The following is a 56,871-nucleotide window of genomic DNA, read 5'->3' as shown; positions in this document are numbered from 1 at the left end:
CTGTTCCGACTACCTCCATCCTATGTAACAAAGTTTGTGCCAGTTTTACAGCAAAAGCTACAGAAAGGGACATTTATGAACTTTCAAATTCCAAAGGACTGCCTAGTACAACTGTGCTTGTTCCCCAACTGTCTTTTTTATGTAGTGGGCTTTAAATGCTCACCACGATCATTAGATTATTCCTCATTGATGTAGCTGTGTGTTTATGAAAAAAAGAAGTCTGTTTTTCTACAAATAGTATTTGCTATCCATTATTTACTACCTGTCTTAAAAGTTTGCTGTCTGGTCAATAAACAGAAAAGATGTGAAGAGTTATCCATCAGAAGTGAAAACCAGAGAACAGCTGAGTTTATAATATTGTGGAAAAACCCAGATACAGTTTTGATTAAAAAAAATAATCAGTAAATATTTTAAAATAAGTACGCTCTGCAAATATTGCAACCTAAATACTGTCCTGAATATTGCTGAAATATTCACAAGGACAAAAAGGGCTTTCAACTGATGAAATGTGATTACCTGGAAAATGCCATGACTGTACAGCTCAATAGTCTATGAGCAACTTTCCTGATGCAGAAATTCCTGTTCCTGAAATGGCAGTGGTACTGTTTGCTTCCATCACCGCACACCTTCTAGGGGAAATTCACCTCCACCCCACCAGGCTATCACCTCAGCTGAGCTTGTGGAAATTAGGTAATCTTTTGGCACTGAGTATCTGTATATCACCTTAAGCTTTCCTATGTCAAAATGTCAGTAGTACTAGATAATTTTATACTGCTTAATATTGGTATTTTTATTCTTTTATATGTCAGACTGAAGTATAATGGTATCATAAAGTGGTCTAGATGTCAAGGTATTTCATTATTATATAATAGTGCACTTTGCTGTCCTTAAAGTAAAAGCTGACATATTTCTTTAGGAATCATTCATTACTTTACATATCTGATTAAAATAATAACAAAACAAGACATAGCTTTACAGAAAAGGTATGCTGGACCTAAAAATTAAATAACTAAACAAAAGTAAATACCTAATTGCATTATTTGCCGTTAGAATAATATTTTCAGTAGTAAATTTTTGTACGGACAACCAGAGGAAAAGCCGTTCCTGTCTTGAAGGAAGACATGTTAAATTTCTAACCTTTTATTGACTGCTTAACTAAGAATATAGGAAAGCAAGACTAGTCAGGATGACTTAGTGTGAAGAAAACAATCGTGTGGGGTTTTTTTTAGGCCATGCAAATTTAAGTGAACGATACATTTTTTTACAAATACATGTATGTTTATTAGCACATCATTTTTGCAGTGTGTGACAACTGAGTAACTATCTTTAGCAGATAACCTTGCAGGAATGTACACCAGCTTACATGCCCCCACCCCACCACCAATGTAGAGGTCTCCAGAAACTATCATATTCTGTACAAAACCAAATACATAATTTAAGGCAGATATTCAGACCAGCACTTCATTTTGAGCAAGCATTGTCTTTTGTACTTACTATATACAAGACTATTGAGGGATAATACTAATTATTATCTAGCAAGTGAATCTCACTGTTATTAATTATCAGTGAACTAAAATCTAATGACATAATTATCTTGAAAAATGTCTGCAATAAGAACATGCCACACTGTATCGTATCAAATGTCCCAGTAACCCAGTATCCTGTCTCCAGCAGTGGTAATAGTGGAAAGGATCCACTATTAGCACTGAAACGGGTACAACAGTTTGTTTCAGAAAAAAACTGGTTAAAGCACAGCAGGAGTTTGATTCATCTCCTTTAACAGCAGTTATCTGCAGTGTGGATGCCTACATCTGAACTAACTGTCTAGCCTCCCCATCCAAAATCAGTCACTGGAAGGACTAGAATTATTAATTTCTGATTTGCAACCTTAAAATGTCTGCTTCTTTTCAGGGACTCTGAGAGGAACCTGCAGTGACTATCTCAGACATACACATTTACATGACTTCCTCCACAGGACCTGATATTTTAAAACACTCAAATGTTTATACATGCAGGTAGGACAGGAAAGACAGGGACACTGCATTCATCTTCTCTGCAAACAAATGCAAGGGAGAGATGCCTCAGGTAAAACAACTTCATTTGAACTCATTCATCTGGACATGTAAACCACAGCCAAAATTAACAGAGCTCATAATCTTTTGGACTAAGAGAATTCACCAAGGAGCTCGTTGTTGTCTGGCAAAGAATGGTGATGAAATGGAAGGATTAATACAAGTGATCTGTACCTGTGGTGAGTATTTTAAACGGGCAAACTTTGATGATCTGGGAAAACTATATAGTGAAGCAGACTGGACTGAAGTCTTTAGGGAAAGGGATACTTGCACTGGATTTTTCTTAGTCAAAACTACAAAAAAGTAATATGGAATTTATATGCAAAAACTGGTATGAAAAGGTTCAGCACCAAGTGGGACAATTAGCCACCTTGAAAAGATACTAGAAATAAGTAGACACCCTTAGTGAAATACAGAAAGAGACTGAACAGTTTCCTGAAGGGCAAAAAGTGTAGACCTAAATTAAGAATTGCTGAAAGTTAAGATTAATTAGATCTTGTAAAGGCTATTAAAATAGTAGATTTTCATTTTAGTTGTACAAAAAAAAAGAACACCAGAAAAGAAGGGGGTGTGTGTCTTCATATACCAAAGCTGAGCTTGCTTTTTTGCCAGTATGTCTGGGATAAATGAAAGAAAATCTGTTTTGTGTTCACCAAAAGTAGATTATATGGTAACAACAGGTTGTTTTTTTTTAAGACAGTGTTGTGGTTTTAACCTCAGCTGGCAACTCAGTACCGCTCAGCTGCTCCCTCAGTCCCCCCTTCCCACCCCAGTGGGATGGGGAGGAAGAACTGGAAAAAGGTAAAACCCATGAGTTGAGATAAGAACAGTTTAATAATTGAAATAAAGTGAAAATAATAACAAGAATAATAATTTTAATGAAAAGGAGAGGGAGAGAGAGGAATAGAATCCAAGGGGGGACGACCAACAAGCAGATAAACCCCAAGTGATGCACAATGCAACTGCTCACCACCCACGGACCGATGCCCAGCCAGTCCCCAAGCAGCAATCAGCAGCCCTCAGCCAAGTCCCCCCAGTTTATATACTGAGCATGACGTTCTGTGGTATGGAACATCCCTTTGGCCAGTTTGGGTCAGCTGTCCTGGCTCTGCTCCCTCCTGGCTTATTGTGCACCTGCTCCCTGGCAGAGCATGGGAAACTTGAAAAGTCCTTGACTTAGAGCAAGCACTACTTAGCAACAATTAAAACATCGTGTGTTATCAACATTATTCTCATACTAAATCCAAAGCGCAGTACTGTAGCCAGCTACTGAGAAGAAAATTAACCCTATCCCAGCCAAAACCAGGACAGATAAAAGTGTTTTCTCTGTGTTATCTTTCCCTTGAAATGCAATAGCTTTAATCAACTTGTACGTTGCTGACTCACTTTCTGTTCCACAGAGAGAATCATCAGTCTATGAAGAAAAGAATATATATAAGAACTGAAAAGAGGATAGTTAGAACAGAGATGACAGGAATTTGTGCTGAAAACACAGTCATAATACTAGAAGGAAGTATGTAGCAAAAATCCTCCAGGAGCAGTTTTGATCTGTCTTGATCAGTAATTCAATATTTTCATGTAGTATATGTTGTCATGGGAAAATGTGCATACCCTAATGAAATCTGATGATGATGCAAAATTGAGAGGCAACAACAGAGAGAAATATTTGAGTATCACGGGTATAAAACAGAATCAGAGGGTATAAAACAGGATTGGGGAAAAGTTTGAGGATGGTATGGCATTTAACAACGCCAAGTGCAAAGCAATAGACTTGGAGACAAAGAATGGGAATCTCTGCTATTACATAGGTTGTCATCAGAGGAGCACAGGAGATCTATGTGGTCCCTAGGTGATATGACCACGGAAGAGGCAAACATGATTCCAGGACATGTCAGGAAGTGTCAGTACTATACACAAAGCTGTCCCTGGACACTTTTGAATAGACCACCATTCTCTGGTGCAGTTCTGGCTATAATTTTTCCCAGGGGTTGTTCTCTGCAGACAGAGGTGGCTTCTAGTTGCCAGGTTTTGCTTCCTTGGGCCTTCACATTCCTCCAATACTAGCCCAGAAGGCTTAAGACACCTTTAAACTCCACTGGGCTGATGGCAGGCCCCAGACTAAGCAATACATACTTTTACCGTCATGCTATAAAAACAGCACTCTGGTGGGCTCCATCCAGCACTGGCCTTACATTTACTTTGAACTGAAACTTCAACCCACCGCAGGCACACAGGCACCGAGTTGTTGTTGTTGCTATTATTATTCTTATTATTACGCTTTAGACACACAGAGTCCCTGTGCTGCCCCCATGGAGACCCATGTCAAGCACTGTGCAGGTTGTACATGAGCAGTCTCTGCTTGAGGAGGTTTATTTTTGGTCAGTGTGGATGCTCTGCTACACTGGGTCTGAAGGTCATCTGGGAGGATGCCTGCAGACACATGCACGGACACAAACTGCCTTGGACGTTCAGGACCAGCGTCTACTACCTTGCTACAGTCTAGACAGCTTTTCTGGCTGTCACTGGAACACACTAATTCTTTTCCTGATTTTTGTGATGGAAACACTTAAAGCAGCTCTTGCAGCTACCATGGGTATACAATCTTTTTTCCTTTGGCTATCCTAGGAAAGGTAGGCAGTTGCTAAAATCCCAGTTTAATAATTCATTGCCCCTTGGCCAATCTACAGGAATGTCTTGCTAAATATGTCTTGCTACATGTGGGGCCAATGCCTCTTAGCCAGTTAACCTGATACCATACTTCAGTCAAAAGAAAGAGATAAAATATTAATTTCAAAAGTAGAGCAGATGTCACAATTGCAAAAGTTTATAGGAAAAAAAAAGAAATTGCTTAATCTGCTGGTACCAAGATCAACATCTAGAAAAAAAGTAATCTCTTCTACAGTCAGTGTTTTGTAGAGACACTGGGTTCCTCTGCTCTGGTAAACACACAAGGCCAGGGAGTGAGTTTAGCATGAGACCCCATAGTTGTCCTATTAAAGTTTTTAAGAAAACTAAGCAGCTCTGGCATCAGGGGGAAGTGCCTGCATGGATATATATTTGTTTAATTGTCCGCTTACCCCTGGCTCTGCGTTTGACCACTCTAACTTATTCCCTGCAAGATAAAAAGCAGATACAGTTTTGGGAGTAGCTCAATCCAGAAAGCAATCCTTGCAGACAGTTAGAAAGAGGCTGTGAGGTTCAACTCCCTACACAATCCTCCAGAAAAGCCTCCTGATAGGTTTTGTACCATTTTGCTTCCTGGAGAACACAACGTAAACCCTCCATTGTCAGACTCCAATTATATGACAGTGATAGGCTGTCATGTAGTCCTGAAGTTATTCAGGAATTGTGATTAAAAAAAAGACACATGATAATAATTATGTCTTAAGATCTTGGGGACAATACATAGGATCCAGAAAAGACTCTGCAGTGTAGACATGGTTGATTTCTCTAGAGGGGACTAGCCGTAAGCAGTGGGGACCTTTGCTAATCCATGCCATCTGGCCTCAGGGTCAAGCATTGTTCCCTGTCCTCTCTTATTTACCAGCATAGATGTACTCACCTCTTTGCTGATTCTGTCTCCTTGTCTGCCCTCCTCACGTATTGCGTCCCACAGCGGAAACCACCTCCAAGTATAGCATCCTAACTCTACAGCCAATACTGTTTCTTGAGAGGTTTCCAGGGAATCCATTCAGATTCAGTCATCCTGCCCCAAAAAAATACTTGCACTTAGTTATTTGGGAGGTGATTCTCCTCCTGTTGGTTTAGGAATAGACTCACCTTTTCAAGGATGGAAATGTCACACTGCCAGAGCAGAAGTCATCTGTACTTGGCTGACCTTGACTTGGCATGGAGTAAAACATCTTCTTTTGTTGTGACTCCATGTGAAGTGTCTCCATCTACTGAGCTTCTATTTTATATCAGCCTGTAACTAGGATAATGTACTTCTTAGAAATATTTACATGAGTTTAGTATAATAGATTCTTGACTGACACAGGAAAAGATGATAATCTACTTTGGATGAAAATGAATTTGAGGTTCTCCTTTTTCATGAGAGGAGACAAAAAAAGTTTGGCTTGGGTAGCTTTGCAAAATGAAAATTGAGACGAACAGAACTGTAGGGTAATTCAAGTTGGAAGGGATCTCTGGAGGTCACACAGTTCCACCTCCTTCTCAAAGGCAGACCTAAATTCAAAGTTAGATTAGGTTTTTGTCCAGTTGAATTTAGAGTCTCCAGGGACTGAGATCCACAGCCACGCCAGGCAACCTGTTCCAGTGCTTGGCCATTCTCCTGTGATTTTTTTTTTTTCTTTATCGAGTCAGAATTTCTTTGTAGCAATTGTGCCTGTTGCCTCTCATCTTTATTTCTGACTACTTTGAAGAACACTGTGATTCTGTCTTCTCTATAAGCCTCAATAGTCCCCTAAGCCTTCCTTTCTGGCTTAACCAACCCACATCTCTCAGCCTGTCCTCATCTATCATGTGCTCCATGTTGAATTTGAAGATAGAGGATGTCCCTTTCTGTCCTCTCTTTTGACATTTGTAGAATCAACTTTAGCATTTTTGGCTAGGGCAAAATTTTCCAGTACTATCTTAACTAGTTCCTGTCTGCAGTGACCCCGCCACTGTGGACAGGAGAGGTCTGAAAATTTAGGGAACTTTTGTGAAATCATTATTTGGAACAAGAATCATATACTTTAGCTGCAATTAACTCTAACCAAACACATGTAAAAGTTCCCCAATTTGTGGGAGACTAATTTTTTTAAAATAAATATTATGGCTTCTAAGACTTCTGGATGTATTCAGATTTTGCTTTCAAGACTTCTCTGTACAAACATGACTATAAGAAATGTATATTACAAAAAAATTTTAAACGACAATTGCAATATCTGATGCCTCACAGAAAGTCTCCAGTTTTGGCAATGCTGTACACATAAACCTGAGAAGAGAGGAGAAAAGATTGCCGAGTGCTTCCTCCTGTCCCCTTGCAGAAATGAAGTGGTTTATTCTGTTTACTCCTAGGATCACTTTATATTTTCACTGGTAATTATGAAAGGAAAAGAGAGAAATGAAAACTGATGTGTGCCTCTAAGACCATGTATTATACCTGGGCTCCAGAATGAGCCACGTGCAGCCCATCATTAGACAGACTATGAGGAAAAAATACTACATTTCCTGCATTAATTCTATAGCCTGAAAAAATAGTATGTAAAATGGAGACCAAGAAATTAAAATTCAAAAGCTCTTGCTGAAGTGGTGACATACAGACAAAAAGAGTTCACTGGGATGGATTTCTAGCTCTCAGCTGTTGCTATCCTCCTTTCTTGGGAAGCTCAGCCTTTGCTAAGCAAAGGGTTGATGCAATGCTCTGTGTTACTGTGTTGAACGTTCTCTAACAGCACATTTGGTTTGACATTAAAAGGAAAATAATTCAGCTAGTGAGCTGTAGAATGCTATTGCTTGCTCTAAAATTGTGGCTATGCTTACTGTGTTCTCCTGACATTAGTGATCAGATCATAGAGACTCTACTTTTGTTTACAAATACTTCTTTTTGAACTAACAGCATCAGTGGTACTAATGTTTTCTGTCTGACTGCAAATATAACCATGTCTCTTTTCCATGCCTAAGCTAATCAACTAGAAATGAACCTTGGTGATCAGGTTCTCTAAGGTGACCAGCACAATAGACCCCTGTCAGCAGCATGGATTTCAGGAGCGTTTTTCATTCATGTAACACTCTGTTCATATGGGTCAGGTTATACAGTTGTGGTCTATGATTTTTAGGGACTCAGACACTGTCAGTAGGAAAAAAGCATTGATCTTTTCAAGCAAAAAGAATTCTGCTGGCATGTTCTGAATAAAGCCCACCAAACAACCTTGTTAGCATCTCTTAATGACTTTCCTGCTTCTTTTGACTCTCACCACGAATACTTTTCTTCCTAAAGGAAAAATGAGTAGTATTATTTCACATCAGATACCTGCTTTACATTGGGAAGAGAAAGATTAATTACACAATAGAACCCCAGTATTTGAAAACCTGTGACCCAAACTTCGCCCTCTAGCAGGCTGCTACTTCCACTTTTACCTTCCGCTTTTGTATTGATTTGCAATTAGCTGCAAATCATTTATGTCACCCAACAGATTCAGACAACCAGGATTTCATTGCAAAGCAATGATGCCCTAGTAGTCTATAACATGTTATAGTACTCTTTCTAGAGCTGCATTAACAAAAAAACCCATGAACTAGCATCTCTAGTTATGGCACTCTTATACGGTGCATACTCTTACGTTATATTGCATTAATTGACTTAGGAGAGTTAAGAAAAATACAACCTATGAACAAATTTGTGAAATAAATATTTAGAGTTATTCAGAAAGACAAGAAGAACTCACAAAACATAATTATATTTTCATAGCTTGTTCAGCTTAAGCAGCAATTTGTGTTAGTGGGAGTTTAATTTATTCCTGAATTGTTTGCTCATCATTTGATATTAGATTGCCTAGTAATACATTATTCTCTACTGTTTTCAAAATGTGAGGTTAGAGCTGAATAGATACTGAATGAAAAGGCTCTATCAATTGTATGTTCCCTTGTCACTAGGACCAGCAAAAAAAGAAAGACATCCACAACACAACTAATCATGCCAGGCAGTAAGACAGTAAATCATCTTCCCTCTGTTCTTGGGAGCAGTGCCTTTTTCCAGCACTGTACCTACATTTTAAATCCTGATAACTCTTTAATTCATTGTTTTCCTTCAAGTACCAGTTGCTGGCCTCTTCCTCATTGTTGTTTTGTATTCTTGACTTCTTGTCTTACAGGATTCCTGAAGACAAGGCAGGAATAGAAACACAGCACTTGAGTTCACCACTGACTAAAGCAACCTACTAGACACTCATTAATTAGAATAATTAAGGAAACCATTAAAGAAACATTTGTAAGGCTCTTGCTTTTGTAAATGATGTACTACAGATTCATTGACAAATACAGGCAGATTATTTTGCCTATATTATTTCTCCTGTATTAGAGGAGAGGACTCTCCTCTATTTTCTATGTGCATATATTTCAGCTGTGAACTTGGACCAGCCTCCATCCAGCATTTCACCCACTTAAACTGTTCTTTATTTTACAAAGAACTAACCAAAAAAATTACAAGTGTTACGTTGCCCATTGCTCAGGTGTGTCAGCCCTCTGGCCACACCCTTGATGCTGTGCATCCCTCCCAGCAGCATTGTTGATATTTAGTACGTATTACAGGATGATAGAGGATGTTCACCCACTCATTTTCATAATGCTTTTGGGAATAATGTGCTCCGCTTGACAGGGTATTCCTGCTGAGTGAAGCCTGAAGGAAATAATGTCAGCTTATGCTTTTTGCCTTTGTTAACAGTCCCGTGTTTGCCCTTAACATTAGTTGTGTACAAAGCTCTATACTGAAAGATGGCTCTACACTGATTTTCCAGACTGGCAAGCAGAAAATTGGTGAAATATATATTACTAAGCGCATGCTAGACAGTGTTAAGCACTAGCAGTTTAAAAAATTGTAAAGACAAAGAGGCACATCCATCTTCAACCGATGGACTTTCAAAAGATGATCTATTGCTGAGGAGTCTCGCTAGCACTCAGTGTCACCGTAGAAGAACCTGCTTTACACCAGCACCATCACGAGTCGCTTCCAGCCCCGGCAGTCAGAATGTGGATGGGGAAAAAGTGCACTGAGCCTCTCACTTATGCGTATGTCAACATTACGGGTTTAATGAACTGCCTTGTCACAAATCCTGTGAGAATAGCAGCCTTGTGGGGATAGCTGTTTGCGGGGCTTATGTACAGAGCTTGGGATGTATGGAAAAGCCTTGTCAACAACAGGGCTGTCCCACAACCATCGGCAAAGACGAACCTCTTTATCAACCCTTGCCTCCCTCCCCTCCAGCAGCATCAGTGCTGTCTGTGCTTCCATCACACTTGGAATGAGAGGAAAGGATGGCCGTTCTGGAGTGGGAAATGGGACGAAACAGACAGTGAAAGGCTTAAAACCTTCTGTTCTTCCCTTTGCAGAGGCTGGAGATACTGCAAGAACACAGAACTCTTCAGTCTGGAGAGGAGAATTCTAAGGGGGATGTAAAAAAATCTTGCAGATGGTAGTTAAACTGAACTGTTATTCACTGAAACCTGCAACACTGGAGCTAGGAAAATTCACCGAAACAAGTCATAGAGCATTTTAAAGCACATATAAGAAAGTACAACTTTACACAGTGGACAGTGAACATCTGGAATCTGTTACCGCAGGGGGCTGTGGGGGCAGATGATATTGGCAGCTTCAAAGGGGGCTGGGCAAATTCATGGCCGACTGGTTGATAGCCAGATACTAAAGAAAATGAGCAGGGAGGTATTCTGTGGTACAATGAGTGTGGCTTATGGTGATGTGTTAGGGAAAGAACTAAGAAGGTGGCAAGGCTGCTGTGTGCTCTCTAAACAGCCTCTCCTGCTACTGCACTCAGCCACAGAGTACGGAGCTGGGTGGACCACTGCTGTGATCCATTTCTTGTGTTCATTCCTAGAAGGACAGTAGCAGTGGGAGAACCTGAAAGTCATGTCCCACACTTACAAAGTACTAGTATGAGATACAGTTTTCAGGTTATATCTCACACCACATTGTTGAGGTTCAACAAGGCTCAGTGATGGGTCCTGCAGTCGGGTCATAACAACCCCACGCAACGCCACAAGGAAGAGCAGCTGGAAAACTGCCCAGCCGACAATGACCTCGAGGTGCTGGTCAACAGTCAGCTGAACACGAGCCCAGGTGGCCAAGAAGGCCAACAGCATCCTGGCTTGTATCAGAGTGTGGCCAGCAGGACCAGGGCAGTGACTGTCCCCCTGTACTGGGCACTGGTGAGGCCGCCCCTCGAACCCTGGGTTCAGGTTTGGGCCCCTCACCGCAAGACAGACACTGAGGTGCTGGAGCGTGTCCAGAGCAGGGCAGCGGAGCTGGGGAAGGGGCTGGAGCACAAGTCTGATGAGCAGCAGCTGAGGGAACTGGGGGTGTTTAGTCTGGAGGGAAGGAGGCTCAGGGGGGACCTTATTGCTCTCTACAACTAGTTGGAAAGGAGGCTGTAGTGAGGTGGGTGTCAGTCTCTTCTCCCAAGTAACAAGCGATAGGACAAGAGGAAACAGCCTCAAGTTGTGCCAGGGAGGTTTAGATTGGATGTTAGGAAAAAATTCTTCTCCAGAAGGTTTGTCAAGTGTTAGAACAGGCTGCTCAGGGAAGTGGTTGAGTCGCCATCCCTGGAGGTACTTCAAACGTGTGCAGACGTGGCGCTTAGGGTTTAGCGACAGTGGTGGGCTGGGCAGTGCTGGGTTAATGACTGGACTTGATGATCTGAAGGGTCTTTTCCAACCCAAATGATTCAATGGTATTGTAAGCAGTATTCTTTCAAGACCAGGAGTCAGAGATAACTTCTGCTTTCTGCTTGGCAGCCAAGCATGGCTGTGGCAGCAGCTGGATTGCAGTTTGGAAATGCGCCTGTGGGGACTGGCCCTACTCTCATTAGATCGAGGAGACAAGTCTCTGTGCTTGATGAGGTTGCTTTAACAGCCGCACAAACAGCTACAAATTATTATGTTTACAAAGGCTGTGGAGGGAAGCTACAGCCAAGTCCTTGTCAGTCTGAGCATGGAGAACATCCTTGCTGAATGCTTCCCTTGGCTGCAAGAAAACTGTGAGTTAATGTGATACTTTAATACTGTACAGCTGCACTTTGTAAGATTGCTTTGAAGCAATTCTGATTTACAGCAAGTAATCACATAGCTAATGAATTTTTTTTAAATTAAGAGAATGAGCATAATCTAGCTATAACAACTTTAGAAGAGTGTGACCAGTTTTTACACTAAAGCCAAACGGGATGACCCAGCTTATTATAGTTCTGACAGCCTGGTATCAATCCTAGGCGAATTAATGGAATGACTGATAGAGGACTTTATTCATCAAGAACTAAAATAAAGGAATATAATTAACACCATCTAACAGAGGTTTACTGGAAATAGATTGAATCCTACTATATTTTTTATTTTTTAAAAAACTGAGATGTCATGTCTAAAGGTAATAGAATAAATAAAAAATACATTACCTGGTATGTCACAACACTTTGAGTGAGGGATTGTGCACATCTAAAGTGTACCAAAATTACATGGTATGTAATTAAAGAAGGATAAACTGTTTAATTGTCAGTGTCCAAATGTGGTCATAAATTTGGAATCATCAATGAAGTGGTGCTTCTTGCAGCTGCCACAGGGTTCAGCTGGGGGGGCCAGACTCGCAACAAAATTTAGATGCTAATGATGTTTGAGGATCACACAAGAAGGTGTGAAAGCAATAAATAACAAAGAGGCTAAGGCAGACAGCAGCATGGATTGTTCTTCAAGTGTGTTGAACGTGCTCTTCAGGACAGCCTGAGGGAAACTGTACACCTGTGGGACAAGAAAATGTTGGCAACGGTTGAAAACAGGGTAAACTGTCCTGTTGGGCAGTGGCTGTGAAAAGAAGTGGTGGCTCGGAGTTGCAAAGGCGTGACTATGAAGTCTGACTGTGGCCTGTCATAACGTGTGGTGCAAGCTGGTGAGAAAGCTCAAGCAGCACTGCTGTACTGCTTAATCTCCCTTTCTGGATTTCTTGATTTTGCTTCTGTAGAAATAGCTCTTCGATATTGTGCTTTCTTCTGCTTGCTCTCTGTGGGATACCTCTCTTGTACCCTTAGCAGCCTCATCAGTGCTGGACCCCTTCTGGAGGACACAGCGCAAGTTTCCAGGGCAGATAAAACACATTCTGGAGGAGCCCATCTCTCTTCAACGAGAGAAGGTGAAATCTAGAAACGGGCTCAGACTAAGCCCTTTCCTTTTAGAGAGCTAAAATTTTACAAAATAAATCCTGCCTGATAACTAGAATTTTAGACATACTTAGAGTCCACAAATCCATTTGAGTGTGATTGGTGATCAGACTATCTGGCACTGAAGTTGATTAAGCTTTCTTTCTCGTCAAGATAAAATGACAATACCTGTTAAAATGGTTTGAAGTGGTTGTCTGTGTCCCCTGGAGCTTTCTATGGTCCTTCAGGCCAAGAGGACTTAACAATACTGAAATTAATATACTTTGTGCCACAAGCACCAGCCATGTGACATGAAGGGCGAAGATAATGTGTTACAGAAGCTAATACGCTGCAAATTATTATCAAGGGCTCAAGTGACTTCAGCAGCAGAAACAGGTAAATTAGAACGTTTTTAGAAATGCTTTAAAGGAGTGTTGAATTGAGAAGCCAAGAGAACGTTTAGACAGAATTCAGTGAGACAAACATTGCTTACAATCAAAGCTATGTATTGTAAAAGATGAATTGCCAATACAATGCAAAAATCTGTGTGATCCTGTTTATTGTTCTAATTGGCTACATCTCGGTTAAATACTATGAAATGACTGATCTCTCATCACAGATGCTTTGTGTGTTTCATTTTGGTGCATCATAAGCAATTTTAACAGCTGGGTATAGTTATTACAATTCACTAACTGAAACAGCAATTGTATTTAAATATTTCTGATTACATATATTAGCTTTATGCTTAGAGTATTGCTTTTCTTCAGTTATATCACAGATGTTTAGACCATACAGTAAAAAAACATCTTTCTTGCACTTTGAGTGAAATCCTGTCTCACTGAAATTGAGACATTATCTTCAGTGGAGGTGGTTTTTCATCCACTCTCTCTACTATTTCTGATTTTTATGAACATTGAATAATTACACTGAACACAGTAGTAATACTTGCCTGTTCTTGCAGGGTGGGACCATGTGTAAAGAAACTGGAGATCTCTCACAAGGGAATATTTATAGAGCTTGCTCAGGGCTGTCAAAAAACCTGTGTTAGAACACTTTTAAAACTCTTTTAGCAGGAATAGTTTGACTTCCTACAGTTCCAAATGTACTGAGAGGATAGCTGAAATTTTTAATTCCATTCCTTCCTCCTGAATATTCATGAACTTCAGAAGAAAAATTCATAACAAGATTAATGCCATAACTTTAGGACATCCATAGCTCGGAATGACTGACTGGTAAAATGGCAAATCTTAACATACGTACAGTGATAAATAATTGTGAATTTCTGCTCATTTTGGCCTCAAAGTTGACTGAGTTAATGCACCCTCCATGTACTGGCTATGCTACAATGATACTGATAAATGTTAAGTAACTATAGTGACATATATTTCAATGATATCTTTAGATACAGCCTCCTGCCATTCAGGGATCAGGAAAGTAATGGCTAACTTAAAAAAATGTATACAATCAGAGTTAATTTAACATATTGAACTGCTTGCACCACAAAGTGAAGCGGCGAGTAAATTAATGGCAAATTTAGTAATAAAAGTGATCATTGGTAATAGGAAATACCTATGGCAATCTGAATTCAAAACAAACGTATACTGAAAAAAAACCCCAAATCCCAGCAAGCAGAATGATGTGTTTATCAGGAGGCCTTCAGAATATGTTTGGAAAATTTTGTAGGCACAAGTAAAACTAGCCTATACCATCTTCCTTAGACACAAGATACGGAACTGAAGAGGACAGAGACTACTAAAGAAAACCTTTTTTTTTTCCCCCTAAAGAAGGTTGCTAGATGTAGAGATAAGAGGCCATGCAGCAGCATTTAGATTTTAAAATATTTTGTAAATAGTTGTATCAGTTTGTTGCCCTGTGATCAGCTTAAAGGATGTTGGACCGTTGAAGAACATGTATCTTGGATGTATGGAGGCAACGCTATTGGAAGACCGTGAGTCTGAGGAGGCTATAAATACAAATACGAGGAATGTCAATGCTGGTATGTGTGTCGAAAGCATGTTCAGGAATATGTATCTTTTCATAGTTCATGAGAAGGAAGCAGGTGAGGATTTTTTTCTTCAAAATAAAGCAACATTGCATGCAAAATAAAAACTCCAAGTCTTTTCCGTATTTATCCCAGCTGGAGAAGAAACTAGTATGGGAAGTTCAGTTACACTGTGCGCCTCCATGGAAACAGCTGACTGAAACTTCTTGGTAGCATGGAAGGAAACTTGCTACAGCCATTCCTCCATGCTCCCATTCCTTAAAGTAATTCATCACATTTAATGTAATTAATTTGGAAGGAAGGAAGAGCAGTTTTCCCAATGGAATTTCATGACTGACAGCTGTTTTACATAATCAGTGCAGAAATAGTGCTGGTGGAGCATACTCCAGCTATTACCTCAAAATGGACATTTACTTTGCTTTACTACTGTTTTCCTCAGCAAGATAGCTAGGGAGACACAATTTAGATTCCTTCCCCTATACATTTAATTGTTTAGCTAAGCACGTTTTATGTTACAGAACCTTTTGCTTTGGGGCAGCAATGAGCGCCCAGTGCCTGGTCAGTCTGCAGGTCACCTAGGTCTTCCCCAGAAATATCAGCCTCACAATCCGAGTTACCAGTTCAAAAATCCTCCTTTCCAATAAGAAAATGGCAACATCTTAGATACTATTAGCTTTGTGTAACCGTGAAGTAAAGAAAATGCAAGGATGCCAATAATGTCTGTAAAATGATTTGTCGGTGCTTAATAAGGGTAACTATATTAATTTTTACAATTATTCAAGCCTATTCGACTGAATTTGTGAAAATAAATGGAAAAGCACTATAAAGAAAAAAGCAAATAATCATTTTCTGCAGCAAAATGTAGCGAAGAAGGGGTGGAGAGTAGTAAATATGTAATAAATCCAATACTTGATTCCTCCAGAATAATGTTTGCCTAATTTGTGGGAGGAAAAGAATCACATCTTTCCCTCCTGGCTCATATAATATACAGGTGTTTTGTGGAATGTGTCTCTGATTTTCCATGTTTATTTTAAATGAAAAGCTGTATATATTTCTCATGTACATTTGGAAAGAACCACCAACTTGGTAATTCCACCTGCACACTGTACATGTAGATGTTCAACAGTAGGTGGTGCTCCCAGGGTAGAAATGTACCTCGTCTAAAATGCAAATTAAACAAGGTTTACTGAGGAAGGAGAGCTCTTTGGGGTTTTTAATAGGGTAACTGAAGAGTATTTAAAGTGCAAAATCGCTGAAAAGATATTAAATATTATACTAACTGATTTTTAAATCCCGTGCAACTACATGACCACTCACACAAACATGGAAGATGCACATTTTTCAGTCTGCTCTTTTTCTTCCAAATCGTTCACTCAGCTTGCACCCTGACTATGGAATTTCTGTCCATGTGCCATTCACATTTGCTGATAATGGAATTATCAAATCCAAATTACCTAGAAGTTTTTCTCAGTTGTTAAATGTTTAATCTGTTTTGTTAGCAATTGTGCACTTTAAATATTCTTTTTGAATTACATCCTAGATATACAGTACATACCATGGGATTCTTAAAATCCTAGAATCTTTTCAAAGTTCTGAAAAGCAACAGAAGCTAACAGTTTCTGTTGGGTTTCTTTGCTGTAGGCATTCTTCATGCAATATATGTTTGCTCTTCAGTTTTGTTGCTTGAATTTTGTGATACAAATATGATCTCACACATTCTTTATGTGACCAGAGAGCATCACATGGGGGACATAACTCAGTACACTCAAATTCCAGCTTGAATGGCATTGGCAGAGTATCCTACAAATTCTTAATGAAATATAAAACTGAAGTTAAAATTACAGTTGAAAACAAACAAGTATCAAATGTCCCTAACAGCTTCCAAAGAGGGGGGTGTTGGTTTGGTTTTTTTTTTAGGGAATATTGGACTTCCTTTGCCTGTTTATACTTCTGTAGGAGTTCAACAACATTTGCACAAGATACTATTTGTTTATACACAATCTGACAAACCTGGTAATTTGCAAACAGTGTATTTTTAATTATAGTAGGTGCTTTGGCTATTTATGTATTTGAGCAGCTTGAGCTAAATTGAGAGCTAAATAAAACCAATGAGGCAGGAAAGTCCAATTAAAAGTACATTAATCAAATGCCCCCCAAATGCCTTTTCTCTCTCATAGGTATTGTTGCACTTTATGTAGAGTGCCTGTTTGATGTCAATTGTCCTTCTGCATCTAATGCAGTATCTTGTTCAGTCAGTGTGTGGTAATAAATGTAATTGTCAAGTGCCTGGTTTTGGATACTGCATTTTATATTTTTGTAGGTTTTATAGTTCATTTAAGTTTTAAGCCATTCTTCTTGTTAAGATTAATTATAGCCAAGAAAAAAAAGGTAAATGGGAATTTGACCACCATGTTAGGAAATTGATGTTTAAAACACAGGCTGCTTTTGATCTACCATAGTTGCAGTAGACTATCTTCTCATCTTCACTGGAATGAGTATGAGTTAGACTCTGTTGGTTTTCACATAAAATTCAAAATGGAAAAGTGCTTCAACAGAACACTTGAAATTTGTTCCCTTGATATCTGATGAACAATATTAGCTTGACTCAGCTTCTAGTATAATGCCATCAATCAAGAATAGGTCTGTGGGAGCTCATATGAAAAGTTTATTTTCCTGCACTGATGCACCTCTCAATACAGAAATGAGGACTTGCAGTTGTTCTGAAACACAGATTAGTAGCCAAGAAGTCTGAGGGTTGGACACAGAATTCCACTTTGCTTCATTGCAGCATCTTTATATGGTGCCAGGTAAGACTTTTAGGACCAGACCTCAAAAAGGAAAGAAAAGGGCAATTAAAACAGGACTCACACAGAATTTAGGATCTGAATCTGTTCTATATATAACAGAAGACTATAGAGAAAGAAACAGAAGACTCTCAGAAAATTGTACATCAAGTTAAAATATTTCTTTCTCCATACAGGGCTGGAAGCTCCTGAGAGGAGTGATGGGAGTTTAAGTTGTCTCGAGCTGGAGAGAGATCTGGAACCAGTGTTTGGGTTAGGTTGCTCACTGTTAGGCAGATGTAAAAGGTGAGTGCCACAGCCTTCTCTTTGGGTGAGAAAGAGGGAGAGAGCCGTCCTTTGAGTGAAAGGGGTGTAGGAGTCTGCCTGCAGAGGCTGAGCTGTGGGTGCCACCGTCTCTGTGAGGCTGGGAACCAGCGGAAGGGTGGGATTGCAGCCACACATGCTGTACTCATCACCTCCTGTGTGCTCGCGCTGCCTGGTGCTGCACTGTAGGTGACAGCTTTAGACAGGTGCCTGAAAGCAGGTTCCACCAAGTTCATCCTTTGGATCCCTTCCTGAGCTACACCGCCGTGGACACATCTGCCTCCAGTTCCAGCTGAGCCAACCAAAGACACTTCACTCCCTAGCCAGCTTCTCCCACCCTCATTCCCCTTTGCATACCCCTCCAACACAGACATACCTCCCTTTCTCTCCCTTTCCCTCCCTCTTTGCACCAGAGGCTTCCATCCTCCTCAGCCTCCCAGCTGAGCTGCTTGTAAGACATTCCTGACAACAAGAGCCAAGTTAACGAAGGCCTAAATTAATTCTGCCCATGCCATCCCGGATAACTGCACTTACGACAACCTGAGGAGGGTTCATATGAGCAGGTCACATAGATGGCCCTGTAGGCAGCCCTGCCAGTGACGAAAAAGTCCTCATGGACAGAAGAAGGAACATTCAAATAAATTTTGGTATGAGACTTAAAGGTATTGCTTCACACAGGTGTCAAACCTGGGCTCGTCTTTAATGTTCTTCTAGCAATAACCATTTTGCTGCGCAGGAAAAAAAGAAAAAGCAGTCTGTTCATTATTTCTATTCAAATGACTTACACAACTGCTTGCAAGAGCTGAGTATTCAATAGCATGCAATAACATTAACTACTGATTTTCCCTTCAGTGAGAGGATTTTCAGGAGGTAACTTCTGACTTCTGAATTAAGTTAAAGGGGCTTCATCATAAAATTTTATATAACTAGTGATGCAATTACCTTTGGTGGTTGCATTGCCATAGAATATTTATAACTGGAGAAATAGCATCCCATGTTAAGCTGAGCCTGCTGTGCAAGAAAGAGGGTTTACTGGAGTACGTGTTCAATATACATAATAGATACCATTTCACAGGATTAAAAATGTAGACTCCTCAACAGTAAATTTAAGCTTTCTGACTGGCTTTTCCTAGTTATCTTTAGCATCTTATAAGTAGTTCAGAGACCATGGTGTCTGTGTTCCCTGGTTACAGAGCACGGAAACTGGACAAGTTTAAGGACAATAGCCCTGAATAACAAAGCTTGAATGGCACTTTCAATTCAAAAAGCCCTTAAAGCAATGACTACAAAAATCTGTGAAGAAATAACAAGGCAAGATCATTATCAAAGAACTTTCTTTCACTATAGGAAATTCTAAATCAAAAAGACAGGTAAATTGTGTCCTTAATGAAGAGTAAATAAAATATGTTCAGGTATATGATTGCCTTTTTCATTAGTAATGCTTCTGTACAATCTGATGTGTATTAAAAACATGAAAAAAAAGAGCTTGATAGCACTTTATGCCTTGGGTTAATTTGTTTAAATTTGAAATATTGTACTGAACTAAAATTAAAAACATATGCTCTGTGCATATGTTATGCAGACATGAAACATTTTATACATGAAGTATGGCAGATAGATACTCTTCTTATAAGTAAATGAAGATGTTTTTAAAAATGTATATCTGATTTCTTTCTAGGGATATGCAGGCTAAGCAAATGTGCCTTGCCTTAGTGCTGCTTTAGAAGCAGGCTCATAGAGAACCTTGAATCAAATATTTCATAAAAACCTCTGACACTCAATAAGATATGTCAGAGTAGCTTTTAAGTTTATTTTCTTATTGCTATGTCTTGAAGAAATACCAAGAACACTGGCAAATGTTACACACACACACATATATATATAAACACATTCTGCCTCCTAGCAGAAAATAGAGTTTGTTGCGTATTTATAAAGCACTACATCCATTCCTCCAGCCTTCCAGCAAGGCAGTTTGATTTGTGTTTTGCAGAAAGGGAAGACTGAGGGACCAAGAAGTTAGGAGGACTTGCCCAAAGACACGGAGCGGGTAAAATAACAGAAGCAGAAAGAAAACAGAAAAAACCTGACTGCTTAACTCCCACAGCAAATGAATAATTCTCTCCAGTGCTATTATTGAATTATAACAGAGAGTCTTATATTCTCAATTTTCTTACCTCCAGTAGGATTCCCTTATTGTCCAGTACTGTTTCACTGCTTAATTACCTCAACAGTAATTAGAGGCAGGAACCCATTCCTCAGCCTATAAAATCCTCCTGTCTTTAAACTGAAGTAAGAAAGAATCACTTAAATAAGAGAAAACCCAAAATCAAGATTTCTGTGACCAGGAAAATAAACACTGTATGAGGCAATTACTGAGCAACACGCGCCACACATGGCTGTAGGCTTCAGCTGCGGGTTGGTTTTCCTTGTCCAGACATAAAAAATGATACCTAAACCCAACATGAATTAAAGAAGTCAAAATAAAATTATCATCTCACAGAATAATTCACTTCCCACAGGATTTTCTGAACCTTGCACTGTAAATCAATGTTCTCAGTGTGCCTGGAAACTTTACTCTCTCAAGAGGCTCCTTGGCCATCACACTACTTTATTGAACTTGGCTATCCTGGTAATAACATGCCCTCCCACAATACATGCACTGTTTTATTTGGCCTGTAGACCTGTGGGACTCATTCCTTTTCCAAAATCCTAAGTTATGGGGTCGTGTACTGATTATAGAGCATAGCCAAGGGTCTAAATACTAAATTTAGTGTTTAGATTAAATAAGAGGAACTAAAATTACAGTTTCTGAGAACATATCAATAGGATCTAATCCCGTTGCTTGATTCTTGATTGCCAGGTGACTCCAGTCTATATTTAAAAACAAAACCCTAAAAGTTTCAAAGTGGACTAAGTGCAGTCTTCACGGTCAGCCGGTCTTCAAACCTTGGCCTGTGCAGGGCTGTATGTCCATGTCAGGATCCTGGCTATCTCTGCCACTGGCTGTGTCCACCTTGTTCCTTGGCAGAACTTTCCTGGCAGCGTTTTGAGCTCCAGGCTATGACCCAGCACTAGGCATCTGTTCTTCTAGGCAGACTTGATTCAGCTGAAGCCCTAGATGCCTACTGCTGTGTCTGTTCCTGAGGCAAGCAATATGAGGACTTTTTAAAGGAGGTCCCACTCTTGTCTTCTCTCCCCATCTCAGGCCAGGTTTTCTCCCCCTCTTCTGGACCACGGCGATTGGGACAACTGGAAAAACTGTGGAGAAAGCTCTGCCTGATCACATGGCAGACAACTGCTCACTGGAGAACATTAAACGTAAACACAATTGAGACTTCTTCTGGAAGTAACAAGCACACTGGGTGTTTCTGCAAGTAACTAATGTATTGTAGCTTTGACCACATCCTAGGAACTTCTGTGCAGCAGTGTGAGGGCAATCACTGACAACTAGAGGTCCATATGTTCTATCCCTACAGAAACGGGGATCTGACTTTTTAAAATCTTAATCAGGTCTTTAAAGACAAATATCTGCTCTGTAAATTAATGGGAAGTATGTTATTTTTGGCCTAAGCTTGCATTAACTCAAAAGTTGGGCAAAAATCGTTCTATTCTTTTTTTGTTTTGTTTCCCTATTCAAATTAGCAGATGCACTTCCTATCATTTGGTACTTTTTCTGTCAATAACACACAAATCCCATGGAAACATGCCAAATATTTTCTTAGCAACCAAGCCTCTTGCCTGATATACATGATTAACTACAACAGACTGTTAAAAGCTTAAAATAAACCTGCCTTTTTTTATTTAGAATTTCATATAGTGAAAGAAGATTCACTGGTAATGAATTTAGCACAGCTTCAGAAGAATTTATTCATTTTTATGGAGGCTGAGCACTCAAGGGATGTCATGGTAAAAGCGAGAGTTGCTGTAAAGGTAAATCTGATGGGATCAGTCCAATGACTGTGAGTTCAGGTAAAGTAAAAGCACTCTCACCAATTGATGGCATTGGCTCCCCTGTCATTAAAATGTAAATTGATCCACGCCTCGTTAGTGCATAATACTGCTGCAGAAAGCATCCTTCTCCACCAAGTAGTAAATTCCATTACGAAAGATGGGATTTTGACAAGTTTTTTCTAGTTCCAAGAGGGTAAATATTTTGGAGAAGAGTATGCGGACTCTGGGCACTGCTTTCTAAGTCTCTGGAAGGTGAAGACTAATCACATTTTCAGAAAACAGAAGCTGTAGTTTTTATGTCTTTGCATTTGGGTAAAGTAAAGTAGAAAAACATATCACAAATTTTATCCTATTTCTAGAGAATCTTTTTCATCTTTGTTTAGAATAATCTCCATTGACTTTACAGTCTTTGAATTAGACCTGGGGTGCAGGCTGATGGTATATGGGAAATAATTATTTTTAGAAGCAGTGTACATAACTGCTCTGAAAAGAAACAAAACAACAGTATCTGAAGTAGACTGACACTCACTTGAACTCAGCTTCTTCAAGGCTCGTGTGGCATCCTAGTCACAAGCTAACCATCCATTTGCGTGGCAGCCATCACAAACTTAGAGACCAGAGACCTTTAGGTACCTCTGTAGTTATTAGACAGAGCTAGTACTTAAATATCTTATTTCTCCAACGATTCTGAAAGTAGGTGTCCATGAGCAGAAATTTTTCTGGCACTGGGAAAAAAATAACTATTAAGTAGGAGAACAAGAAACAAAGGGAAAGAAAACACAGCATGAAGATTTACCAGCTGATGACCTTAAGTAGCCCTTTATTCAGGTCTTTTAAATAGTATATGGACAATGGCAGCTTTAGTGATCTCATAGGAAGAAAGATTTCTCCAGTAAACCTGTTGAAATTTAATGATATGCCTGCAAGTACAATTCTCCTCATTTGTGCCTGCTGTTGGCAAGTGCAATGCATCATAAACTTCTCTTCTTCTCTTCACAAGTGATCCACAAGATGTGACACAAACAGCTGCAGTATAGTAACATGGAATGATCTAAACGGCTGTGCTAAAGGTTGCAGCAAGTTAGATGTTCTTAAAGCTCTGCAAACTAATAAAGAAAAAATAAAAGAAAGATTAATCCTTGTTTTAGCAGCTTTTATAGCAAAAGGTTGTTGGAAAAGTAAATATTACATGTAACTTTGAAGACAAGGAATATTTCAGTTACCTGGAGCTGTGCCCCACTGCAATCATTAGGGACCTATGAAATCATACCGGTGCCCAGTGTCGGCATGGAGAATCATATTTGCACGGTAACAAAATGCAATGAGCAGCACCAACCTCCTCTGTTACTCACTTCTCCTGCCAGGAGGTGGGAAAAGGGCTTCCACAGCCGCTTTGACAGACACACTGCTATGCCTCAGTGCACTGCGCTTTTGCCTGATGCCCTTTCGGACCTTCATTCCTCTGTCACAGAGGAATAATATCACCTTGAAATAAGAGTCTTTTTTGTTAAGATTTGGTCTATGCATAAATTTCTGAAGTAGTATTGTAGAAAATGGTCTTGTAGGTAAGGAATGTATTTTCAGCTCCTAGTCTCCCAAAATAGAGATGTCCATCATTTCTTACAGATCTGATCCGTATAGAGGGAAACACTTCTGCAGGAATTGAGAAAAAAGTCTAACTTTTTACTCCATGTGATATTTGCTGGCTGTCTTTAATAAGACTAGTTTTGTGCAATGAAAACATTGTTTGAGGTAGAAAAAGAAGATAATTCAAACTGAGCCAAGCCACCCCTGGAGCCAACTGCTTTTAAGGCTGGGGAGGAAGACTCTTCTTTGATGCACAATGCAGTAGTTCAGTTCTCATTAATATCAATTAGAAGTTGATGAAGTTCTTTGGTTTATTACGCTGTCATTTGCACTACATTTTCAAATTGCAGCAAGACATCAAATATTCTCACAGGCGGTAACTACTCACAGGGGATTTTATGCAGTGCAAGACACTTAATGAAACCCAAGACATTATTATTATTAATTATTTGTATTACTTTCTTCCTTAGGAGTTGTAGTCATGGATCAAGTCATCATTGCATGATGTACAAAGTCAGAACAAAAAGGCCGTTACTACCTTAACAGTTACAGATCTGAGGTCATGAGTGGCATTGCTTGGCTTAAGAGCCTGAATTTGAATTTTCACCTTTCCAATTTCCACCTGGGCAATGCTACCTGACGAGTCAGTTGGTTGGTTTGATAAGTGTTCGGACTGCCCTAGCATCACCTGTTAGGAATCAGTGCTGTCTGAGCAGCCATCCTCCTTCGCTGACCTCAGTGGGAATCCTCAGGCTGAGGAAGTCCCATTACTTCCAGCAGTGCCAGTCTCCTGGTGCTCCTCTGCCTGGCCCCTACAGCTTCGACAGTCCTGAAGAGCGATGAGCATCTCCCAGCCCTGCCTGGTCCATGCTGTTGCCGGCTCCTCACACAGAACTGGCACTAAGATTTTTTTCTAAGAGGGAAGAAAATGCCAAGATACCTTGTATCTAACAGCCTCAGGAGGCAAGGGCAGTCACACGTGGCATCTGCTTGTGACTTCTCTCCCAGCTTCACCGTGAAGGGTCTGAGACCTCTTCATATGAGGTGGCTTCCCTGGGACAAAAGGACACTACTGGCCCTCTGTGGTCTGGGGCAGATGCTAGGAAGCAGGATTACTCGAAAAGCCGCTCGCCAAGTAGCATTGCTAGGGCACAGCTAATTTGAGGCCAGAGAAAAGGATGCTGCAGGGGTCAGCATGAGCCTGGGCAGGAGTTCTGGGTGACTCGTAGGTAGAAAACCTGCATCTCCTAGAAGAGTTAAGCCACAAAGTCGTCTCATTTTTGTGCTGCAGCTGCTAAATCAGCTCCCCGGTATTTGTGCCTGACCCCAGTATACAGCTCTCCCTTTTCCCAGTGGATCGGCAGGGGTGCTGGTTTGTCCTTGTCCTTATGGAGTGGCTCTGCCAGCAGAGCACGTTCCAGATGGTAACTGCCCTTAGGACAAAGCATATATGGAACAGGGTGAGGGAAGAACGAAACAGTGGGGAAAAAATCAACTAATTTCAATACAGAGGTTATGCCCTTAGGCTATATATAGATAGAATACTTCTTAAATGAGAGGGGGGGAAAAAGGTGTGCAGAAAACAGTAGCCAAAACCATAGTACCTTGCTGTTAGCCACCCGCAACCCAAAGGAGAATATCTTCCTGGAGTCATTTTAACAAGCAGCGTGTGTGCACAAAAGATGTGCATACTTCTGTTAGAAACACTGACCAACAGCTCCTAAATTACTAGTTTCCTAAGGCTACCAATTACTCTGAATACTGGGTGACCTGGACCACATGCAATCTTCCAAGTCCCTATATTAAAGAGGAACCTGAGCAGCGGGCCTCAGAAAAGACACGGAATTCTGAAAACGTTCCCCATTAATAGAATCGGGAGTTAAGCAGTTTTCTGAGCTGAGACCTCTCAGAACTATTTCTGCAAGCGGAAACTCCACAGATTTTCTGGGGTATAGATGTAGGAAGACGGTGAATTTATTCAACCCTCAAAACAAGGGAAACAAAGCTGTCGTGATGGTTAACGGAGAACTGTAGCCAAGTACTAATACTGACAGGACTTGCACTGGGGCAGGTGGATATATGAGTAGCGTATTTGGGCTGATAGCTTCCTAGACAATTTTATCCAGAGCTTGTCATCCTTGACAGTGAGGAAGCGGAGGGTAAAAGGAAAAAAAAAAAAAAAAAAAAAAAAAAGGATGTACCCTAACCTGCAGCACCAAGGTAATTTTGGATTCTAGGAACCTCAAAAGTGCAGTAGTTTCAACAGGGGATGAAGAATCATGCTGAACTTGAGGAGTCACCCAGAAATCATTATAATAACAATAAATAATTATATATTGATATATTAATATATATTAATATGCAATTAATTATCATATATTTAATATATAATTTAATACAACTAATTAATATATTAATATATTAATTTCACAACAGCTAAGTTAAGACATCACCACATAGGGAATCTGAGATCATTTGAATGTTCCATCAATCCAAGCAAAGGAGTTGCATTCCCTCCGTGCCTATTAGAAAAAAAACCAAAAACAAACAAACAAAAAAAAAGGCTTGGGTAAGAAGTGATGTCAGGAGAAGAGGTTTTGTGGTTTTGCTCATTTCACAGTGGAATTAAGCCAGAGAAAAAAGCCAACTGTTCTACGGATGATAATACATAAAGTGGGGTTTTGGAAGTACAGACACCTCCAGAACTGCATCTTAAGTGGAGACGGAAAACAGGGAGAGGCTTCAAATGAGCCGTTTTGCTCTCCGCAAAGGTGCCGGCGATGGGGAGCCTTCCTCAGCCCCTCGGCAGCCCGCCCGTGTGCCGCGGCAGCCTCGCCTGGCGCATCCTCCGCTGGCTGCATGTGCTCCTTCCTCGGAGAGGCGACGCGCTGCCCGGCGGGAGAGCTCACCCCTCCCTCAGACCCCCGGGCCAGCTGCAGGGAGACGGCCTGGAAGGGACGCGGCTCAGCCATTGCCCCAGAGGGAGCGCTGCCAGCGCGGGCAGGCGGAGAATGCAAGCCCAGCTCCCCGGCCTCGCGTGCCATGAAGGCAGGTCGGTGCCTGGGAGGAAACTGGACCCTCAGCACTGCTCCGAGCATGAACTGTGTTCCAGCTGCGTTGATTAAGAACATCAGGGCTATGTTTAGATCACGAATTTTCCGTGGGGATTTTTGTTGGAAGGCGTCAGCTATCAAAGATTTGGTGTTAAGGTTTTTTTCAGAAATATTCTAGTTTTAATGACAATTTTGTCCTGAAGTTCTTCTCAAAAATCAGCAATGTCTCTGCTAATATTCAACAGCTTTCAGGGTGCAGGATTTGCTCAGTCTGATCCTTCTTCTTCCACACTCTAAACCAGGGGACCTCAAACTACGGCCCCCCAGGGTCCTCAGTCCGGCCCCCGGTATTTACAGACCCCCCCGCCGGGGGTTGGGGGGGAACCAACAGCCGCAGATGGCCTCCTGCCACTTCATCCGCGCCGGCCCCCTGGTTAAAGAAGTTTAAGGACCCCTGGTCTAAACAATTCTCCTCAGCTGTCCATGCTGTTCCCCATTGTATAAATGACGTGCCTACCAGCCAGAGAAAGAAACACGTTCTTGGCTTGGGAGGTAATGGGTTCAGGTCAGAGTCCCAGCACAATGCCACCTGGGGCTGTTTGTTTAACGCAAGGGCTGGCAGACAGGCCACGGGAGGTATGAGAGATGTGCAGCCTTGCAAAGCTGGGTGGCTGGGCAGGCAACACACGGCATTTCAAAGCCCCGTGTATAGGTGACGGTATCAAGCACCCGATTAACACAGTTCAGCTGACTTGGCACGAGGCACCTACCTCAGAGTGAGTTGAACTGGCTCCTTTGATATCCATCAACTGAAGAAGTTCAGACACCTGATGTGTTTCTATCACCTACAGCCAGATAGCTAAACTTAGGTTTCTTAACCTGTACCTGTCCTCTGCTCCTTCTCCACAGAGCTGCCACATGGGCATTGCAGAGGACTGAACAAATTCCCATCCTGGATGAGGGTCGCAGTCTGAATACATGCCATACATTGAACAACCTCCAGCTCTCTCAGCCTGTGCGTGAACATAAAATACCTGGGAAAATCTTAGGGTTGCCCCAGAACATGATAGGAAAGCTTTTGAGATCTGAAATAATTTTGCAGCAAGGGGAAAATTTCCTATTCTCCTGGTTTCAGCTGGGATGGAGTTCATTTTCTTCTTAGTAGCTGGTGCAGCGCTGTGTTGTGGATTTGGTGTGACTGCAATGCTGACAGCACACGGATGGGTTTGGCTGTTGCAGGGTCATGTTTATACTAAGTCAAGGGCTTTTCGGTTTCTCAGGCCCTGCCAGAGGGAGGGCTGGAGGGACACGGGAATCTGGGAGGGGACACAGCCAGGACAGGTGACCCGAGCTAGCCCAAGGGATATTCCATAGCGTGGGACGTCACGCTCAGTATATAAACTAGGTGGGGTTGGCCAGGGCCAGCTGATCACTGCTCAGGACCCGGCTGGGCATCAGTCAGCAGGTGATGAGCAACTGTATTGTGCTTCACTTGTTTTCTTTTCTCCCTTCCCTTTGGATTTCATTCCTGCCCCCTTCTCCCTCCTTTTCATCATAATTGTTGGGGTTTTTTTAATTATTTTATTTCAATTATTAAATTGTTCTTATCTGAACCCTCAAGTTTTACGTTCCTTTCTGATCCTCCTCCCCATCCCTCTGGGTGAGGGGAGAGGGAGTGAGCGGCTGCGTGGCACTTGGTTACTGGCTGGGTTAAACCACGACACTACCCATCCCTAGCTCCAGTCTTATCAGGTGTCTGAGACATTTATACATGAAAGGAAAACCTCACTATGGGTTGATGAGAAAAGCAACAGATCCCAGCCGTTTTCTCAGATAAACAAATGAGGTTTTGTCAGGATTAACAAAGTGAGTCTCAAGAGGGCAAACCGACCTTCCTACTCTGTAAATATCAGCAAAGGATGCTGAGAACAGAGACAAGAGCAGGAGACACCTGAAATTAATGAAGAAAGAAGAGTATGTCACAGCGGAGAAGCATCAGTGTAAAAGCACAGCATCAGTGATCGTACCCACAAGATGAAAAGAAGCAAAGGGAATTAACCGAGTATAAGGTTTGAGGACAGTACAGGGGCTACAGAAGGTGTTTGCAGAAGAGATAAAGGGAACCTGACTTGTTTAGCATCACAAAGCAAAGCAAGAGTAGCTGCTTTCAGAAATACCTTAGAGCCAGTGGACAACCAGAAAAGTACTGTCAGCTACTCATTCTCCTCCTGCAAGACAGAGATACTGATAATATATATTTAATTGGATTGGACTTAATTGGATAATTCCTCTCTTATTTAGGAAGAATACAGTATCGAGTGTAATGGCACAAACCAGGCTGAATGTCACGGTCATCTTAATGGAGACTTGGAAGAACAGTTTTTCTGAGCAAATCTAAAATCATGAATTGTTGCCTTCTGTCATGAAAATGAAGATACTTAAAAAGAGAAAGTACAAGATGAAATATGCATTTGGAAGTTCTATTAGTTTATCATGTATTTTTATTTCTTAGATGCACTTTCTTCGAGGAGTCTGCTTCCATCTTTCAAGGATTTCTCCACAACCATAGGAAAAAAAGTATTTTATTTTTTTTTAAATCAAAGCTAAAAACCTTATGGGATTTTCAGAGCCTCAGCAGTCCTGAAATGAAATGCAATTCCCTGAGGTTTAGGATCACAGAGATGTAAACATGCCTGCCATAGAAGACTCCCCAAACAAAGCAGAAGTTTGGTAGAATTAAATTTTCTTCCAACTTGCTTCTGCTGACTTAACTAAGGGAAAAAAGACCTAACATTCTAGAAGAGATTTCACATTTTCAGTGTGTTTCAGGAGTGAGGTTGCAAAGCTTTTGGGGATCAAGGCTTATCAGTGAGTCCCAATAACACAAGAAAAGTTTACGTTGAGTATCCTGAACATCAGGTCCATCCAGGAGGTTTAATCTGGTGGGTGTTATGAAAATCACCTGTGGCAAGGATAGAAGAGAAGTGAAGGACTGGTGAGATTCATAGGATTACATACCTACGCACGTCTGCTGGGCTGCTTTCCAGTGATTGCTGCTGCCCTATGGGTGCTTCATGGTGCTTGCAAAAACCCTTTGCAAGCCATGAAAGGATGGATTTTCCACCCTCATCTGAGCTTTTCTTCTTCAACCCGGTCTTCCCACTCTGTGCCAGTCAGCCTGCTCCCACCGTAGGCTACCGGTACCGTTTAAGCCAATGAAGAAGGTAACATCACGAGCATGATCAAAGATTTGGCTCAGAGGCTGCCAATATGCTGAACAGTCCCCGGTCACCTGCAATGTTAGAGATGGGCTTGCTGCAGCTCTGCAGTTCATTAACTGCAGAAGTATAAAATACAAATGCACGTTATTAGGACCGCATTGATACAACTGCACAGAAGAGTGTGTAAGCAATCGTAACAACGAGGGAGAGATAAGGTAAGCATCTGAAAGACCACTTTGTTGGATGTTCCTTCATCTCCATGAAATTACAATAATTATCCGGACAAATTAGATACATCCTTTTGAGGGTTCAATTCCAAAATCAAACTCATTTTTTGTTGCAGAGAAGACATTTATTTACACAATTATCCTGCTTACATCATTGTGGACTTCCCTTGAACTGTGCATTGCCTCAAGCTGGGAGACTACAGTAGGCACTTTCTATACTTCCCTGATCTCTGTGCTTCTTCATTAAAAAAATAAATAGGTTAAGAAATCTAAAATCAACTTTCTTCATTCTAGAAAGTAACTCTTATCACCCACTGACCTCCTAAAGCTGCACCCTTTTGGCATCACTTTATCAAGCAAGATGACCACAGAGCTGCATTCTGCCCAGCCTGGATACAGCGCACAAAAAAAGAAAGTGAGAGGCAGAGAGAGATGGAGTGATGCATCTTGCTGCAGAGACATCACTTCTGCTGGAAAAGAGGTAAAGTCGTAGGGAAGGAGGATCCAGTAAATCTGTAGGTTCAGTGACCAGTCACACAGGATGGAAGAACCTGTACCTCTAAGACCACACAGTGGGCGTGAAGGCTCACTTGTTGCTGGCCTCTATGGCTTGAAGCTGAGACCTCCAGTTCTCCTAAACCCTTTATTAGGAGACACAGTTCAGCATCCTGGAGTGTATGTTCCTTCCAACTAAGAAAAGCATCATAGCCAAGGCCTACGAAGTCTACTGCAAGGTGTATTTTATGTCAACTATTTGCGTACGGTAGATAACGTGCACTAGCCCACAGCATTCAAAACGCTTAGAGCAAAAACTACTCCGATGGACCTCAGCTGTCCAGATGTGGGTAACAAGCTTCATGACCAGCAGGTACAGACAGCACTGACTTCAGGGAAGTCAACGGTGCCCTCTAAGGGAAACACGATACACAGGAGCTCCTGGCAGCTGCTGCACCCACCACCCGTACAGCCACTGACTAATCCATGAACTGTTTCTGAGTAATAACTTAAATAATCAATAAACTGACAAAATACGGAGTCCTTAATATCTCTTCTCAACTTGGGAAAGACAGCCTGTGCAAAGTTCATCTTTTTTCAAACATTTATTGCCTAGGGTAAGAGGGCATTCTTGTCCCAAAACGCGGGTAAATTTTTTGGGAGCAAGACCTCAGATCACGGCTCAGAAAAGAAAGCTACATCGCACTAGCAGGACCGTCTGCACAAGTGAAAGTGGGCCATGATGCATTTCATGAAACTTTATTCTGAGCTAAATAACACCAAACAGCAGCAGGTACGTGGAGGGCAATTACAAGAGGTACTCAGGAATGAAGTGTGTGAATGAACAAGCACCAGAGAGGATCCACACCTCTGTAAGCAGTTTTGCCTCGGCCTTAGCCAACAGGAGTCTGCACTTACTCTGCAATTTACTTATAAAATTAAACATACTCTCTTTCAAGAAATAGGAAGTACCTTGAACAATAACACATACTTTTTTTTTTTTTTTTTTTTTTTTCAAACTTCCAGGTGAGCTCTGGCTGATAGCACCAGCCAAAGAACATCATTTGGCCAAATCAAGAAGAGCCTGATTGACCTCCAATGTACTGATGTGCAGATCTAATGCATGGGTATACATTATTTCAAGACAAGAGCCTGTTACCCAGGAAGATTAATCTTGCATTGAATTTCACAGGCACTGCAATGCTTTGCTGCTCAGAGAGTCAGGACAATTATTCCCAGGTTTTGTGATCGCCACTCATTAAAACGAGGATTTCCTTGATTAGGTTTTAGAGGAACTCTATATCTCAGAGTGTAATTTATTACTGAGAAGAACACAAAAATATTAATACCGCTTAGAGTTAAATATTTCTAGTGAGTGTTTTAAGTGTTGCTCATGCTTTAACTGTGCTTTTTTCTCTGGACTGCAGGTATAGTATGAGGATACTGTGATTTATCAATTAAAGCAAAGTTACATGCTGGCACATGGATGTAACTTTTGTAAGCAAAGGATATGTGGTGTATTTACTAGAAACAAACAAACAAAAATCAGAAACACAGGATTTTCAGAAGAATCCTAGATTTATGCATTTCTTCAACAGAAGAAATTATACACTACAGCTCATTCCATGACTGATGATGGGTTGAATATGTCTTTTTCATTAGAATACCCGAGATGTGGATAAAGGATGCCTACACACACATGAAAATGGGGGTGGTGCCTTTTAATTTCTGCGCTAGCTTCCACCACTGACCAGTGTGACTTGGAGAAGGCCTTTTGTACCTCACATTTCCTCGGGGTTTCCACAGGGGTGGTGTGAGGCCAACAGGTTTAGATAGCACGTTCAAACAAGAATGTCTCTGCAGCCTAAGTGCTGGTGCTGTTACTCTGTATGATGGTTTATGAGGCAAGGAAAACCATGGACCAGGCAAACAAATACTTGCTAGTTAAACGGGAAGCATTCCCCAGGGCTCGGGTGCTTGGCTCACACAGGCATTTTGAAGCTTAGTTTTGGGCTTGTTTCAACTAAGAATTCAAAACCAGAGCTAGTTTTACAGCAAGAGGAAGGTCAGGATGGGAGTTCAGTTTGTGCCCTTTGCCAACCCAAACATGATTTCTTCACGCCGAGTACTAGCAATTAACCGATCTCTAGTGAGTTACAGCACCTGGGTTATCCATTCTTGCTACCACAAGAATTATTAAGCAGCAAACTGTGAAGCTAACAGCTTGTTAGCGGCTTTGCAAAACAGCAGCACATGGCAATGTGCAGCTTCTCAGGTTGCTTGGGATAGGGGTGCCCTATACGAAGGCTAAAACAAAGACTTAAGCCACTGCCAGGAGATGGTGGGAAGATGAAGAACAGGCTGGAGCCCTTGGCAGCTCAGAGGAGGTGACAAAGGACAGTGAGAAAATCCTAATGGCTCACAGAGGCGGGACAGGACAGATACAGAAATCATGGGCAGCTCCCAAAGGCCTCAAAGGGCACTTCCAAAGCCACCTTCCCCAGCCAAAGCAGCTGACCAGGAGATATGAGGAGGACTTCAGAGCAGGTAAACCTTGTTCTCCGGTTGCTGTAAGGACCCCTGTCCAGGCCAATTGTGCCAAAGCATCTTGGTGCCTGGCCACTGGACAGACAGCTTGAGTACATCCACCTTGGTGCTCATGTGTGCGTGTGAGTACAAGCAAAATCAGTTTCAAAACACAATCACTCCCCTTCCTACAAGGCCTTTCCTATCTTCTTACAACATTACTTCCACCCACAGGTGAGAAGAAACACATCACAACATAGCTGGCAGGGAGCTCCAGCGTGAGGAGAGAAGCTGTGGGAGAGGAGAGAAGATAAAGGGAACTTCGGGAGAAGACAACTGTGTTGCTTAGGGGACAAAAAGCAGGAGACTGGTCAGACAGAATGAATGAATGATGGTCCATCAAGAGGAAAGAGTTGAAGCAGCAAGAGTTTATGAAAGTTAGAGGGAAAGAGAAGAGGGTTGTGGGTCTAAGGGAGATTCACAGAAATGACAGCAAAAGGTCCTGAAGACAAAGTTTGAACAAAATATTTCAGGAAACAGGAAGATGCAGAAAAATGGGTATCGGAATGATGAACCTGAAAAGCTGCTATTGTGGAGAGAGAGTTGAGTTAGGATTTGCATCTTGAATACAATGGTGTCATATTCAAGAACAGATGGACACACAGGAGGTATCTGAGACAATTTTGTGCAAATAGCACGAAGGAGCTTTGTGCAAAGGATTTCTGCTGGAAGGCAGCATTAATACTAGTGGGACATGGCAAGTATGGCAGAATCATCGAACAGCTTTGGCTGGGACCTTGGCAAGTCATCTGGTCCAACCCCTGCTCAGAGCAAAAAAATGAAAGGAATACTCAGGAGACAAAAAATTCCTTGCATCTTCACAGACATAAAGTTAAGTCTCAGCTATAGACCAGAAATGTATATCCAGCGTCAAACCTTCCCTTGGTTCTCTGTGGTTGATGTTCCCTTCTGGAAGCAATGCTCATTTTACAGATCACTGGAGTCACTACTGTAATTGCTCTGGATTCTCTGCAACAGAGCACAGAGGTTTTTTGCATATTAAAAGCAGGGAAAAGACACACATGGCAACCTGTAACTTGCTCTGAACACACATGCACATCTGATGCACAGTTGATGACTGCACAAAACAAAGACAGGAAAAATATTTCTCATGCAAACTGGGTTGGTGGCTAATCAAGTGAATCATACCTTTTAGAGAGGTATCCTAGCAACTCCCCAGCAGCCACAAGTCCCAGCTGACAGTGCACACTGATGCAATTGTTCTCCTCCTGCAGACATCAAAACTTTGCAGCTAATCAAAGAGATAATTCAAAATAGGAGACCATGTTAAATTTGATCCAACAAAAGGGAATTCTATAAATGAGCGATTTCACCGGGGCATCTCTTATGCTTAAAGCTGTCATCTCAGAACGAGAGTAGGTCAGGCTTAGCAAAACCATGCAACTCTGGGAACAAAACCTCCCTTCCTGCAATTGGCAGGCACTTGCTTCTGCCGTGTTGATTTTTACTGGTCTCCGCTTTGGAGCACTGTGCGGAATTTATTACTATGTTCCTGAACAGCAAATGCTCACCCAATCTAGCGTACAATTATCAGCAAAAGCCCTGCTGATCCTCTTGTAGCCATTCGCCCCAAGATGTTTCCCTGAACAAATTCCTGCTCCCAGCATGCCAGATTAGATGTTCTTTCACATCTCCTGACAGTGCAAATAGGCTCTGGGCTGGCTAGATTGGGCCCCCCGTCTCAGGATCAGCAATGAACCTGAGGCTACCAAGTAGCCTAAGCACATCCCTCTCCAAGCATCTCCATTTTGAAAGCATTATAGATTTGCAATTCACCTCTTTAGGCATGTATGCAACAGGTGAAGCAGAATCAGCAGCACAGGATTTATTAGAGTTCTGAAAAATCTTTTTTTTTTTTTTTCTTTTTACTCTTTAGCCAGCCCAAAGATGCCACAGATCAGAGAAAAATACTCAACATGTCTAAGCAGTTCCCAGTTCACTTTTCTTCCGACTGTAGTATTCTTTAGGCTTCAATTCAGAGTTGTGATGGGCATCCAAGTTCTCCTCCTACAAGCTTACATCTATCTCTTCTCCTGTATTACAGATGATTTACTATGCTTCCCTATTCCTCCCCCCCCATCTTTCATCTCCTCTCTCAAAGAGAAAAACCTTTATTCTTAACACTTCCTGTTTTCTGTCAGGTGAGCCCTGACACCTGACCACCTTCATCAGATGCTCCTCAGATACTTTTGTTTCATGACCACTCTCCTGGGGATCAGAACTGGAAGACCAGTTTTCCCAGGGCAGTAACAATGTCCCTGAATATTCCACTGAAATAGCTCATCAAACTTTAATGATCTTTTCTGGTTGGAATGAAGGAATTTCTCCCATCGCTTTTGGTGGTTCAGAAGAAAAGCAAAACACAACAGATGTAACAGCCATATAGTCTGAACATCTAAAAAACAGAATCTACGGCTGGACATAAACATCAAACCATACAAAAATCATCAAGCCATTTGTGACCTATGTTTTGCCACAAAATGGGTACTCCCTTAAAGTCAATCAAGTGTTATTAAACACTGCCACCACTAAAAGCAACATGCAGACTATCCAGATACAGCAGTTGAGACCAGGGGTCAAGAGGACTACAGAGCATCAACGTGCCCAACCGTGAGGGCCATAGACCCTTTTAACACCTTGCAAAAGTTGCTTCCAGTCAGTAGAAAACTGTTAGTCCACAGTAGAAACAGTGCTTACAGATGTTAGAAGGACCCAAAGGTTCCCCCCACCCCAAAAAGAAGATGCCCTCTCAAAGCGCTGGCTTTACACATTTTAACTGCAATGTTGCTTGCATATAAGTAACTAAAACCACAAAGTGCAGCAAGAAAACAGAATAAGCTGCAGAGACAGACAACAATGAGGGGAAAATGGAAACTATACCTGTGATACTGTTCCCAGAACAGAAGATTAATTTATTTTTGTCCTCCTAACACAGATCCACCTTTTTTTTGTGTGTGTGTGTGTGTGCAAGTCACTGCAGTGTTTGCTTTAGAAAGAGTCTGGTTACAGGATGTGAACATTTGTCAACTTAAGAAGGGGCTGATAATATGAAAAACAGCTTAGAAACTATACATTTGTAATTGAAACAGCAGGGCACATCAGTTCAGCACAATAGTTAGAATTTGCCAGATGCTAATGGCTTGACTTACAAAGAAACAAAACACAACCCTCTATATGCTACATGATCCTTAATAACTGCAGCAGCTACATCATTGTTTTACGCCTTAGAATCCTCAACCACAGGAAAGAAAAATAAACAACCCACCTCAGCAGTATCTTCAGGAGCAATGCGCCTTCTTCTAGAAGGGTAGCAGTCTCCCACAAGTAGGACAAGAAAGTTAAGACAAATAACTAGCCACTCACTAACACCTGCAGGCTTCTCCTACCTCTTACACCACAGTATTCCCCCAAAGAAGTCATCGCGGAAGAGTAACGCCAACAGTTTTACTCACAGACAGTTACCATTGTTGCTGGTCAGAATCGTCCTGACATTCTGACCATCTGCAAGCAAAATGAACCAGTTAATTCTGTAATACTGTTATGAATATAATCAGGATTGTAAGCGAGCAGGTGAACACGAACTGCTCTTCATTACAGGGTGCATAGTGAGAACAGTCCCATGCACTGGGTCTGGATCTGTGACTAATTTTCTTTCTGAAAGGGGAGCAAACAAAGTTACTGCATGATGCAGACACCAGCCTTTCTTTCCAGAAGAGCCATTGTATTCAGAGAAATCCTGACTCTAAGCATTCTGAAATCATAAGAATTCTTTTCTGTATTTTAGCATGTTTTGAATCGGGCTCAGGGGACCATACCAGAGGGGCATTTCAAAATCTGCTGTCCTACTAAGGAATGACCTTCAACTTATTTTCTGGAATGCCTCTGCTAAATCCTCCATTGGTTACCTTTTTAATGTGTGTATATGACACCATCCAGTGAGTAGCATCACTAGCAATGTTGCTACCAACTCCCCCCCAGTATCAATAACATATATAAAAAGTCAGAACTTTGTGTTAAAGATGATCTAGACACAAAAATTGTACTCATTTAATAAAACCATTTTGTTAAAAAAATTACTTAGTAATGACTGTAATTTTACATAGATGTTACCAAAAATGGCATTATATAATAAATACAATCAATATATGAGAAGAGTTAGACAAATTTGTTAGTAATGTCTACAGAAAACCTATGCAGAAGAGAGATCAGCTGTTCCTGAGTTAGTTGTTCTTCTGTTGATGTTCTTCTGAGATAACATGATGGCAGTGTAGAATATTTTCTCTCTACTTGACCCTTTGTGCTAGGTACATCTCTATCCATTTCATGACACTGATGTTTCAATGCCTTCTCCCGACACAGTTAAGAGGCTCTCCAAATGCCTGACAAAGAAGATGTCTGAGGCCTAGAAGTACTCCAAATGAAAGAGAGTTTACTGTGAGCAGCCAACAGGTTAAAACACCACACTTCCTATGCTGGCTAGCCAGAGATACCCATCTAGTAGCTGCCCCGAGTGCCAGGGCTGCCACATAAAAGCTTGCTTCCTTTCTTAGGCAACTCATTCTATAATAAAAAATAATGCTCCCCTGTGAGAAGTATAATTTTACTTAACATACCATTACACATCATTAAGTCACAAAAATTGAGAGCTATGGCAAGAGAAGGCAGAAAGCAAGCAAAGGGGAAAAGTGAGAGGAGAGGGAAAGAGAGCAAGCACACAGGGGAGCAAGAGCCAGAGGGAGCCATGAAGGCTGCGAGAGAGAGTGTGAGCAAAGGATTCAGCTGAGCGTAAGCCTTTGCAGGTCCTTCCATTCCTACGGCATCCCTACCAGCTCTGCGCTACCAAGCCTCTGGGAGCTCAAGACGCCGCAGCACGAGTCAGATGGTGCCACGTGCCAACGTCGACAGTCAGTCTGGAGCCCAAACTGGGTCAAGTCTCTTCTCAGATGGCACTGAGGCAGCCAGCCAGCACCTACCTCATCTACCAAAGTCCCTTAGGACACCTTCCCTATCCTTCTGCCGAGAAACTCACTGCCACACCTCCAAGGTCTGTATTTGGATATTATATTTTAGAAGAAACATCCTGCATATAAGTTAGGCTGTTCTATCAAAGTGCATCTTTCCTCTACACATATACCCATTTATGTAAATTACTCCTTCATAAGGCTTTACAGTGTATCTGAAATGTTTCAAATCTAATAAATATTACATGAAAATATTTTCCAGTATTTACATATGAAACATAAAAATATGATTATTGTAAAATTACTTCTTCAATTTCGTCTTCTAAAGAACCAAGGGTCTTAACTCCCAGCTTGCTTGTAGTGTGTTGCAAACGGTGTCTGTTTAGGTTTCTTCCTTCGCCAAAAAGCCCACTGTCTTCTTTTACCTTCACTTTACTGTTTTTATTGACTGGAGGAGTATTACCAAAGTTCCAATCTACGTCAAAAGGTGTTGTAACGTCATTTTTAGAAAGGTCGGTAGTGCTTCCAAAGAGTTGTTCCATTAAATTGGACTTCTTTATTTTCTTAGTATTGAAATCTGCATTTTCTTTAACATTTTCTTCTAAGTTGTCATTTTTTTGAGTAAGCCAACTCGGTCTCCCTGATCCTTTCCCAAAGGAAGGTACATAACTACCAAATGTTAACTCACCGCGTAAATCTACAGTCCTTAGATTTCGTTGCTTCTGCCCTTGTGCTCCTGTGGCATCATCCTGGCTGCCACCTACAGGAAATCCATTATTAACCTTCCCAGGAATCTCACAGAATTGGTTTGTTTTTTCTTTTTTCTCCAGGGAATCAAGTTTTCTTGCTGTATTTATGAGTGATGCTTGGGAATCAGGTTTCACGTTTTGTGTTTCTCTATCAATTTCTTGCATTTTAGCAAGTAGGAACTCTCTTTTTTGCCGCTCTTCCAGCATTTCAGTGCTTTCTCTCTCTACTTTAGGTTTGTGGTTTTCCGATTCCAGCTTTGTTTTCTCTCCTTCATCCAATAAAAAGCTGCTTTCTTTTTTCATTTTGTCATATTCTTCCCTTTCCCACTCTGCATAAAACGTTTAAACATTATTTAAAATGTTTAAGTTTTAAAATGCCTTTAGAAGATTATTTTGAAAATAATGCAAGCAAAAACCACTGAGTTTCCAATATGGTCTTCTATGCATAACATGGTTTTCCTACTGCAAAAATAAATTCTTCAGAACTTACAACTACATTCACACCAGGTTCTCTGCTTAGATATAGAAGTTTACTGTCACCTTCCAAAGGGATTAGGACATTATCCACATTTTAGAATTTTCAGAGGAATTTAATTTCTGCCAATTGCCTTTCCATTTCCTGGGTTTGAACAAAAATGATACCACATCACTGATTTTAACAGCTCTGACTTGCACAGTACTGTATTTTTCTTGTCAGCACCACTGACATTAGGACAGTTCTGGGATGTATGTTTGGGGTTTTTTTTTTCCATAAAGGGAACTACTCCTGTGAAGTTACCAGGCCAAAGCCATAGGAGTCATTACTGGTTGCGAGAAGCAAATGATTTAAAATATACTGCAACTGCTGCATACAGAAAACACCTTTACACAAGTGTCTGTGCATCACCACATGAACTCAGTGAGAGCATGTGTCTGTGCAAATGCAAATGTCAGTTTCCAGCGCTATAAACCAACGCCAAAGGTGCAAAATAGTAAGAACTTGCAGATAGAACCTGCAAATGTTTATTCATACAAGAAAAAGGAAGCTTCTCAAATATTTATCTCTTCAAAATATTTTTCTATCACGACAACAGACGTGCATTTGGCCAAAAGTTGAATATGACTACCTGGCACTTCCAACATACTGGCATTGCACTGTGAACGTTTCATTGAAATTACTGACTGACGTTTCACAAAGTTCCATGTTATCTATTGTACTTCAGATCAAGCTTACAGAAATAACTGCAACAGTTCAGTTAATATATGTAAAAAAAATTTTTGTAGCATATCATTATAAGTAAGGAGCTACCTTTCTATACATAAGGTGGGGAAAATACCAGCTTATACTGTAAGATGGGTAAGGTGGTCAAATCATCTTATTTAAAGGACGTAACAGAGCAGATTCTTTGCTTATGTGAGTTATGCACTGATGCCAGTGAAGGTAGAGGATTTACTGCTGAAAGCAGCTATAGATTTTTTAGAATTCTTCCTTGTCAACTATAATAAGTGTTACTGTTCATTAACTATAATCACTGAAAGAGTATTTTATCATGACAGGATGCAGTCCATCTAAAGTACTTTAGATTAAGAGACTTAAAATTCAGGTCATTAAGATATTGTGAAAACCAAATGAATAAAAATACAGTATTAGAATATAACAATAGAAACTGACATTTCTCAAATAGCCACACCAAATAATTCAGATAACCACAAGTGAAAGGAGAAACTACAATTTCAAATGATGCAAGTGAGGTAGATATGCACTGAAAACCCAGGCCATATTAAGGAATGCAGATTTGTTCTGCAGTAATAAAAATCTACTGCCTACCTCAGTAACACCTAGCAAGTCAGAAATAACATCAGCATTTACCTGCTATGTCATCCTTGCTTTGTAAAGCAAAATCTCTCAGGCTTCAATAATTTTTCATGGACAGCATTTTTTGCTGCTGCATACTTAATCACAGCTGAGTACAGGGCATAGATTATTCTATATTCCGTATTTTTTTCTGATTTTCTTTGCATAATATAACTGAAAATCATTTTCCACTGTAGTGATCTCTGTAAAATCATTTTGCCCTTCTCATAAGAAACTAGCAATCTCACTTAATTAGTATTCTGTGGTGTATTTTTCAGCCTTCAGCTGCCTAGTTCCTTACCATCATGAAGTTTTTGAGCCTTCTCCTCTACAGCCTGTATTTCTTGAAAACGTTTCAGTTTCTCTTCCCTTTCCATGTCTTGGTCTTGTCTTAGGAGGTCTGCTTGCTCTTTCCATCCTTTATCTTGAGTTTCTTTTTCCTGAAATAAATTAATATAAAACTGAAACTCATGGGGGAAAACAGTCAGTAAAATAAAAAAAAAAAAAAAAAAAAATCAAACAAACTTCCTATGTCGTTGTCAAATTCCATTCTTACTGCTGAACAAAAACCGGAGCAAGTCATCTAAACCAAACCAGCTTTGACAACCCAGGGGTCTGGCCCTAAAAATGTTATCTCTAGCACAGTTTTATGCAGCTGAAACAAATAATAGACAATCAACCCTATTCTGTATTACATGTTTCAGGAAAGTTGCAGGCCCGATGTTGTAAGGCGAAATTATCACTGTGTTAGGATAGCTCTCTCCTGAAGACAGAAGTTGTCTTTTTCAAGGACATTAATGGAAGACCAGACCCCATCACCTTATTTTTTTAAAAAGCAAGCAATTAGTTACCTGCTATTTCCATAATCTAATCTTCTTACTCAAGTGAATGGGTTGTAGATTCAGATTGTTTCATGGTGGTACTTAAATTTATGGAGTATTAAGTAACAAACAATGAAAAAGAAAAGTTTAATCCTGGCTGAAAAATTCAGGTAGTGACTATACATAAACATTTAAAAGGAAAGAACCTGCAGAAAAGATATTAATGTCAGCATTAAAAAAAAATCACTAATACAGAAAAGTAGTGGAAGAGAAAGCCAGCATAATCCAACATGTGGATGCTAACTTTGTAGTATTCCTTTAGAACAAAATAAGTTTCTAGATTAATACACACTTCTAAGAAAAATAAGAGAAACAGTTACCACTAAGAAAGAGAAAATATGACTATCAGCCAAAACAGCTTCAAGTATTCTCCCTTCATGTACATGATTATCATTATTATATTTTTTAAAAAAAATAACTTCATAAAGAGATGGTGGTCAAGTATTTCAAATGCTTGACTTAGAAAAATGATGAAAGCACAGGCTACCCAAATTTCATGTATGATACTTACAGCAATAGCCATACATGAACTAGAGAGGTTTATAAGAGACATTAGTTGGACCCCATGAGCTGCACTTGTACCAGCTGTATGGTTCTGTAACTCACACACCAAAAGTATACACTGGAAGAATGCATACATCAAATTACATCCACACCTACAGAACAGATTTTGGAAGAGAGAACATATGAATGAAACGGCCACAAAAAAGCTTTAGTCCTACTTCCTGGAGGAAGCCAGTCAAGACCATCCTCAGAGCATTATTTCTGACAAATAGTCCTAGCCTTACGTAATCAGAATTTGTACAATTTTTGCCAGAATCTGTGTCGCTCTGCTTTGTAATAATACCTTACAAATCTCTTCGATTTTAGCTTGAGGTCACAGAAGCATTAGCAATACTTGTAATGGTACTACTTGATAATAAAAAGGGAAATTGAAAAAGAAAAATATGCAACCATATTCACGAAGCTGGAAAAACGACAGAAGAAATACCAGCACTATAACAATAAGAAGGGTTAGATTTATGCATTGTGAAATAAATCTGCAAAGTAAAAGAAACCATCATTAAGACCAAAGCAAAAAGAGAGACAAGGCAGCCAGCACCGTTACAACAGATTGCTCAAATAAATGTTAGAAATAAAAGGGAAGAAAACCAAAATGAAGTCTTAAAAACTTCAAAGAAATTACAATGGCAGAAAAATAAATAGAGGTAATCGTTATCAGTAAGACACAGAATGTGATAAACTAAGTGTCACAAAAATGGAGTACAGTATTTCTGGACAGGAAGTTTCTCCTAGAGATCAGAATGTTTTCTATAGTCAAATTTTCTAAATATTTGTGTATTTACACATATTTTCTAAAATATGTGTAATAAATAAAAATAAATAAATAAAAAAAAAGCTCTGCATTTAAAATTCAGCCCAATAGGTGAGTTATATGGAGCAAGTCTCAGATTTTTATAGAACTCACTATTTTAGGAAGAGTCCCTTCTTTCTTGTCACCACAGGCAAGTTCTGATTCTGGAAGAAATTCTACTGGTGAGAAGTATCCACTGGTCTGTACACCTTTTGTGAGCTGTGCTCCTTTTTTAATATTTTGGTTGTTGGCTGTAGAAAATGCAAACTAATTAAATCATGTTTTCACTTGAAAATATCCCACTATATACCTACCTCTCATTTTTAATGATTTGTAGCAAACATAAAAGACAGTAATCAGAGCCAATGGGAGTGGAAAGTATTGACAAGTTTTACATACTTGTTTTCAGCATCTGTAAACGCTAATTTAAAAAAACGGCATGCAAAACATCTGCTGAAAAAATAATTAAAAATACCACCTTAAAGCTACTTATAAAGTCATTACAGCATACTGGATGTCTGTTAAAAAATCCCCACTCGTGTTACTGCTTGTCACAGAAGCTACATGTAGCAAAGCAAACACATAAAATTAAAATTCACTTGTTTGCATCTTTGAAACATATATACTTATCCCTATGGAATGACATTTTGAAATATTTGAACCTAAAATAGAGTAATTAAATAGAGAATCTATAATAAAATGAGCAGCAGACAAACTATTTGAAATGCTGGCATTAAATATTTAAAACAGTCCCATAAATTCCTGCTTCTTCTGACAAGTAGATTTTACTGATCCAGTGAAAACAGTCTGAGTATACACACAGAGACACACATACATACAACATATTTATGTGGATAGCAGAAGGCTTGAGGCTGCCTTGTCACACCAGAAGAAATCACTGCACTGATACTTTTAGAATTATGTTTTGGGACATATGTACTCTGACGAAAAAACAAGAGTGCAGCTCATCTGACAGACAGTAAATCTGAATTAGTAAAAAATAAATAAAAAACATCCCCAAAATATTCACAGCAATCAAGTTACATATTTTAAAGCCTCTGTAATTTATTGTCATGTAGACATGATCTATGATCTGTTAGAGAATTTACTAAACAATATTCCCCTCCTCCTACACCCATGAACATCTGATACGAAAGGAATTCAGAAGGCTGTTTGATGAAGTTCTGGGGTTTGGTTCTGCTGCACATACAGGATAGTGAAACAAATAATGCACCCTTCTTTGTAACCAGTGCTGTGCCGAAAGCTGTGCAAAAAAGTAAACATTCTTGAACAAGCAGTGGCAGGGTCCAACACTGAATGGCTTGAATGACATAACCTAGCAGAGTAATTTAAAAGTGTCACTATTAATTTTTCTGCTTTTATTGCTTTATACGTTACCTCTTTTTCTCTGTGTAACATCCATGTCTTTTCTTGGTGACAGTTTCAACATACGATTAGCATATATATTTTTTGCTTCAAGTTCTCGTTCTTTTTCCTGTGAATGAGACAGGCAAGTATAACAGTGAGTTACTAAATTTCATTTACCAGTCATTAACAAAGATGTAAATTGACTTCAAAATATATGTTGTAAATAGCAACAAAGTAATCAATAGTTACACACACTGGTTTAAGGAGAAAAATCACATTCCTAACTTTGTTTATGCTATGAGAAAGCACATAGAGCCTTCCCCCCAAAAAACTCACTAGCAAACTGTTTGGTAAGGGGAGGCGGGGAAGCATCTCTGCAGTGAAAAATCACTAAATGCCAATGCTTCCACATACATGAATAAGACTTACAGTGTATGTATAGATCGCGTAACTGAATTTTCAGAATTGTAAATAGTTAAACATTTCAATGCCAGCGATGCTACTTGTCGTAAGGCACGTCAGTACCATGGAGCAGAGGCCCACTGCATCATGAGGTAGAGACATACTCTTCTTTCATAACATTTATTGAATAGATAATAAATAAATTTTAAAAAAGAGCAGTGAGTTATCAGAAATCATCTAATAATGAAAATATTTTCAAAATATTAAAATCTTCACTAACAAATGAGGCTTAAAACACTGTAAACAAGTAAGTTTTAGAGTTAATGCTACTGCTACTTGCTGATAGCTAGTAAGGTGGTAAACTGGTGCACCTCCATTATAGAAGTATGTTTGAGACTTGGGGTTTTGAAGGAAATTCACCTAGAAATTAAGTGTTTTAGCTCAAGTCTTATATAATATTTTTTTTTTCTAAAGATAAACTGACTAGGCAGAACAAAATACTTTCAGTCCTCAAATGTACAAATCTAGGCAATGATGGGGTGGTGGGATGCAAAGAAACCTTTGCTCAAATTTAGCAACACGCATCGATATCACAAATACATGAAATTAATCTTTACATAAACCTACTGTAATTCAAGTACATCAGTAACACAAAGCACTGTATATACCTGCAGATTTTATTTTAAATTCAAGCCTTCCAAACCTAATTTTCCAATAGATCTTGTGGCTTAATTTCAACGCTTGGCTATGTACTTGACCTTGTTTTCTTAACTAGTCTAACAATAATGATTAACATAGAGACATTCCTGTTATAAACACTGTAGGGTCAGAGCACAGAACATTTTAATTTAAAGCAGGAAAAGAACTTAGATGTGGTATGTAATTAAGTACATATCAGAGAGTGCGGTCACTGGTAAACTACTCAAACCTCATTACAGATACTTCCAAAGATAAAATGCCAGAACACAGCTAGTAACCCGTATTGCTTCACATTTTACCTTCAGCTTCTGATTTAGTTGCTGAAGCTCTTCTTGGAGCGCTCTGTTTTCTTCTTGAGCCTCAAACATCTTTTTTTTCTTTGACTGTAACTCTCGCTGAAAACTGCTACCAGTTAATTCAAGATTTTTTTCCAGATCCTTCAATTAAAACAAAACAATTTTTTTTAACAACTGAAGTAATTTTTTTATAGTCAAATTACTTCAATAAAATTACAGAAAACCAGCATCTTTGAATCAGATATTGGCTCCAGCATTGCTGTAACACTGAATACATTTAAACCCTTAATCTTAACTTTGAGGGGGCAGACAGAGCACCTGCAGATGCTGCAGCTCATCCTTCCAGAGTATCGAGAGGTGATTTGAGGACGTAATAGGAACACACACAATGTTCTGCAAGGCTTTTGGCACAGTGGAACTCCAGATCTCAAGACAAATCTCAAACTGATGGTTAAGAAACAGAATACCTCCCTGGAAGTGGTGCAGGATTAGAAGGAAGACGACAAGAAATACTTTTTAACCGTTCTACTAGAAACAAATCTGTGATTGTGGTTTCATTTACATACCCTCATCTTGCAATAGCTGTTTTAAGTGAAGCTATAATGATAAGACAAAAGTAGAAGAAAATCCCTTATTTTTTAGAGCATGATTCATTTTAACATTATCCCGTACTACAGATGCCGAAATACCTGATTGTAAAACTACAAATGCCAGATGGTGACACTACAGGGTGAGGTGATTTGGGTAACTCAGCTGTTTATACCTTGGTATCTTGGTATTTATTTTATGAAAGCTTAGTTTCCAGTTTAATCCTTTGGATTTCCAGATCTATTATGTCTATAAAGTAATTTAGGTTTAATTACTAATATAGAGACCACACTTTCACACCATTTTAATGATGAACATAATTCCAGCTAAAAATGGTATTGCATACAACTACCAACAGCTTAATAGTGCTAACACAGTTATTTTGAAGTTATTTTTTAGATATGTTTACAATGTAGACATGTTTAGACGTTTTTACAAAAATTTAAAGATTTTTTCTGAACAAAATTAAAATACATTGCACAAAATCTCTAACGTGGATACCCATAAAATGTTCTAAAGCTCATTTTGGTTTTTTTTTTAGTTCAACCCTCAGATGTGCAGAACAGCAGACAATCAAACGCTGTATGAATGCAGTTCACAAAACTGAAAAAAAGCTGATATGTATGTTGTTTAGAATTTTAATATACAGTTCCCTAAATACCCAGGAAATATTCAACAATTGCTTCCCCTCCGAGAGGATAAATTAGATAGCGTAAGGTTGTACTATAGCTGCATGCATTTCTGAAGTGTTCTTATAACTAAATAAAAGAACAAATCTACAGTATATATTCTGACGAAATATACTTAATCTGTAACCAGATGTCTGAATGCACAACTACTGTAATGTAACTATATAATGACCTTGGAAATAATTTACTTGATGCTACTTATGTGTAAAAAAATAAAATAATAGAAGGAATCTCTTTGCTCCACAACTGTGAAAAACAATACAATTCATGAAACTCATTATGGTAAAAAAGAGCTGTACCAGAATTTCTTACAAAAAAAAAAAAAAAAGAAGTCATCTCACCTTAATTCTTTTTTCACTGTCCTCTAGCCTGCTCTCTGCATAGGCTAGTTTCTTTGCCAGGTCATCTCTTTCCACAAGGTGCTTCTCTGCAGACAGCTTTTTCAGTTTCTGCAAGACGGTTTTTGTTCTGTACAGTTCATCTTCCGATTCTTTCAGCCGTCTCTCATTTGCACGCTCTCTCTCTTGAGATTTTCGTAGGCGCTCCCTTAATATTCTAATCTCATTGTTGTGCCGAGCAAGGAGCTGAGAGATTTCATTTTCCGTATCTTCAAACTTATTCAAGGCTTTCTCCTGCCTGTGCTGAAGCCTCTTCAGCACCCTGTTTTCCTTCTGCAGCTCATCTAGTTTGATGTGGAGTTCAGTCAGTTCATTTCGGAGCTCATTGATTTTCAGCAGCCTAGCAGCAAGAACTCTTTTTGTAACAAGATCTATATCTTTTGCAGGAGAATCCCTAGTGAGGCTCTGAGAACGGAAACCCAACTGTGTCCCTCTTTTCGTTGGTGCATATTTGGAACCCAATTTCTTCGTGGCTATGAGAGGAAAAATAAAAAAGCATGTTTACTCTAAGACAATGCAGTTTGCCTATTCAGACATCCTTCCTGGAATAAAGCTCTGCCTGAAACAAATTTACAATACTTAGTAGAGACTGCAGCCTTCAAACCAGACAATAATAGGCATATATACAATAGACTTATGCTCCTTTTGATAGATTAAAATAGATAGATTAAAAAAAATAATGGAGATTTATGTCTGTGATCTACCGTAAAAATGCAGCCATCAATATAGGACCATTGTAAAGTAATCATCTGCAAATCATATCAGAAATAGTCTTATTTTGTTAATATTTGATATCATTTATTAAAATGTTTTAGAAATACTATACTCTTATGCACATAATATTACCAAATGCTTTTAAAATGGCAACAATTAGCTGAGCGCTAGCTAGTTATGTATTATGCAAGATGTAATTCTCTCAGACAAATGCAGTAGTATTTTCAAATCCAGCTGCCATGCTTACAGACAAAACACCAGATTTCAAAGGCTCAATGCAAAAAGCCTCCAAAGCAAAATTATAAATCCCATGAAAATTCAGTCCTCCCCTGAATAATTTTTTCTTGTATCACAAGTTATTTTCCACACAGCATTATTTGATTACTAGTATGCATCACCCGTGTTCCTATTCGATATTATTTTATTATCATCCCCACAGATAAAAGCTAAACATTTTGTTTCTATCTTATTTGCCTCTCAAGCCACACTCAAAGAACGAAGCATATAATCCACCAAAATATCTCTTTAAACAACTGAATATATAGAGAGCGCATAATTCATTAAGATATATCAGTGTTTGGAAGAAACATACTGAGCAGCAGCTTATAATACAGGCTTGAAAGCCAGGATACAGCAACTGCAGTTACCTATGCACAGACTGTGAGTGTGTGTGAAAGCAAATTCTTCCTCCCCTTTGGCGCTCACCATGTTTCTGTCCTACAGAGAATATTTTACAGCAAAAATAAAAGCTTTAAAACATCTTCCTGTAATTTCCTCTAAACATTTTGCACAAATCCTCATTCATTTTCTGCTTGATGCTCATTTTTTCCACAGCTCGGGCAAACAACAGAGGGTGTTTTTTTCCTTTAAAAAGAACACTTAATGTCACATTCAGGTGTGAAAAGATTATCTAATACATGCACTGCAGGAATGATGCCATTCCTATCACCAGCTAAGGGAATTCCCATTAACCCTAGATTTCCAGCTCCTTCAAGAATTTCTCCGGATTTAGGGCAGAACAGAAAATTCCAACACGAATTTTGAACTTTGACCATATAGTTAAACTGGGGAACACCATCTTTCAAGAACAACATGATATTCACACTACCTTCATGTAATAATTATATTCCATTCTGGCTATGTAATCAAAGAACTAGTCATTCACTTGCTCCCTCCAAATTAACACAGTGGAACTGCAGTTTTTGTTTCCCAGACAGCTAACGCATGACCGCTATGGAGAAGATGCCGCTTCTGAACACAGAGAAGCTTAGCAAAACACCAGCTGCACTAGGACACCAACACTGTCAAGGACCTGAAGGGTTACATTCCCTGGGCAAACTCATTATCTAAGGTCAGACCTTCTGGCATACTCTAGATCATAATGTTGACCAAATTATACATACCAAGCACTTACGAATGAAATTGTGCACTTGCCCAGGAAAGGCAGGATATGCTCTGACTTCACCAGAAAATGTGTGCCATCATTTAGAACAAGCTCTCAAAGCATGGCAGAAAGACTTCACATCTCTACTACAGCCCAGGACCTGTATAACCGTTCTCTCCCTTTTTGCAGGGATATTCACTTCCCCACAGTCTCAATCAAGAAAGCAGCTTATGCAGGTGAGGTGTGTGTGAGGGAGCTCAAAGGGGAGCTATTTCATCTCAAACTGGAGATATTTTACCCTTAGAGAATGACCTGAAAAAACTATTTTGAATTTTCACATGAACCTAACTTTCAGCAAACACATTTTCTCCCTCTTGCCACATTGGTTTTTTTTTTTTGTTTGGCGAAAGCACACAGTATTACACTGTAAAGCTTAGTCAACTAGATTTCCACAAGAGAGTTATCTTTAGGGTATTTTGTCAGAGAAATGTTAACAACTGTCTCTCCTACAGGCTGCATAGTAAAGACTTGCCTTGGGTCCTTGGCCTTGAGGTTTCTGTCAAAGGCAAAAAGAAGCATGATTCAACAAGAGGCTAGTATATGAGCCATGTTAATTTATTAAGAGAAATATGAATAATTCTCAAAATCACCAAAAATCCTCCTTATGCAGGAACAGATTAATTTCAGCCTTCAACTGAGTAGTTTCAGTCTACCTGACTATGCTACTACCTGCAGCATAATTCACATGAACCTTATTTGTAGATTCTCGTAACACTAGTTCCCCACTTTTATTTCAGCTTTCAAAGATAATTAACTCTTTGGAGCAGTTACAAAGCAGCCATTTCTGCTTTCTACCTACCTTGGTAGTGCACAAGGCTGTTTGAAGTTTGTGGTTTGTAATCTCTTTTTTCTTGGCTTGTAGATGGATAGCTTACTGTTGGCGACTGGTCAGATGAATGAGAAGCATTACCTTCATCTGAATAATAGGAGTCACTGTTTTTATCCCCATTTGATTTCTTGTCGTGTTCAGAATCTGGGCTTCTTATCCTTTCTCCCATTTTTCAGATTTAATGGTTTTCCAGATCCTTCTCAAAAACTGTTCATTTTGACACAAAGGTCTTTCAGTTGTCACAATGGCAGCAGCTGGATTATTTCCTTGGGTTTACCATCTTCATCTCCAAAGCATGAGATCTTTGTGGTTCAGTTTAGCAAACAGTAGTTATTCTATCATTCAGAATCTATTTTTCTGTAACAATTTAGAGAGAGAGAAAAAGCAACAATGGTTTTGCTGTTTAGTTAAGAAAGAAAGGTAAAAACCCTGTAAAATGACTTAGGATGCCTATAACCTTATGCCACATGCCGTGCTACATTAGCCTTATTACTTATATTAAATGTGACAGACATCACTCTACGAATGCTACTAGTGCCTCAAACTACTGAGTGTAATACTTCACCCCCGAAAGAGAAATCATAAAATTAATGCAGCTCAATCTAGAACAGTAAGTTACTCCCAGGTTAGAGAGGGGGAAAGCACTGGATAACAAAACAAGCAAAAGTTTGATACAATTCAGGAAACTAAATGTATTTCAAACTAAATGAATTAACAGCTTACTCATGCGACTGGAATTAAGATTATTTGTAGAACTTGACTAAATCTTCCATATCTCAATTTCTGACACTCCAGTGATGTTAAATAATGGGCTTGAAAATCAGTTGTCCCATTTGTCTGGAGGACAGTCTGCCCCTAACCACGAATGAGACTGTACCTACGTATCACAGTCTTTGTCCTGGAAAACACCCTACAACATCTAGTGTTTCATGCCTTCAAGAACAGTCAGGAGCATACACATTTGTGTCACATGCTTTATAGGAAAAGGCAAATATACGCTTTTGGGGTTTTTTATATCTGGCGAGATCACACTGCTGGTACATGGTAAACATTACATCAGCAGCAGGTATAAAACAAGAAGGGCTACTCCTGCAGCCTGTCTTTTGATGTAAACTGAAAAATCCCCTAACCTCAAGGTAAAATCACCTTATTTTGCATTTCTGGAGACAGTTCCTGAAAATACAATGGAGCAAATACATAAAAAAGTTTCCTCACTTTCTCAGTCAAAAGAATTTTCTCATCAGTTTCGAAAGTATTTTATTGACTATGCTCAGCCTCCTATGTCTTTTGTTTCTCACCACTCCTCACAGCTCTCAAGTTTATTTCACCATCTAACTCCCTTCAAACCAACTTCAAGACATTAAGCCTCTAATGGGTGAATAAACAGGACTTGGATCAGAGCCCATCAGTTCTGACTGTTGAACAACATCAGCTCCTAGCCCATTTCTAAGTAGCAAAGCAAACTACACATAAAAATTGAGCATCTTTCAATCAAAATTCCCCTATGCTGCAGGGCATACAACAAACCTGTAAACGAGCTGTCAATTCTTCACTATGTTATTTCCCAATAAAATAAATTTAGCATGCTTCTCTACCTTCTATTCCACTGTCAATACATACAGAATTGCATAGCCAAGCAGAACAGAAATGTCAGCTACCAAGACAGTTTTCATTACAAATTCAAGCTTTCTGGCCCAGTTCATTGTTAGCACAACTCTGTCTCCAGTGACTGATACACAGGCAGAGTTTTGGGGACAGACTGTTCTCTTACCAGGTGCACAGGCAAGACTGCATCAGCTCTGTCTACACAGGACAGATTCCCAGGGAATGCAAGAAACATAAAATAAAATATAAACTAATATACTTATATGAAAATACTAAAACAATATAACAGTAGTACTCTGGAGGGCTGTAACACAGTCCTTATATTATTACAGTCATCGTGTCTGAAAAAAAAAGTTAAAAAACAGTTGTTGCGTCTGTAACCCACACAAAGTATGGTGTCATTGCTTAAGCCACAGGCTTCGTTTCCAGCTAACAACATAGGCCACAAAATTCGTCAGACTTTGTCTGAACTCATCTTGGGTGCCTGGAGCTTTGCTACAGCTCATTTAGCAGCAACAAAATTAGTTAACAACCAGGGAACTTACCTATATCGGTTTTAGCTTTTTGCTCAGCTTTGTACAATTGTCTAGCATCTACTGTTACATTTATGTTTATAACTAACAGACAGCAATAACAAGCAGTTATACTGTGCAGACTGAACTATCTACAACGCTTGCAAAAATGCAGCATTAGTAAGTAGTACAGGCATGGGTTGACTACAGGGGCCTAAAAGAACAAACACAGGACAACATCGGGCCCCTAAGCTGTAACATCTCACTCACACTCAATTAGTGGCATCAACAGGATGCAGTCTTGTGTTATTGGTAAAACCAGTTTTATAGGTAACACATAGAACAAAGAATGAGTTCTACGTAAAACACATCACACGTAGTAAACTGAGATGTAATGTGGAACCATGAATCAATCAATAGAACAGAATAAAGAGCAAGGTGCATAGTGTGTTAACAAGTATATAAAAATGATCCCAAAAGGACCCAAGGCAAAGAGGAAGAAGCCATCCCCCATTCTCCTCCCACCATGGAAGGATCTGGGATGCTGATGACTTGCTGTAAAGTCTTCCCTCTATCAGTTGAAGCCAGTTAAGTCCCGGAGAGAGAGTGAGTGGGTGAAGACAGCACCAAAGAAAGGGTTTGGTACTAGAGTTTGTGCCTGTATCACTGTAACCATATATGGCTTGACCTGTGTAATACTAAGTCTTTTATTAGACTGTTAAGATTTTTATTAGACTAACGATCAATTGTTGGCTCTGCAATTAAGATGTGCTCCTTGTTTTACTTATAACAACATATGTATGTTGTTTTACATATAACAACATGAATAAAAAAATCTGGCAGGAATTCAAGCAACCTAGACTATTACTTGGATCCAAGACTGTCCCAGGACCACAGGGGCACATGTGGCATCCAGAGTTCTGGACTTGTAGGGTGGGCACATCAGTGTTAGTGGCACCATCACATCTAGAGGTGTTAATCTAGCCCTGTGTGGAGGCAGGGATTACTCTATGGGGCAAATATCTTTCAACAATGTAAATATAGCCAAGATACACCCAAATTTTATCCGCCTTCAGGACACAGAAGGACAGAAATAAATCATCATGCACAGACTTTTTCTTGAGATGAAAACAAGTATGAATAAAGACTACGTTTAGGGAAAACATAAATGCCTACAGTTCAATCATCAAGATGTCTAATTATATATATATATAAAACAAGAACATTTGCTTTCACTTAGTGACTTAAAGCTGATCAGTTATAGTCCCACAAGTGTTCACTGAAGAGGCGACAATCTTTTTGAAGAATGCTTTTGATAACTCAGTATATTTAAAACAGACAAATTATAAGAAATGGAGGATTAGAATTAACCATTACTTCTGTACTGGATATTCCCTACTTTTAAGAATATTTTGCCAAGTATCATTTTGACATACAGCAACATAAACGAACAGTAATTTTTGATGCATTCTGGAAGTACTTTGAAAAGCAATGGACTGAAAACAAATTAAGAAAGGTGAACCAATAAAAGCTCCCTTGAGGAATCACCAAAAACATTTTCTGAATCTTCAAATGGTTTTCAGTTTTATACATTGGTAATATTACCGTATTTTCCATACAACACGGGAAACCTTAGCCTGTCAAGTCTTGCCAAATTCAGTTTTCCACCAGTTTATAATGTAATTTGATTAACCCAAAGAATGTAAGTTTATCTTGAGAAAAATTAATCACTAGGATATCTGAGTTTTACTTGAGTTAGCCTAAGGACCATCTAATTAAGAAACACTTTGGTTCACTTGACTTTTCAATTGTTACCAGCTAGTCTCAGTTGATTATAAAACAAGTTCAACTCATGTAAGTAAGATCCTCAAAGACATCTATTTTCCCCTCCTACATTTAATAAGTTTGTGAGGAATGAAACATCATGGGTTAGCAGTGGGTCTACTAAGCTCCATGACTACCACCAAAACCCCAACCCTCTCCCCTGCCAAAAGGCCCATGCATACTTTTCAAAGCCTAATGCAACAAGATCAGATTAGTAAAGAATGGCTGAAGTAAAGCTGAGATTTGTGCAAACTTTGGAAACAGTTTAGTTTCCAGAATTTCAAACTCCTTCACTTCAGCAATTTCTATCTGTTATTTACATATTTTATACTGAAAACATGCTCATTAATACAAAAACCAGTCAAGCTCCAGGTTGCTGCAAAGGACATAACAGACAAAATAGAGAATACAAAACAACTGCAGTGATGACAGAATACTGTCTCTCTGTAACTTCCAAGTAAATCACAGAAATGCAAACTGAAGTACTCTATTACAGGTATTACACAATAAAGAGAAAGGAAAGTTACTCAGTAATTCTTTTCTCACAGTACACCCTGAGCTTAGTTCTGTAATGCAAGACTCATAAAACTTTTGAAGTCCTTTTCAATCTTAATACCTTTCTAAGACCAGGGGAAGCTAGATGCTTTTACTCGCCACCACACAACCCCCGAGTACAAATGCTGACCTCTAACGGTCCACTCTGTTTCTCCACCTATTCGGAGAGAGGAACAGAGCAAGAAAGAACCAGCTTCAGACAAGTACAAAAGCATCAATCCAAATTACTACAGTTCTGAACTTACGAACAAAGAATAACTTAAAACGAAATTAACCTCCCTCCTCCTTCTTCCAATCATCTTTCTTACATCCAAATACTGTCGTTTTTCCAGAAAGAGATGAGCAAAAGAATTTACTTTTATCATATCAAAACATACTTACCGATAAGGCTTCACTGAGGAGCAAATATTTTATTAGGGAAGCTTTCTGCAGTTGCTGGCTTGACTGAATGCATTTCTTCTTGGCTTACCAGCTTTTGCAGTAATACTTAGTGTTACTTTTATCAGCTGATCTCAAAATGAAAAAGTTGCTGAAAGTCCCAGGCAAGAGATGAGAAAGCGGTAGTCCCAATAGGCAACGCGCAGGCCAGTCCTACAACCAGGAAAAGAGATTACGTTTTCTAAATCCCCCACCGAGGAGGGGATTCATGGTTCCCGTTCCCACCTCCACCCCGGGGTGTGCAGACTTACCTAGCTCAGCTTAGCCCCGAAAGCAGCTCTCCGGCTCCCAAAGCGTAAGTAACTTTTCCATCACTGGGAACAAGTTCCTAAAGAACGTAGCAAATATTATCTTTAATTAACACTTTTTAAAACAAGGAACGATTACACGCGAGAGCACGTTTCCAGTGCAATCATTTAACCTACAACAAATGACTTCTGAGGAAAGGGGCTCAGCTCGCGCGGCCCGTACGCCGCTTTTGGTTAGAGCCGCTGCCTGACACCCGCCGGGCCCGGCACACTGCCCCCCCCGTGGCCGAGCTGCGCCGCGGAAGCCCCAGGGCCCAGCCGCCGGCCCCGCTGCCTGCCCTGCCCCGGGACCGAGCCGGTCAGCCCGGCCCACACCGCCCGTCGGCAGCAAGATCCGCAGCCGCGGACCCGAGCACACACACACACACACACACCCCGGGGCCTCGGCCTAGGCCCCGCTCCCAACCCCCACAGCCCCCGTGCACATTCCCCCGGCGCGGCCCTGTCCTGCCCCCCGGCTCCTCCCTCCGCCCGGCGATACCCCCACCGGCCCCGGCGCGGCCCCGCCCCGCACCAGCGGTACGTGCCTGCGGCTCGGCGGACGCGCCGGCGGTTGGCCACGCTACTCTTAAAGGGGCCGCCGCGGCGCGCGCGGGGCTAGTGTCAACTGCTTGCCGAGCAACGGGGCGGTGGAGGCGGCAGGCTCTCGTCGTCACCCATTGGCTGCCCGCCCTGCCAGTTCGACGGCGCGCGGCGGGTACCAGCGGCTGATTGGTACGAGAGGCTGGCGGCAGCCGAGGTGGAACCTCTCTTCCCATTGGCGGGACGCTACATCCTGGCTGCCGATTGGTTGGGTGCTGCGCGGGGGACGTGAGGGGGGCTCAACCCGCGGGCGCTGCCAGCGTCCCGCGATGCCGCGGCGGCGGCTCCAGGTGGCGGCGGAGGGCGGGCCGGGCTGGGCCGGGCGCGGGGCGGGGGTGGCCTCCCCGAGGCCGACAGGCTCCGAGGCCCTGCCTTGCCGCCACCATCTTGGTTTTGTAGGGAGCTCTGTGTGTGTAATCGAGGGAGGCGTTAGGTGCGGCCTGGGAGCGGAGCCCGGGAGGGCGGGTGGGGGCGCGGCCCGCACGTGTGCCAGCGCCCGGCATCGGCAGTGAGCCACCCCCCTCATAACCCCTCCGAGGAGTGGGAGCGAGGGAGACCCTGGGTGGGCTCGGGCACTCACTGACACTTAGGGTTTGAAAATGAGGCTTTGGGTCAAAGCAACATCTGGGAGTAACGACTGATCAGAGATGAGAGCAAAAGCGG

The 56,871-nt window shown here is 40.4% G+C and overlaps 1 protein-coding gene and 1 long non-coding RNA gene across 4 annotated transcripts; both read right to left on the bottom strand.

Annotated features, from left to right (window-relative positions):
* Window positions 1-17,573: 17,573 nt before the first annotated feature.
* On the bottom strand, window positions 17,574-23,214 carry LOC130151992 (uncharacterized). Its single transcript, XR_008822834.1, has 3 exons — window positions 18,980-23,214; window positions 18,572-18,765; window positions 17,574-17,758 (listed from the first exon to the last, which is right to left on the bottom strand). It is a non-coding gene; the product is annotated as an uncharacterized LOC130151992 (long non-coding RNA).
* A 13,987-nt stretch (window positions 23,215-37,201) lies between these two features.
* On the bottom strand, window positions 37,202-55,978 carry LCA5 (lebercilin LCA5). Of its 3 annotated transcripts, none has more exons than XM_056344815.1 (10): window positions 55,570-55,978; window positions 55,262-55,471; window positions 50,466-50,741; window positions 47,341-47,870; window positions 45,726-45,863; window positions 44,356-44,452; window positions 43,072-43,208; window positions 41,024-41,162; window positions 38,445-39,217; window positions 37,202-37,557 (listed from the first exon to the last, which is right to left on the bottom strand). In XM_056344815.1, exons 3-10 carry the CDS (start codon window positions 50,551-50,553, stop codon window positions 37,516-37,518), a joined length of 1,944 nt encoding a protein of 647 aa, XP_056200790.1. In that variant the 5' UTR covers window positions 50,554-50,741; window positions 55,262-55,471; window positions 55,570-55,978; the 3' UTR covers window positions 37,202-37,515. The 3 variants fall into 3 exon arrangements, with proteins under 3 accessions (XP_056200790.1, XP_056200788.1, XP_056200789.1); XM_056344813.1 differs by having other exon boundaries at window positions 50,355-50,741; window positions 55,570-55,977; XM_056344814.1 differs by having other exon boundaries at window positions 37,202-39,217; window positions 50,355-50,741; window positions 55,570-55,976.
* Window positions 55,979-56,871: the final 893 nt, after the last annotated feature.

Source organism: Falco biarmicus, chromosome 6, assembly GCF_023638135.1.
Source record: "Falco biarmicus isolate bFalBia1 chromosome 6, bFalBia1.pri, whole genome shotgun sequence".
NCBI classification, from domain to species: domain Eukaryota; kingdom Metazoa; phylum Chordata; class Aves; order Falconiformes; family Falconidae; genus Falco; species Falco biarmicus.
Note: the sequence above shows the minus strand (reverse complement) of the source record. Positions and strands in the feature narration are given on the sequence as shown.

What these genes read in the sequence shown, in the direction of transcription:
- LCA5 (XM_056344813.1), bottom strand. Translation starts at nt 50,553, where the DNA reads ATGGGAGAAAGGATAAGAAGCCCAGATTCTGAACACGACAAGAAATCA. An exon ending in ACAGTGAAAAAAGAATTAAG is followed by an intron (nt 45,864 to 47,340) that starts GTGAGATGACTT and finishes TTTTAATTGAAG; the next exon opens with GATCTGGAAAAAAATCTTGA. An exon ending in AAGGGACTCTTCCTAAAATA is followed by an intron (nt 41,163 to 43,071) that starts GTGAGTTCTATA and finishes AATTTATTTCAG; the next exon opens with GAAAAAGAAACTCAAGATAA.